Raw genomic sequence first — 72,089 nt, 5'->3', positions numbered from 1 at the left:
CATTTTTCTACACCTTTATTTCCATTTATATAACTGTATACAATTCTGTTGTGTTCTCTACTTGACAAAAGATTCCATGTGATTTTCATGTGAGATCATTTGCATCTGTGAAATTAGAAAGCAATTTAATTATCTCTTTCACATCAACTAAATTGGAATAATATTTGCAATTGCTTGCATTTTCAAAATAAATTAATATCTTATACCTACTGTTAGTTAAATTATTCATTTTGTAATTTATTTGTAAATTACTTATACCTGCATTTTATTCTGGTGGATGGTTAAGTGTGCATGAATGTTTCCTTACACCATTTAAAATTTTAGCTATATCCTTATGATCACATAAGATGATGCTAAGTGAAATGAACTCCATTTTATGGAAATGATTGTTATATCACAGTTGTAACTACTTTCAACATCCCATGTGTATCTGTAGTTTCTACTATTGATGATGTTCGTGTATCACCTTCTTGTGATTGTATCTACACTATCTCTGTAATCTTATCTGAGTGTATGGGAAACAGTGTGTACTGGTATTAGAATTAGGAAATTCAAAGGAAATACCAAAATTGAGAGACAAAGGGTAAAATAAGAGAAACAACAACAAAAGCAATACTTGCAAAACTGTTTGGTGTAAGTGAACTGAACACCTCAGGGGGGGGGGAAAGGGGGAGGGGGGAGGGGGGTATGAGGGACAAGGTAACAAACAGTACAAGAAATGTATCCAATGCCTAATGTATGAAACTGTAACCTCTCTGTACATCAGTTTTATAATAAAAACTTTAAAAAAAGAATAATAAAAAAAAGAATGTCTGTATATGGAAGACCAAACCTACTTTTAGAAATTTGCTGTTATTTTTAGAAAATGACAGAATTTGCTAAGAAATACACCCCCTGCCCTTTTGCCTGCTCTAATATTTCCCCCCTAGGACACATTTATCATCCAGTGGTGAATTACCTGCTGTAGTGTCTTAAAAAATTAGTCCTTTTTGACATGGTTTTAAGGAGTGGTTAACGAATTTGTCCAGTGGGGAATCTATTTGTAAGTATAATATTCAGAGTTTATTTTCAGAGTACCCCTATCTCTGGAGCTCTGATGCTGGAGATCTAAGAAGGCTTTTTACATTTCCGTGGCTTCCTATATAAAAGCCCCTGAAATTTTCATAGCCAAACATTTTGTGTAGTTTATTTGTTCCCCTCTGGTGTTGTGACTTATAAATATCTTGTAATCAATAAAGCCGGTGGACTGAACTGTCAGTCTCTTTTCTTTTAATAAAAAAATTTTTTTTGCTATGCTTTCTATTGCTTTAGTAGTACTATATAACAGATAGCCCTGAGATCTCAGTATTATTTCTGTTATTTGGTCATGGTACTACAGTTTGAATTGAGAGCCTTATACTTAATCAGCCCTGAAACCTCAGTAGTAAGTAAAGGCAACTATTTCTTTTGCTCATGTGATTGAGAATTGTTTGGGGGTCAAGATCTAAAATAGTCTCAGAGTGTCATCTCTATTATTCATGTGACTTGGTATATATGTGGTTATATGTGGTATATGGCATGGGATTTGCCTTGTTTATTCATTTTCTAGAGAATGGTCATTCTACCTGGGGTGAGGTAGAATCTCAATGTTATTTTGATTTGCATTTCTTTTATGACCAGAGCTGTTGAACATTTCTTCATGTTTCTATTGGCTATTCCTATTTCTTCTCTTTTTGGAGAAGTTTCTTTTTAAGACTTTAGCCCACTTATTAATGGGGCAGTTGTTTCTTTGTGGATTTGTTTTTGTAGGTTTTAATTTTTGAACTCTAAGTATATTTTAGGTATGAGGCCTTTGTCTAATGTGTAGCTAGTAAAGATCTTCTCCCGATCTGTGGGCTTTCTATTTATCTTGCTAGCCATGTCCTTTCCATGCAGAAATGCTTCACTTTAATGCCATTCCATTTACCCAGCCTTTCTCTGATATGTTGTGTTTCTGGATCTTTACTTAGGAAGTTTCAAACTGTGCCAAGGAGCCCTAGTGTTTCCCCTATCCTTTCCAGTCATATTTTTAGAATATCTGCTTTTATATTGAGGTCTTTGATCCATTTGGAATTGATCCTGGTACAGGGTGAAATATAAGGATCTAACTTCAGTTTTCTAGATGTGTATAGCCAATTTTGCCAGCACCATTTGTTGAAGAGGCTGTCTTCCATCTGATGATTTTGGCATCCTTATCAAAGATTATGTAGTAATATGTTTGTGGGTTCATTTCTGGATCTTTAATTCTATTCCATTTGTCTTCAGGCCTGTTCATGTGCCAGTATCAGGATGCTTTTATAACTTCGGCTTTGTAATAGAGTTTTGAAGTTTGGTTTTGGTATTCCTCCAGCACTGTTCTTCCTGCTAAGGATTGATTTTGTTATTTGGGGACTTATTCCATATGAACTTTTGGATTGGTTCTTCTACATCATTGAAGAATGTTGGGATTTTGATGGCTATAGCATTGAATTTGTAGATAGCCTTTGGCAGTACTGCAGTTTTCACAATGTTAATCCTCTCAATCCAGAAGCATGGGAGGTTTTTCTGTTTCTTTTAATCTACTTTAATATCCTTTTTTGGGATTTTAAAGTTTTCATCATAGAGGTCATTCACATATTTGGTTAAGTTAATTCCTATGTATTTTATTTTTATTTTCAGTCTATTACAAAAGGAGTTGCCTTCCTGATTTCAGCCTTTCTCTTCTCATTGTTGACATGCAGAAGACCCATTGAATTTTGTGGCTTACTTCTTCCCTAGCTTCTGGATTCTCAAACTTGTTATAAAGGTTTGCAGAGTATTTCCTTATAATGTTCTGCATCTTGCTTGTTTCCATTGTGATGTTCCCATTCTCATCTCTAATTTTATTCATTGGGTCTGTTCTCTTATTTATTTATATATTTATGGTCATATTTGCTAAGGGCCTGCCAATTTTGTTAATTTTTTAGAAAACAAACTTTTGTTGATTCTTTCTAATTTTTGGTCTCTAATTCATTTATTTCTGATTTAATTTTAATTGTTTGTTTTCATATACTGGTTTGGGGTTTGGCTTGCTTCTCTTTTTCAAGAAGCGTAAGGTGCATCATTAAACTATTGGCTTGAGGTTTCTCCAAATTGTTGATGTAGGCACTCAGACTGCTCTGTTGGTCCCCTGTCAGTTTAGGCCATCTTCTGGAACTCCCCCTCCATTCTCTTCTTATTCTTGTACTGTTTTTTTTTTTCAGTGACTGTGCAGCAAACATCTTATATTTCAGCCTCTTATTTTTAAAACTACTGACTTTGTTTCTCTTTTCCTGACTGGACCTTCATCAGTGTAAGTGGTGAATAGGGGTGTGTTCAGCATTCTGGACCAATTACGAAGCAGAGCAGCAGATGATAAGCAACTCCTCCTCAAGGATAACAATGGTGACATTGGGCAGGAGAAATCCAGCCATTAGGTAAAAATGTAGAGAACACCACTCACAACCAAGGAAGCAAGGCTCACAAAGTTCCTGTGCAAACCATTGGACAAGGGATGCTGCTTTGTGAGTCCATGGATTTGACCAATGTCAATACTGCTCACCTGTCACTTCCAGACAGTTGCAAAATGTTGCCATCTAAGGCCACACTGGCTTGCCACTGTTGAGTTGGTATGGCAGTTCTGCTGTTAGTCCTGTGGGAAAGGGATGCAGACCTAGCCAAGAGGTGAGACGATGACAGGTGCTAAATCCACACCTACCTTCATTTTCTTGTTTCTGGCTTTACGACTTAACATTCTCTTCAAGGAAAGACTATTCTTCACTCACTTCCATTTTGTATCCTATACCAAGCCCAAAGATTGATATGTCACAAAGGAAGACAGAGTAAGCTTGCACAACTGGCTTGCTCCCAACTATAAGTAATTGTAAGAAATCAGATATTATTTGAATCTCACAGAAATGGAAAAGATTAGAAAGCCTGATTGTCCTAAGAGTTGGTGGTTGGTGGGATGTGGGTATGCAGTGATGGTGAATGGGTAGCAGGGTCCATGTGGAAGTACTTAGAGAAATTATAAAGGACACATGTACTCTCTATCTCTTTCAATTCTGGGTATTTCTCCCTGAGAAATTTTCATCCAGGGTCTTCAGAGACACATATTGGTACACCTATTAAGAGGTGGGGAATGAAATAGGTGTCTCTAACTGAAGAGTAGGTAGATGAATTTCTCTAGAAAGATAATATAGATTATTATGAATAATCACATAACAACACATTAGATGAACATGTAGCAATATGCACCCATCTTAGCAACACTGACTTCAAGGAAGAGTATGGGCTATATAGCATGGAATTATTTAAATTAAAATATATATGGAATGAATATCATATGGGTTTTGTAAAGGCTTGTAATAAGAAAAACATTCAAAATAATGCCATTTGAATCTTCGTCAAAGTGAGTGAGATATGTAGTTAAATAAAAAAGCTGAAAGTAATGCAAACATAAATGGAATGGTTTCACATGGCCATAAAATGATTTTGTATTTCAGTCTGTGATGTACTTACATTGCTGGGCCCCTGCCATCCCATTCCAAGTCAAAAGTGAACACACCACAAATACAAACACACTGTGTGACAGTATATTCTTACTTAATGAAAATGTAGGTTATGAAAACACATTTCCAGACAGAATTTAAAAGGTTGAAATTTCAAAACAAACCTAAAATGGAAATGATTAAGAAGCCTTAAGGAAATGAGCAAATTCACCAAACACTGTCTTTTTTCTAAACTTCAGATTAAGATAGTTTTAGAGCGAATTTTATTAACTTCCAAGAAATAGTACCAGCATATTTTTAGTATCAGCATATTTAGAGAAAAATAAAGAGCACAAAACTTCACAGCACATTTCATGAGACATAAAATATAAATTTCTAAAACATTAAAAATATTCTAATAAGGGAAAATGCAGGGTTAAAAATTGCTGTTCAAGCTTATTGATTTTATTTCTGCCAATATTTTTTCTGTTTCACTTTCACTTTGGGAGCTAGAATAAAATCTCCACACTTAACAATTATGTTGTCTGGTTGTTTTTTTTGTACTTTTAAAAAATTTATTGTCAAAGTGATGTACAGCAAGGTTACAGTTTCATACATTAGGCTTTGGGTGCATTTCTTGTACTGTTTGTTGTCCGCTTTTTTTTTATTCCTTACTATGGTTATTGATTTATATAGCTTAGAAACATACAAGGGCACATATATGTATACTTATTTTTCTCTTCCCCCTTTGATATTTCTCTATGAGAGTATCAAAGATAATTGTATTGATGAATTGTTTTGTTAAATGGCATTTCCTTTGTACAACTACTGACAGAGAAAATAATTAAGACATGTATTGAGGTAACACTACTGATATTAGATAATCCAGTGTATGAATGCATGTAATACATGAAACCTTAATGATGTAGTACAGAAGAAAATACAGTAAGAGGGTGCAGTAAGAGGGTGTAGTGGTTTATAATTCCTTGTTCTGAAAGGGAGCAGGGCTGACGGAGTCAGAGCCACCTCCCACACATGGCTTCGGAGTTTGCTTTAAGCATCAGTGTCTGCCAGCATGTGGGAAACATGAGAACCACATATGGTGCTTAGTGCTGAACCTGAAAGTGGTATATGTGTGCCTATTTTCCTTTAGTCAGAATATAAGTACAAGGCCATACCTCACCTCAAAGAAAGTAGGTAATATAGTCTTACCATGCATGCTTTATATTTAAAAGATAATCTGGCTGATTTTTAAATAATCTAAAGATGATTTGCTTAAATATCTCAAATATATTACTTTATTGCTATTTTGTCATTAGTTATTGTCCAACATTTTTAATGTGGATCTACTTTTGAATTTTTAGTAGGAAGCTTTTAGAATTTTCAAATGGCATCACAGTTTATTATGGTTTTACATTTGATTTGTTATTTAAAAGTACTTCAATTTTCCTTATGTTGATAACTACTTTCCTCTTTTATATCATCTAGTCTTACTTTTGCATTTTTCTCATTTCATACCTTTCTTGGAAAGAGTTCTTTTTTATGTTTGAGAAGGCTAAAAACACAGGGGTTAAAGTTACATAAGTCAGGCACAGAGTACATTTCCTTTTGGACAACATCAGCCCCTTCCCTCCCTCTCTCCCAATCCCCATTCCCAAGTTGTTTAGTTCATTTTCAATATAGAGTCCAGTGAGTACCATTGCTGCATTTGTTCACTCTTTGTCCCTCTATTTCTATGCCTCCTTTTACACTCTCATAGGCAAAAAGAAAAGAAAACAAAACCAGCACAAAAGAAAAAAAAAAAAACCTTCCTGTACTTCATTTTGACAAGTATTCCTTTGTATGATCAGATGTACCAAATTGTACCTTTCTGCTCCTCTCCAGAGTATTCTCCTTTGGTCTCACTATGCGTGCATGCCTTGAGACCTGTATCATTTATTAAGTCATGGTATATTTTAGATCTAGCTCCCACATATGAGAGATAACATGTACTTTTGGTCTCTGAGTTTGGCTTACGTCATTTAACAGGGTTATTTCTAGGTCCATCCATTTCCCTGAAAATGACATATTATTCTTTCTAATGACTGGGTAAAATTTCATTGTGTATGGGTACCAAAGTTTTTGGATCTGCTCATCTATTGTGGGGCATCTGGGCTATTTCTACTATTTGGATATTGTGAATACTGCATCAATGAACATAGACGTGCAAGTGCCTTTATGGAAGAGTTCTTAAATATAACTCACAAGGGAACTAACTGTAGTATTTTTCAACATCTCTGTGAAGTTAACAAAAGTGTGAGGGAGATAGGTGTACAGATCCAGATACTACAGACAAAGACCTTATATAGAAGCAGTGGTAGAACAGGATAGTTAATTGAGAGAGTAACTGTTCAAGTGAAGCTGGTCTGCCCACAATGTCCATCACTTTCTGGCTCCAGTATTCTTCTATTTCTTCTGCATTAGGAAGCCTGGGCCTGAGGGAGTGTCCGTAGTGATGATGAGCTAGGCAATGATTGCAATGTGTAGGAAATACTGAAACATATCCCATATCAGCTAACATAGTCTCCAGTGGTGAGATTGGGTCTTTAATTTGACTGTGAACAAAACTAGCATAGAAACTAAAGACTTGCTCCGGATGTGCGTGGTTTCAGATCACAATTGATGTGAGAAAAAAAGATTTGTTGATTATACATAAGTGAAAACAAGAACAATGAATGTTTTACAAAAGGATTATAAAATGTAAAATAGGAAAAATGGTTTTTGATAGAGAATGGTGAAGGACAGAAACAAAAGAAAGGTCTTTAAATTGTGCTTGATTATTAGTTTCTGAGACACATTCAGTACTCCTGAAATTCATTGACCTTAACAAAAACATGTTTTAATGCATAATAAATAAATTTTCACTCACTAGTGCCTACCAGTTGCTTTAGCTTGGGCTTTCCTCACTGATCCATTTATATTTTTGTCTATTGACTTTAGAAAATACACAATGTAGGACTTTTATAAAAGTCTATCTGTGAAGTCAAGCTTGCTAAATGTTGCATCGGCCTTCAAAACAAGTTACCAGACTAGAATTGAGTTATCATCTGCGGCGGGCGGCAACCCCGTCCAGCGAGGAAAGGCGACCACCACACGAGGATCCTTCCCAATCACACTTTATTGAGGAGCTGCTTGGTTGAGGGAGAGCTGAAGCGAGGGGCGCCAAAAGGCCAAAAACGCCTGCTTATATACCGTTGGGTGAGCATGGGTCGTTCCCTGATTGGTCTGTGACCGGTTGCTACTAGCAGCCGCCACGGGATTGGCTGGGACTAGAACTCACTTGCGCATGCGCGGGGTTTAGGCCGGTAAGTCCGTTGGGCTTTGCCGTTTATGGAGTTATTTTCCAGTAAGGCTGCAAGGAAGTAGGCGCCATCTTGTAATGGCATTGTTGCCGGCTTCCCGCAATCATCCACAGCCCAGCCATCCATATATATGTGTGTAACAGAAACAATTTGATTGTCATATGGAAGGATTGTATAATAAGTACAAGCTTTTCCATTAGCTCTATTAGCTCCAACTTGACTAAATATTGAATTTTTCCTTAAGACAGGATACACAGTATAAGCTATATTGAAGAAGAGTTGAACACAATTTGAATGGAAAGCAGTGAAATTACTGAACACTGGAATGTGGGTTATAATTGTGATCAGAATGTGGGGACTGACAGCAGATTTGGAAATAACTCTGATTGTTGGAATGGTGAGGATGGGAATGCTGTGTAAATCTGATGTTATAGAGATTATAGAAGACTGTTCAGGGGTGAGGCAGACAGGACATGTTAGCTTATTGATTTATACTTTGAGAAGGCAACTAAAGAATGGAAATTTCCACCAAACAAATTCTCATCCTGTACATAAATCAGCTTTAAGAAAAATATCTATGCAAAGGAAATTAGACTTCAGAAGGAGCTCTTATAGGAGATTCAAATGCCAGCAGAAGTGAAGCCTTTCCAGAGGAAACACTTACCTTTTTCTGAGATAAAGTGGTACTCTAAGCAGTGTAATTAATATTAGATGATAGTGAGGGGAGAGTGAGGGAAAGGGACAGAGGATTTCATTTCATATCTGAAGTTAAAAATGAAACCTCTTGGTGTGGTTTTACTTCTGTGTTCCTTCGGGCCTGCAACTGAGTAGGGGAAAGGGGGAAATTCTTCTAATCTGGGTATGGCTGTGCATGAATACCAGTTACTGAGGACGCAGAGCATCTGTGGAGTTTGAAGCTGGCCTGGACAAAGTTAAATAACAAAGCAAAATATTGGGCTGTCTTGTTACCCTAATTACAGGAAACATAGAGAGGGGGATACAGTTTAAGTCCAGCTCTAGGAAAAGAATGTGAGACCTTGCCTGAAAAATAACTAAAACATAAAAAGGAGTATATAGCTCAAGTGGTAGATTGCTTTACCTAGCATGTACAAAGCTCAGGTTTCTATCCTTCTTACCACAAGAGAGATTCTTCTGTATGAGCTAACAAGTGGTAGACAAGCGAGAAAGGGAAGGAGCAGATACTGGATCAAGCTAGAGAGAATGGCTGAAGGGGCTCAGTAAACATAGGAATTTATAACTGCAATTCCATCAGATTTCCATCAAGCATGATGGTAATGGAAGTCAAGCTCGGAGAGAAACAAGAGGCTAAGGTTTTATTGCAAAACATGGACAGGAGAGGGGAAGAGAAAAAAACAGAGGAGGGGTGGGAAAGGGGATAGAAGAGGGAGAGAAAGGAGGGGAGGGGAGAGAGGAGAAGAGCAGAGGGAAGAGGAAGAGGGAGGGGAGAGAAAAGGAAAAGAGAATTTCAGTGAAGTGAGTCTGTTTCCATTTTTCCTTGTCTAAACCACTACTTTTCATTTTTCCCTGAGGACAGAAGTGCCTATACTCCATTAAGAATCCCAAGAAGCATTTGTCAGGGTTTATACATTTTTACTTTCAATTTTGTTGGGAGGGATTGGTGGAATCACTTTATCTTCAGCCTTAATAAATTGTGTAGAAAAATTGCAATTGAATTGTAGCCTCTTTCCTGTAAAAGGCCAACAAGTGACTGCATTGGGCTTTGAACAAAGTAAAGGTTTCTCTTGCTGTTTATTTAACTTTAGATACTTGTTGCTTTTCTCAATATTGCATGAATAGTAAGCATGCACCATTTACATAATGGGCATATAGTTTATTTAAACCTTTATATACAAAGACCAATCAAGTGTGTAATTGCATAGAGCAGGTCTCTGTGTGTGTGTATAAGATATAAATAAAGGGTTATGCAGGCCTTGGTGATTCTACTCATTAAGCTTTAATGTGACACTTCCTAAAGATGGCACATTTCACAGATGCACTTTATTGTCATAATCACATTAAATTGCCTCAACTTACCCTAAAGTACTGTACACAAAAACTGATCTATTCTTGGAAAATGTGAGTAAATAAATAATTCCTTCGAGGATCTAACAAATCTGAAAGCATACACAAAACCCTCACTGACTTCCTACTTTTTTTCTGGTTTTAGGTATAAGGGATAAATTAGCTAGCATTATGGATTTGAAACTAATCACAAACAGAGCAAGAGTCTTTCCTTTGTATGCTAGTTTTGTTTTCATTTTTGCTGGTCCTACAGTTTGAATTCAGGGCTGGTCCCTTAGCTTTTTCCCTCAAGGCATGTCCTCTACCAACTTGAGTTATAGCTCCCCTTCTGAGTTTTGTTGATTACTCGGAAACAGTCTTGGGGACTTTCCTTCCCAAGCTGGCTTTAAACTGCAGTCCTCAGAGAAAAGCCTTTTGAATAATCAGGATGATAGGCACAAGCCACTGGCATCTGGCTTTGTATACTAGTTTTCATAACCTTTCTGAAATTCAGACTATTTGGGGAATCTGACTTTCTATGTTCAAAGACAGGAGAGTTTGTTTTTTTATTAACATTTTTATTTTCCTGGCATCCTGTAGTGCCCGTTTCCTCCTTCCAGCCTCTTGCCACCTGGCTCCAGTATGGTCCCGCTGCTCTGCCCTCCTCACTTGGGAAGACATGCTCTGTGTTACAGTAGTGATCCGTGATTGCTTGCCTGGTGTACGACACATGACTACCCACATAGTATGTCACAGCAGGGGATTCCAAGGTCCCGACATCTAACCAACTCCACTCTCCTAGTGACTTGCACATTCACCGCTTCCTTCAGATCCCTAGTATCTCTTCTCTAAAAACAATACGGTTATTATCAAAGTGATGTACACAGTGGTTGCAGTCCATAAATCAGGTAAAGAGTACATTTCTTTGTGGACATTGTCACGCCTTTCCTCACTGCCCAGTATGTGTTAATGTCAGTGTAATGCTAACACAAATAAAATAATATGATTTTTTGCTGGTACATTCAATCTATAGATTTAGAATTGGAAATCCTGTAAGGGAGGCTAGAGTTCTGGTTAAAATAAAAAGAAAAGACATCAATTTGCTAATCAAACTGTTGAGACATCAAGAAGAAAACTTAAATATTTAAAAGGAGGAACTTCCTAAGCACAGTTAAGCTCTTGTTACCCGAGTATGTAAAATGCTAATAAAATCTTTGGCTACCTCATGTTTTCAGGAAAGCACTTCCTTGAAGGAATTGTTTTTGAAAAATTCCAACTTGTTTTGAAGGCCAATAAGATTACATGTAGTTTTTTTTTTTTTATTAACAGACAGTTTTATTGTTCTTTTTTTTTTGCCACAGTACAAACTGTAGTAATTTTTACAGACAGTTTTATTGTTTTTTTTTTTGCCACAGTACAAACTGATTATCATGCTTATATTTTTATGTTTGTGAGTTTTCAGAAATACAGGTGGTAGAACATCTAAGGAATGCAAGGTCTTTATAAAATTACTGAGGTAATTTTTTCTATTCTTGCTTGAAATCTGGGAACACCTGAACAATGTTAAAACACATTCAACTTAAGTATTTGTTAGAAGGCCTTGGATTCAGGGCCTCACACTTTTGCTTGACTTTTTCACACAAATCTGGTTTTCTGCCATTTGAGCCACAGCTCCATTTCTTTTCTTTACTGGCGAATTGGAGATGAGTCTCAGGGACTTTTCTACCCAGCATGGCTTTGAACCACTATCCTCAAATTTCAGCCTCCTGAGAGTACTTTTACAGGCATGAGCCACCGGCTTTGGGATCTTCATATTCCTTTTGAGTGGTTTTTTTTTCCCCCCTGAGACCAATCACTACAAAAATCAATAAAATATTTAGTAATAAATTTCACCTAGTAGTTGCAAGATTTCTACAATGAAAAGAGTAAAACAAACTAATGGAAGCACATATAGAAGATATAAATAAATAGAGGTACATCTCATCCATTCATTGGAAGAATAAACTGTTAGACTGTCCATATTGCTCAAGTCATCCAACCGATTTAATGCTATCTTTATTTCTTTACAGAAATAGAAAAATAAAGGTAACATTTGTTTGGAAGCACAAAAGATTCAAGCACCCAAAGGAAATTGAGGGAAAAGACCAAAAGTGGAGCACCACCCTACCAGAGTTCAAAATATATGTCAAAGCTATAGTAACCCAAACAGATTGGTATTTAACAAATACTTATGGAACAGAATAGAGCACTCAGAAATAATTCTGTAAATTACAGCTGACTTACTTTGAACAAAATATAAGAAACATGCAAAGAAGAAAGAGAATTTTCTTTCAATACATAGTTCTGGGGAAACAAGATGCAGAAAAATAAATCAGGCCCTTACCTATTACCATATAAATGCTCAAAACAGATTGAAAACGTAAGTGTAAGATGCTAAGTCCTAAAACAACTAGAAGAAAATGAGGAAAATTCTTCATGATATTGGTTTGGACAAAACAACTTAAAACTTAAGACCACAAGCAAACAACTTATTTAGCCCTCCTTAAGGAATCACAGTGAAAACGTCTAACAACTTCTCTGGAACCTTGGAGAACAAAGACTGAAATAACAGCCACAACTGTGACAAGGATCACTTAATCACTGTGTGTGTATGCATGTGTGTGTGTGTGTGTGTGTGTGTGTGTGTATATAGTCCCTCTTGACCCTAGTTCTTATCTATCTATCTATCTAGTCCCTCTTGACCCTAGTTCTTATCTATTTAAACTTACAGTTCATGTCTGAACCCTGAAGATGCTTTAATCCCTTAATCCTCTTCCTGCCCCTGTGAATCCAAGCATCCCCGGGGAGGTACATGCTTGTTGTGGAGACCAGACTGTGCTCCCTTCTAAGTTACTCCACAATGTAAAGTATGGTATTTTCAGGCTCTATTTTGAGTACTCCATTTGAGTGCCAGTGCTGATACATAATGACTGTGCAAACTATCAGAGACTTCTCTTGCTGCAAATAACATATGATCATACAGGAACTTACAAAATTAAAATCAGAAACACATGGACACCTGATTGATTCAAAATGACGCCAGAAAAACTACACCTGTGAGGTACATCTAACACATCAGACCAAAGTGATAAAAAAAAAATCTCTCATGGGTCCATATAAAAGAAGGGACACCTAGCAGTGAGTGAGATACAGAGACACCAACTAGCCACCCATCACCGTTCCATCCAGCGCAGGTGGGTCACTGGCTTAAAGGTAAAGAACTCCAGACTCCATCCCCAGGACCTCAGCTCACCACGATCCCCCACTCAGTGAGACCCATCCAGATTACTTGCCATTAGGCCCCTGTAAGCCTAGTGCTTCTCAGTGACAACCCTGAAGCCCAACATTTCTAAGATTGGGTTGGTTATTAATATCTAACCATCTGTAGTCACTCTCTTTGTATGTGAATCAGTTTAGCAAGGGACACATTACCCTTTTAATAGCCATTTTATAACCATACAATTGGTATTAGCTAATTCTTCAGTGTGATTTGCTCAAACTATTTACTTTGAGTCAATCACAATTGGAAAGTTTTTTTCTTTTTAATTTTAGGATAGCAAACAGATCTGGATAAAAATGCCATATTCCCCCCTTATTTGGAAGATAGCTCTTCAAGGGTATGTGCACTAAGGGAGGGGCCTTCTTCAATTCTCCACTGAAAGTCTCATGGCTCAGTGCTTTGAGTTCCATATTGAGAGCTATTTTAGAGATTGATGATAAGGAAGTGTGAGGGAAGGTAGGAAAGATATATTAAACTATCACATTTTAAAGCTGCATAAAAATGTTCCAAAAATCAATGGACTCTTGACTATTGAAGCAGAAAATCCAATGTTTCTAGAAAGTTAACTGGCTTTTCCCTCTGTTGACCACAGACTGTTCTATTTACTTTGTGTTTATACAGTTGTAAAGCTAATGTTAGGAGTGCTTGTGCTAGCATACATTTTCCCTGAGCTAGCTAAAAGGAACTTGAAGCTGTGCAATTATCATGCCAACAAAGCCTAATAAAATTTAACTTAGTTTATGAAACTTCTAGAACAGAAGGAATCCTTGTAGGAAGGATCTCAAAAGGGCAAAAGCTGAGCTCCTGTGGCCCACACCTGTAATCATAGCTACTTAGGAAGCTAAGATTTGAGGATCACAGTTCAAAGCCAGACTGAACAGGAAAGTCCGAAATCCTTATTTCCAATTAACCACCAAAAGGTACAAATAGAAATGTGGCTCAAGTGGTAGAGTGTTAGCCTTGAGCAAAAAGCTCAGGGACAGTACATAGGCTGTGAGATCAAGCTACAGGACAAGTGCTCGTGCAAGTGCACACACACACACACACACAGATCTGGGGTGGATATAGCTTAGTAGTGCATACCGTGAATTCAACCTGCAGCAGTAAACATACAAACCAAATAGAAGGACCAGATAATATTGGTAATCTACACATACAGTATTTATAGCATTTATCTCAGCAGTGAAGAATCAGTAGTTGTTACATTAGAGAAGTTTGTTTTTGTTTTCTTGGCTGGTAGGTCTCTGAAGAGAACAGATTAGTGAGCCTAGCAAGGATAGCTCCAATACAGCTTCCATTCTAGTGTGCTAGGTAGGTTTTGTTGACAGGGCTATAATGACATGAGAATAAGCAGTTTGTTGATGTGGATCCAAGTTCACCTATTTTACAAGAAGAAAATTTGGAATTTATGTTGTGATTGATCTTGAAGACATATGATGGAAACTTTGTCAGCAATGACCTTAACATGAATACCAATCTCCTCTCTCTCCTCTCCTTTCTTCTCTTCTCTTCCACTGCTGGTATTGGGGCTTGAACTCAGAACCTGGGCACTGTGTAGCTGTTTCATTCAAGGCCTGAGTTCTTCCACCTGAGCTACACCTCCACTTCTGGGTTTTTGCTAGTTCCTTTGATATAATAGTCACTTGGAACTCTCCAAGAAGCCCGGTGGGCTTTGAGCCTTGATCCTCAAATCTCAGCTTCTTGAGTAGCTAGGATTATAGACATAAGTCTCTGGTTCTAGGCCCAATGTTATTCTTGTTTTGTTGACTATTTTTGCTCTTGTGGGTGATAGGATATGGCTCTCCTTGAAATCCTTTGGGCTAGAAGGCAGCCATTTTGAGCATCAAAGGTTTTTCCCTTATACTTTCTCCCCCAATCTTGTCTAGTGTTTTTCCTTTCAGTTTCTTCAAGGTCTATTATCTATCACTTTGCATGGGAACCATTGCTTGAACAAATAGTACTTGTTTATCACAATAAAGAACTGCTTTCTTTAGTGTTATCTCTTTAGGGTCAGGAGCCCCCTAAAGGATGACAACTTGTTTTTTTGTTTTTAGTTTAGATTTTTTTTTTCAAAGGAGGATATGTGGTTTCATGCCTATTAGTTTAAAGCTCTTCTGGGGTCTTCTAAATTTCAAATTGTCTCCTTCAAACTGAACACCTCCAACTGAGATTTTTAATCCAGAAAAATTCCATTAATTCTGTGACTCAGTTTTAATTGACATACCAATTTTGTTGTTATAATGATCAAGAAGATATTTTGAGTCATAATAATGTGTTATTGTGAGCTGAAACAAGTGGAATGCAAACACAAAGTGAAGGATTAGAAAAAATGATGTAAAGTTTCTGACTGGTCAAACAATGCTTGTTGGATTGTTTGAATGAATGCAGTAAATGTCAAATTGCTATGCGCCCTCCAATTCCACTCGGAACATTCAAAAGAGTAATACATCAGAATTATTTTACAATCTTAATATTAACAATATTCTAGAATTATACATTTTATACAGATTTAAAAATGTAATAATTTTGATGTCATTTCTTTTCTTCTACCCTTGCCACTTTTCTTCTATTTTTAAAATTAGTTTCCGATTATTGAACTCAGGGTCTCAGATTTGCTAGACTGGTATCTCTCCTTCCTTTCCTTAACTTTATTTTAACAGATAAAAGCATATAATTGTGTTTATTAATGGGGAAATATGTTAGATGTTTGTACTGTAAAATGTTTAAATTAGGGCAACCATGCCTGTATTCTCAAACATTTATAATTTCTTTGTGGTAGAAACTTTACAAACCTTTGTCATCACTTTTTTGAAGCACGTAGTACATTGTGATTATCTACAATCACCCTCTTGTCCCGCAGTACACCAGAAGATCCTAGTCCTATCCAACCTCAGTTTGGTACCTCTGTTTTCGCTTTTCTCCCTTCCCCTTTCCTCTTCTCTCTCCCCTCCCAAGCCTTTGCTAACCACCCATGTGAGATCATACAGTACTTGTCTTTCTCTGCCTGGCCAATTTCACTTAACACTAATAGCCCCTGTGTTGTTGAAAATGCAAGATTCCATACAAGTTACAAAGTGGAGAGGACTTTTTTCCAAATTATTTTCTATTATCTTTAAGTAGTTGTACAAAGGAGTTGATATTTAACAACAGTTTTATGAATATCATGCTCCTTTATCAATGTCGTTCCTTCAAATTTCTTTTAGAGTGTTTGAGACTAAAATCCTTGAAGACCTCAAAATCCACAGTACACATTCTCAGTGGTGATTGGGTATTAGAGTTGCTCAGGGAACATTCATGAAACATTAACAACTAGGTGCATTAATTGTTCTAGGGTGGTGATTGATCAGCCCTCGATGTTTAAAACTTCACAGACGATTCTTATTTACAGTCATCACTGAGGCTCAAAGTGTAGGGCAAGTCTGGTGCTGTTGCTGTTGCTACTGGTGGCTGGTTTCACCAAGAAAGTGGTTTAACATTACCTTCCTTTGGCCCCACAGGCCCATGCTAGGACTGATACAAAATCAATTGGAGCTTCTCTTCATTCTTACAGAGGAAATGGCACACAAAGTGTACTATGGTTTTAATGCCATAGAATTTTGCCTAGCTAAGTGTATGTTTTCATAATGAAAAAATTGAAGGGAAACACATTGAAGGGTTTGTAGTAGAATTACCTCTGGGTATTGGGGTGGAAGCTAAGGTTTACTGCTTATGTTCTTTTATTTTATTTAAATATGTTATTTGTTTTTTTTACTAATCAGAAGCAAGACTGCAGTAGGTATCACTTTTGATGTAAGCCTGTGAGCATAGCAAGTTGTTGCTATTCACTATGACCATTTGAAAAGAAAAAAAATCGATTTTGCGTTTCTGTGTTTTTCTGTTAATAATCTTGTTGTCCTCCACTGTTCAGAAAGAATGCTTGATCCAAGGATGGGTTTATTATGTTTTCTGGTCATGAAGGCGTGGGTTCTAGGGAGACCTTCACACAGAGAAGGTGTGGGAAAGACAGGGCCGAGTTCTTGGATACAACTCCTTCTCTACATTCATAGTGCTTGGGAAATATAATGGAGTTTCTTATCCAACAAAATATAAATTACTTTCATTTGAAAATCAAGCCTTTAGAAAACACATAAAACAAGGACCTTGGGCTCAGATCAATTTGGTTAAATGTTTGAATCATCATGGCAGTGATGTATGTATAGAGAACAGGTATCTAATCTCTCTCTCTCTCTCACACACACACACACACACACACACTCACTTACATTCACATACACATATAGTGAAACAGTGGGACATTGACCAGAGGCAGCATCAATACCACAGGGATTTTAGGGCTATGCATTTCTCAGGGCCATCATTCAAAGGTTTGGGAGTTCCTTTGTGGAACAGTATCATTGATTAGTGCTCATCTGTCCTGTAATTCCCTTTCTAGTTCCCCAGTCCTAGTTCTTCTCAGCGTTGTGTACTGTCCTGAAGCTAAGGAAGGAGTCAGTGTCAGGGTTCAGGGGGTAAGGGGGTTGGGCGAGGAGGAGAATGCATTTTGTGATCATGCAAAGGTAGACACAACCCCCGTTTTTTGTTCTGTCATTTAAGTGATCTTAGGAAAGTATTCAGTGGTCCTTCAGCTTCTACCTCCCCATCTTCAGTGTGTGATAAGTTTCATAGGCAGTTCTTGCAAAGGACAAATTCAAGGCTATTAAAAAATTATCTGGTCTTTTTCTTTCACTGTCTTTCAACCTCTGCCTTTTATAGACATCCTCTTTTTTTTGTGGTACTGGGATTAGAACTCAAGGCAGGCCCTGTGCTTGCAAGATAATGCTTTGTCAGTTGAACCATGCCCCAGACCTTTTAGTATTAGTTATTTTTCAAACAAATCTAAATTTTTTGCCTGGGACGAGCCTCAGACTGTAATACTCTTATATAAGGCTTCTTTATACCTGGAGTTACAAGCTTAAGTCATCACAACTGTCACTAAGATGAAGCTTTGATAAATTTTTACTGGGGCTGGCTTTGCTAGCCTTCATCCTCAATCCTCTGGTCTCTGACTCCCGAGTAACTGTTATTATAGGCATGAACCATCATACCCAGCCATAAATATAAATTTTTGACAAAAAGCAGTAAAAATTGATCAAGATATATTGAATTTATTAATTGATATGATGCATTTAATTAAAACAGAAAATTAATTATATGAAGTCTGTAAAATAGCAGGAGCAATGTGTATAAGCTGGGCCCATTCTCAGCTACTTTGATAGACAAACCACTCATGGGAACAGGTGCCTCCAGGATTTGCTTTGCTGAGTTTTAACTTCAAAGCTGGGTATATTTCCAGTTTGAATCGCATTTTATTTACCCGAGCTGATACCAAAACAAAAGATAGGTCCATATGAGTCAACACTTCCACCACATCTTCGCTCATTTTGTTTTTTCCACTTAAGAGTGTCTTTTTATACTTTTCCAGACTCACCTGTTATGTTTGTGCTTCTCTTATATATGGTTCCTGTCAAAGAACTTCATAGTTACAAAGCAAATCAACAAAATAAAAATGACAAGCAAGAATATAATTCACTTAATGTGTGTTGCATCCCTTTAGATGTTGACCTGAATATAAATTAGAACTAGTACGGTTTGGGAATAAAAAATTTCTCATAGGACTAAGACATCTTTACTACCCAGAGTTTAAACATGCCTTAATTTTACTCCAAACAAGTTTCATCACAAGGAGTGATGAAAATGTGAATGGGAAAACTTAAGTGGCTGAAACTTCCCAGTGAAGAAACTCAACAGAGCCACTGGAAAGCCCCAGGTTTCTCCCCCCAAATAGGTCATAAATTTCACCAAGCACAGCACTAGTAATGCAACTAGACATCTAGGGGGAAAATTACCAATACAAATATTGCCATGACAAATCCACGAGTAGTTTTCTCTTCTGAAATATATAATATGTTCCCATGGCTATATTTATTCCTCTGGAAAAATAAAGGAAAGGAGTAGAGGGAAGGGAAGGAGAGAGGAGGGAAGGGGGAGGGGAGAGGTGGAGAGGGGAAGGGGAGGGGAAGGGAGGGGAGAGAGGCCAGTGCTGATGAAGAGGGTGCTCTCCACACTGTCCTTCTCCCTGTGACACATGTTAAATTGCGCATGCTTTAGTAATCGAAAGCTTTAGTTTTGGAGAAGCCTCACAATTCAATTAAAGCTTGATCATTGACGTTACTCGCTATCTAAATAAAATATTTTCTTTACAAATGTAGCCACTGAATGGGGAAAATGAATGTCAACTATTTTGTTTTGCTTTAGTCATGTTTTTGTACTGAATTGGTTTTGTGGGTTTCTAAAAGTATAAAAACTGAGTGAAGGAAAAGTTAATTGTTTTCCACTTATAAAATGGGGCTGACTTACTAAATGCTTCATTCACAGTGAGCATGGATGCATATAGGATCCTGAGATGTCATTTGGCTTTCAAGCTGAGACCTTGAAAATAAAGTAAAAGATAACAATGAAGCCAGGCCCTGGTGGCTCATGCCTATAATCCTGGTTACTCAGGAGGCTGAGATCTGAGGACTGAGGTTCAAAGCCAGCCTGGATAGATAAATCTGTGGCTTATATATCTGATTAACCAGTAATTATCTGGATTTAAACGTGTGGCTCAAACCACATCCTTGATCAAAGAAGCCAAAGGAGAGCATGAGGCCCTGAGTTCAAGCCTCACTACTAGTACCACACAAAACAAGAAATGTATCCAGTGCCTAACGTATGAAGCTGTAACCTCTCTGTACATCAGTTTGACAATAAAAAAAAAAGATGGCAAATGAAGTAGGGTAAGAAGGAAATATTGAAGAAAGTAAGGAATGAAAGTTTGGACAGCAGAAAACCAGAATTAAAGCAAGTTGAGAGAAAGGAAATATGAAAAGGATTGATTAAGTCACACTGATCCTAAGTCTGAAATTTTAGAACAAAACCTAAAATCACAGGGGATAAAGCACAAGCCCATCATAAGAAATGTGCTTAGCTGAGTGACACAATCCCAGGAGAGCTGCAGAATATTTCTCGTGAGCACTTCTGGCTTAGGAGAGATATGATATGTCTTTTCTGATCCAAATGTCAAGTGCAAAGTATGCAGAACTCTATAGGATTGGAGCTGGCACTGAGTCCATGCTCAGTAGATTGAAGGACCACATTTACAACATTTATTTTTATTACACTTAGGTATTGGCTTATGCTGTTATTCTTATTTTATTGTCAAGATGATGTACAGAGGGGTTACAGTACCATACTTAAGGTAGTGACTATATATATATACATTTCTTGTCGTACTCGTTACCCCCTTCCTCACTTTTCCCTCCTTCCCTCCCCCTAACCCACCCCCCTTGCTTTCATCTTTTTCTGTTTTTATAAATCTTCCCCTTGATGGACATTGTCATTTGAGTCTACAATGCTTATGAAATCTGTGATTATTAACAATAAAACAATTCCTTCCAGAATGGGTGATTATACATCTACATTTCTTTTTGACTGCCATCTTTTCATTGTATGATAACAGAATGCTCATCCTTTCTCACCTTTCTTTAGCTAAGGAATGGACAAAATGCCTCGCATGCACTGAAATGCCCATCTTGAGGCATGCACCTTCATGCCTCAGAAATGTCGTCATTATATACTGGGCTTGTGGCTTGGGTGGATACAGGAAACACAGCCCCTGCACAGAAACATGCTTGACCCAGTCAGAAGTTTTGTGAGAAACTTCCTATTTCAGGTGGGATGTGTCAGAATTTTTAGTCAGTTGCTCATATATGTAATCCCAACTAGTCAAGAGAACCTGGAGAACCATGGTTTCAAGCTAAGGCATCCAGAAAAGTTCATTAGACTCCATCTCCAAAAAAACTAGCCAAAAGCAGGGCTGGAGGTGTGTTTCAAGTCCTAAGAGTACCAACTGATAAAGCATCTATGTCTGTCTGTCTTGCCTTTCTCCCTTCCATGTGATGCACCCTCCAAAACTTTCCATAGTCTTGATAAATCCAAGAAGGTAGAGGACTTTACCTCCCTGGGTAAACTGGGGAACTATTGTGTGCATGGGAAACACAAATGGTTATGTGATGAGACTAAGATTGTAGGAGGGAGACAGCTGTTTTTCAGGAATGGCTGGGAATCTAGCAGAAGCAGTCTTAGGCATTATATCTCAGGACATGGCAAAGAGCCTCTGTTAGCTGTGCCTGGAGGCGATTGTATTTAGAGCCAAATCAGAAAGTAGACAGAGCCTTCTCTGCTATTTTTCCTTTTAGTGTACTGTGTATGTACCTAGGTGCCCATAAACTTTTCTCTATTTTTCAAATAAATAAAAGCTTATGACCTTAGAAAGCCAACAAAGCAAAAGAAGCAAGCAAAAAAAAAATAAAGTTAGAAATGTCATTGTATCCCAATTCTAACATTTACTATGGCATAGATTTGAAAGTGGGGTTAATCTATCGTGTTCTCTTCATTTGTAAATGAGAAAAGCCATCATCTGTGTCCTTGGCTCACGAGGAGACCTATCCAGCAGCACCACATTTGCAAGCATCTACTACCATGTTGACCATTCATTAAGCATTGGATAATATTAGCTATTATTAGGGACCGCCCTGTTCATTTCTTTCTAATAGGAGATCTGCTCTTGTGTTTTCTTTATCATTTGGTATAATTCATTTTACATTTCTCTAAACTTACAATGTTTTTGTGGTACAATCAAATAGGTACTACTGATATTTCTTTGTCTATATTATAGCTGAAGAACACTGATAATATTCCTCAACAGACGTTCATTCTGTGCCACTAAAGCACTAGAAGGCTAGCTGTATTAAAACTGTGCCTGTCTCCTAGGGTTTGGTGGCACACATTTTGTTCCTCTCATTTGCTGTGTCTACACATTGAAGCAGAATGCTTTGTTAGAGGCTATAAAGGACGGCCTTCTGTTTTGCTTTGTTTTGTTTTTACTTCATGGGTTTGGTTTTCTGTTAATGACACTTCAGCCATGCCTCCAGTCCTTCTTACTGGTTATTTTGGAGGTGAAATCTACCAAACTTTTCTGTACAGGGTGACTGAATTGAGATATCCTCCATATTTCAGATATCTTCCATGTTTCTGAGTAGCTAGGATTGCAGGCAATAACCTACATATTTCAGTGCTCAGTGTATTTCAGTCTTTTCAAAGGAGAAAGCAGAGGAATCAGACTTGTTAAAAAGAAGAGGAAGGAGAAGGAGGAGGAGGAGGAACAGGAAGAAGAGGAAGAGGAAGAGAAAGAAGAAGAGGAGGAGGAACAGGAAGGGGAGGAACAGGAGGAGGAACAGGAAGGGGAGGAACAGGAGGAGGAACAGGAAGGGGAGGAACAGGAGGAGGAGGAGGAGGGGGAGGGGGAGGGGGAGGGGGAGGGGGAGGGGGAGGGGGAGGGGGAGGGGGAGGGGGAGGGGAGGGGGAGGGGGAGGGGAGGGGGAGGAGGAGGGGGAGGAGGAGGAGGAGGAGGAGGAGGAGGAGGAGGAGGAGGAGGAGGAGGAGGAGGAAGAGGAGGAGGAGGAGGAGGAGGAGGAGGAGGAGGAGGGAGAAGAAGAAGAAGCAGCATCTCGGTTCTGGTAGCTCATTCCTCCAATCCATAGCTAATCAAGAGGCTGAAATTTGAGGAACAAGGTTCAAAATAAGTCCAGTTAGGAAACTCCATGAAACTCTTATCTCCAATTAACCACCAGAAAACTGGAAGTGGCACTGTGGCTCAAGTGGGTAGAGTACTAGCTCTGAGTGAAAAAATTTAGGGACAGTGCTCAGCCCTGACCAACAACAACAGAAACAGAAAAAAAAGAAAAAGAGAAAGAAAACAAAACAAAGAGAAAGAAAAAAAGATGACCACAGCAAAGAGTGTATTAGGGATAAAGCACAAATGATGATGGGGCTCTGAGTTTGATAGATTCCTGGATAAAGTGAGTTTCTGATGAATGTGGAACACGTGATACATGGGAACATTTGAAAATGTATCTTTGCCTGTCTTTCCTAAGTAACTTTGAAATATGGATAAAAAGCATCTTCCCTGTAGCCTTAAATAGAAGTATAGCAATTCTTACACTGGAAGACATAGCAATGTTTTAGAATGTGATGTCAGCTGTATGGACTTTCTAGTTTATTCATCTAATAAATATATTTCATCAATATATGCTAGTCACAAGTCTAGTATTCTTTGATTTATCCTATTAATAAAACCCAAATGTTGAAGCTAAAACTGAGGAACACGTATCTTTTTCAGACCTAGATATCATGTGATACATGCAGAATTGAAGCTATCTATCAAGTTATAAACCAAACTCTATATGGACTCATTAAAAATAAATGAGTTTCTAAGCAATGGTGGCTCATGCTTATATTCCCAGCTACTCAGATATGTTCAAGTGAAACTTACCTTCTCTACTTTTCTATCAAATTCATAGCTCTGACATGCCGTTATCATTTGTACATGTCTCTTAACAGAGTCTTTTCTGCGTTGACTTTCCCATTGTTTCTGAGCTTAATTCCTCTGCTTTCTCTTCTGTACCAGATTTCTTGTTTAAAGATAGAAATAAACTGGATGATGTTGTATAAAGCCTGTAATCCTAGTTAGGAGACTAGAGGATCATGCTTCAAAGTCAGTCATGGCAGCAAAACTTGAGAGTCCTTCTCTTATGAAAATAAACATATTTTATAAGGTCCAAACTAGTTTTGTACAAAAAAGAAACATCTACAAATACTATCTGAAACAAATATTAATAAATCTTAGGGTCACAATTGAACCTTTTGTATAGATACTTTTATCATGTGATTTAATATTGTGGAAAATTTCTGAGTTAATTTTAGCGAACAGTCTTTGAAACTCAGCTTTATGATGTAAACTAGCAAGTAAGTATCAATTTAAGCATTGTGATGGTTGGTATGTGAACATTTTATTAACTTTTTAAACAACTATAGAATTGATCTAAAGCTTTAACCTCTCAACGCAGAAGAACCAATCATGATCTACCATAATATTATTTCTGAATAACCTTTTGATTAAATATTTTGTGTGTCTGTTTCTAGATTAATATATGTGTGTATGCATACTTATAGAATTTTTTCAATACTGAAATTGTTATACATACTAAGTAAGTGTTCTACCACTGAACTACATCTTAGCCCAGGTTAAACATAATTTTGAACAAGAATGAATAGAATATACTTGCAGCTTTCTTTTAGTGGTATATCATAGGTATGTACAAGTAAACTTCATATCTATCTCTCCATCTCTCTATCTCTCCATCTCTCCACCAATCCATCTATCTATCTGCCTGTCGATCAGTAATCTATTTATCCTTTAGCTCTTCACTTTCTTTGACACTCATTGACCTTCTTCTTTTCCCTTCCTTCCATTCCTCCCATGTCCCAATCTCTTTCTTTCTCTTTTGTGTCAACCTTACCTCTTGCTTATTTCTCCCTTTTATCTTTTCTAATATGTTCAACAACTTTATGGGGACTTTTATGCCATAAAACAACTTAGCATTTTTAGTAAAGAGACATGATTCCCATAATGAAATTTCCAAAGATAAAAACTCTTCTCAATGTAGAGCTTTTTTTCAGCAATGACTTGCATGGTTTGGTAAGCAGTGGGAGATGCTCAATTTGGAAAGAACTCTAATTCTGAACTGGCTTTAGAAAGATTGTTTCTGAGACATGCTGGGTTTGAAATTGGTTGATGGGTTCTGAGTATGATCTTAGAACTCTTTCCAGAACAAAGCTAATCAGATGCCATCCTCCTTGGGAAGGCTTGATTCAAGGGGCATCATTCAAGTTCCTCATCAGCTTATTTCAATTGAAAAGGTATACATATTTTATACTTTCTTCTTATTATTGTGCCAATATTTAGGGATGAATCCAAGACTCTTCTCTTCCTTGGCTTTCTTTATTTGGGGGGGGGGTGGATGGAAAGATTATTTTATTGAGCAAGAAAGTACTGATACGCTGGCTTTCTTGATTTTGGCTGGCACCCTAACCCTTAAGCCAGTCTTCCAGTTTGGCATTTTAATTGGAGACAGCATTTCCCTGGCTTTTCTGCCAGGTTGGCTTCACATGGAGACCATTAATATTCCAGTAGCCTTAAAACTATGATTACAAGGCACAAGGCATTGGAACTTGACCAAATCATTTAATTATTTCATCAGTGTTAATACATACAACTAATTATAAAATAACAACATGTCATTTCTTTATCTACAAAATGTAGCCGAATGGGTACCTTTGGTAAGGTATGTTGATGACTTAATTATTCATTATTAGTAAATATTACTGATATTTAAGATGATAATACTCAGGACAATGATAATATTAAAACTAAATTCAAAATTCTCGGGGCTGGGAATATGGCCTAGTGGCAAGAGTGCTTGCCTCCTACACATGAAGCTCTCGGTTGGATTCCCCAGCACCACATACATGGAAACGGCCAGAAGGGGCGCTGTGGCTCAGGTGGCAGAGTGCTGGCCTTGAGCGGGAAGAAGCCAGGGACAGTGCTCAGGCCCTGAGTCCAAGGCCCAGGACTGGCAAAAAAAAAAAAAAAAAAAAAAAAAAAAAATTCTCCATATAACAAACATTTATTGTTCTCATTTCTGATATCCAGTTCCCCAGGTATCTCCAACAGAATGACCCATAAGGATAGTAGGACTCAGGAATTATGGAGTTTGTTCTGATTAAAATATAATGCTTGTGTGAAATATCATGATGTAACACAATGTTACTACTGATACACACATACACACACACACACACACACATACACACTGAATACCAGGAAAGTCACACAGGCTCTCTAGATAGGTAGGTGGGGGAGGGTGAATAGAGATGGATTGGGTTGAATATGGTAGAAGTACTTTCTATATTGCTTCAAAAATAGAACAATGAAAGTGTTTTAAGAAGGGAGGAAAGGGTGAGTGGTAAGGGGGTGAGATTAACTGGGATACACAGTACATATGCACAGAAATGTAACAATAACCTTGCCTTGCACAACTAGTGTATGCTAATAAAAATGTTTTTAAAAACATATCTACACTCAACTAAGTCTCAAGCATCATGTGAGCTTTAACCCCTTGCCAACCTTCCCACCAACATCATCTACTGGTCCTTCCTCTCAGTCTGCCTCCGGGAAGTGGCCTTCATCTTAGACCTCACGTGCTTAGAGTGCATTGATCTTGCGTACTCAGAAGCCAATCCCTCTCATGTCTCTCTTGTTCTCACACCCCATCCATTCCCTCTTATCAGTCAGTCTCTAAACTCTGCCCACTGCCAGCAAAGGAGTGGTGATTATGTCTTGTATTCTTCCTTTTTCCGGGCTTTGTGATGATTACTTAGGTCTCTATCACCTAGAATCCCTTCACTTGTCTTTACAGATAGAAATGTAATGATTCACAAAGGCACTACAGGCCACTGGACACTAAGAAACATTGTCTTATGAGTATCTCTTGCTATCCTATCTTTCCATTCCCATTTTCCTGGCCTGTGTTAGGCCTTTTCTCTTCTGTAGCTTTCTACAGCACTGTCCTCCTGGGTACCCTGCCTATCGCCTCTGTGTAATCCACCAGCATATTGTTGTCAGAGTCATTGTCCTATTGTGCGCATTGCAATGGCTCTTTATGCTACTTTGCAGCTGTGGGATCAGATCTAAAGTCCTCTGCACAGAGCCAGGCCCTTTATGATCCATCTGCATCCCACGTGATTGTCTACCCATCATCCTCTGTTCACAATGCACTCTGCAGCACTTCTCAAACAGCTGGCCCTCCTGCTTATTTAGACTCATGTGTTTCAGAACTCCAAAGTTTTGTATGTGCCGTTACTTTTGGGGGGGCAGAACTGGGGACTTAACTCAGTGCCTCAAATGTGCTACCAATTGAGTCTTTTCTACCATGAACTTTCCTGCCTTGGTTGCCTAAGCCTTGATCTTAGCCTCCTGAGTAGCTAGGATTACAGGCATGTGCCCGTGGTGCACAGTGATAAATAGATACTTATTTAAAGAAGGCAATCCTGACCCCAATGGTCAATGCCAGTAACTCTAGCTATTCAGGAGGCTGAGATCTGAGGTTCATGGTTCAAAGCCAGCTTGGACAGAAAAGTCCCTGTGAGACTCTTATCTCCAATTAACGACTCAAAAACCAGAAGTGAAACTGTAGGTCAAAGTGGTAAAGTGCTAACCTTGAGTGAAAAGAGTTCAGTGTGAGTGCACCGGCTGCGAGTTCAAGCTCCACAATTGACCAGAAAAAACAAAAGTTGTGCAAATAGCTCATAGGTCCACGAAAAGATGCCCAGCACCACTAATTTTCGGGGAAGCACAATTGAAAACCATGAGGATAAAGTACTTCATACTCATTAGCATAACCATTTAAATGTAAAAATCAGAACAAGTGTTGGCAAGTAGACTTTGAATTCTGTGGACTTCTAATGGTAACATGGAATGTGCAGTCAGTATAGAAAACAGGGTGGACCTTTCTCACAAAGCTGAAAATAGAACTTTCATATGATTCAGAAGTCCTGCTTTTAGCCATCTGCCTAAAAGACTTGAAATCAGAGTCTCAACAAGACATCTGTATCTTATGTTCATTGCAAGCATATTTACAATAGATTAGATGTGGAAGCAAAGTAAATGTTCCTCAGTGGATACACGGACAAGGAAAATGTGGTTTATCTATACAACAGAATACTACTCAGCACTACATAAGAGGATATCTTGCTTTGTCTGAAAACATGGAGAATGTGGAAGGTTATTGAGCTAAATGGAATAAACCATTCACAAAGGACAAGTACCAAATGATCCCCTTCATATGTGACAGTTAAAAGAGTCAATGTTACAGAAATAGAGAATTAAATAGTGGTTTCCAGCAGCTGGAATGAAGGGGAGATGAGGAATTGTTGTTCAGATGGTTTTAAGTTTTGATAATGTAAGATGAAAAAGTTTCAGACATCTGAAACTTAATATTGTGCTGTGAACAGTATTAGAGATTGTGTATTATGTTAATCACAATAAAAGTTATGGATATACAAAATTCTCAAATGAAAATCTCTTTTAGTTTGTATTTAATTAATTTATTTGTTGTCTAAGTAATATACTGAGGGGTTAGGGTTTCATATGTAAGGCAGTGAGCACATTTGTCCTCAGACTTGTTACCTCTTCTTTTGTTTTTCTCACACCTTTCCCTCTCCCCAGTTCCCTCCTCACCCTCCCAAGTTGTACAGTTGGTTTACAGAGTGTTGTCTTGTAAGTATTGCTGTTCCATTGGATTGCCTCTTACCCTTTGTCTCTCCATTTTGGTGTTCCCCTTCCCTAATTCAGATAAACTTACCTACAATACCCAGTGTACCAAAGTCAGTTACAGGGACATCAGGTAAAGTGAAATAGAAATAGAGGAAAATGAAAGAAGGGATGAAAAGAGAGGGGGGGAAAAGGAAAGAAGGGAGGGAGAGATGGAGGGAGGGAGGGATGGAGGAAGAAAGGAAGGAAGGAAGGAAGGATTTGGTATTTTTTAACGTGATGACTGTAGTTCCTTTCTTCAAACTTGAAACTAAGATTTACATTTTCATTCATTTAACAACACAGAAGGATCATGAATCCCAACTATTGTAATATGCAATGTACAAACTCCAAAGAACACAATTTAGTGTTTATTTTTTATTCTCTCTAATTTGAAGGAAGGAGTTACTGTGGTTTTAACATACTTTGCGTTTTCCGTAGCTGTGCTGTAATGCATTTCCAGTAGAATCTTGACATGATTCAATAAGCAGAATTTCAGCAAGGTTAAAAGCATTAAACATGTTATTACAAAAATGTCCTGTGGTAAGAAATAATGAATCAAAATAATTATATTTTACAGAGAAATTACATGCCAAATTGTGTATGATTTCTCACACTATTTTTCTATTTATATTTCCTCCCTCCTCTGTTTTTTCCTTAGTCCTTTTCTCTTTCGGCCTTTTCTCTATTTGTATGCTGTGGTTATTTTTGTGTGTGGTTTGAGTGTGTGGTTGTGGTGGTGGTACTGAGCCTTTACTTCCATGGGGTTTAGAAGTTGGCTTATTCACAGAATAAAAAAAAGTATAAATTTTGATTCCTCAAATCACAGCAACTCATAGAGAAAATGATAACAGAGTTGGAGTGATTTCATAACAGCTAAACCAAACCAAACCAAACATACAGAATTTGCTTCAAGACCATTCACTGGGCAGAAGTTGTAAGAGATTCTATGAAGCCCAGAAAGTTGTCAAGCAAATGATTAGTCAAGATACAAAGATTGTATTATATACCGGTTGTGTAATTTTGTGGAACAATTGGTAAAACTGTTGCTTGCTATCCTGCAGAAGATTTTATTTAAATGTGGATCTTGACAAGATCTTGAACTTAGGGCCTAGTTGAGTGCTATGCCACTTGAGCCATGATCCCAAAACTTTTCTGATTTAAATTGTAGATGGTCTCTCATTTTTTGCATAGTTGCTCTTGGACAGTAATCCTTCTACCCAAGCCTCCTGTTTAGCTAGTCCCAAGGAAGTCCCACTCTCACTCCCTTGTTTATTGAGACCGGATCTTGCTAACTTTTTGCTCAGGTTGGCATCAAACCAAGTTCTTCCTGTTCTTCAAGCTCAAAATAATCTTCAGGAAGATTATTTAACATATATTTCTTCTCTCTCTGTTGTTTGTGATAAGTTATAGGGAAAGAGAGATTAACCAAAGAAAGAATTGATTGGTTTGCATGAATTTACATAGGATATAGTAGAACCAGAATGTGTTGGGTTGGAATATAGCTATCATTTGCAGTTTAGCTCCCAAAACATTTTCACTGTTATAAAACTTAAGGTTGTTTAACACATTTAGTCCACTTCTAGTATAATGTGCTCTTACAAACAAGATGAGATCAAAAGTATAATGACAATAATTTGTTCTAGGATTATAACAAACTTTAAGGTGACTTTTAATGGGATATCTGTTCAATGACAGTACTTCGGAGACTCTTGGTAGCTTTGCCTCACAGAAATTTAGCACCTGTCCTATCCAAGTTAGAAATGGCCCAACCCTTGAAAAAAAATGTGCTTTCAACTTTGTTAAGTGACATGTAGATACCCCACAGTATTTTTGAGGGAATTCTTCCAGCAAAATATTTTGTTTTTCATTCCTGGGCCTTGGACTCAGGGCCTGAGCACTGTCCCTGGCTTCTTTTTGCTCAAGGCTAGCACTCTGCCACTTGAGCCACAGCGCCACATCTGGCTGTTTTCTATATATGTGGTGCTAGGGAATTGAACCCAGGGCCTCATGTATATGAATCAAACACTCTTGGCACTAGGCCATGTTCCCAGCCTCAGCAAAAGGTTTTTGAAGAAATTGAGACAGTTCAAATGAAATAAGGGCCTCTGGAGCACCATATGTCTGTTGGAAGTAGACCTAGCTACTCTACTGCCATCCAGGGCATTTAGTTTTTTTTATGGAAAAACAATAATGCTTCAGAGGGTGAAGCCAAAAATCCTGAGTGCCCAACATAGGATCATAGAGAAAATGTCTAGTGTTTCACACTACTGAGAAACACAGAGTCCTAACTAGTAAAGTTTTCTAATGGTATAGAGTTCCAGGCAATATTTTCCTTGCTGTATTTCATAACTATTATGGACCTGTGATCATTAGGTTGGTTTTATTTCTTTTCTTTTTGACTAGTAGTGTTGGTTGAAGTTATTCACTCTCTGTCTTAACAATTTATGTTGTATTCATTGAGACTCATAGGTCTTGTCTTGCATGTCTTTATGTATTTTCATCAGAGGAGCTGCAACAGAGATCATCTGCTTTAGATTTTGAGTCCTGTATGAAGTTAAGGTAGTGTTGGGAAAAAATTTATTTCTAAAAGTGAAAGGGGTATGAATGTTTTTAACCATAGTGGAACTAGGCCAAATGGTTTTGCAGATTTGTTCTAAACTTCCTTCCCAGTGACCATAACCCTTGGTATTGCCTTTCCACACTGACAGGGAGTGTGGCTTTCTTACACAGCCTGGTGACTTAGCACCCACGTGACTTATTCCAAAATGCAGAACTTTACCGAACTTGACCTCTAGAGAAGCTTAAAAGTGATTTTAACTTAAGGTTTTTCCCCCCTGATCTTAGATCCTTATGTCCTTTCTGTAAAGAAGTTATGGCTGTGTGATGAGTAAAATGGCCAACTCACCATCTTCCCTTGTTGGTCCAGGAATGATGTCCTGTTAAAACATCAAGGCACCAGCCACTTTTGCCACTAAATACACTGATAGGTGTGTCAAGAGGTTACATAGGTCTATCCGCATCACAAGAAGCAACCAGAAAACCCACAGAATTGTATTGCAACATGGTTTTGTTTGAGTTCCTCAGTTTTGGAGGTGGCTTCTTAGCCACTGATGCATTCTTCTCTGAAGCATTTATCCTATTATAGTCCAGTTATCTTTTAAGAGGTTTATGTCTGTTAGTGTACTATCAATATTGTAATGTACTAAGTCTTACATCACCTCCATATCTCCAGGACCTGGTATCATGTCTGAGAGATAACTGTGAAGAGAAATATGATGTGCTCTGTATTGGTCAGCCTTCTGTAATTTTGACAAAACATTTGACACAGAGAGTGCAAGGGATGAAAGAAGTATTTAGTTTCATGGCTTCTGAAGGTGCATTCCTTCAAGGTGAGAAGGACACGGCAGAAGAGCTGATATCATCATGGCGGTTGGGAAGCAGAGCGAGGGCTCCTCTTTAGCTGCCTTTCTGCTTTTCCACTTTTCTTCTGTCCAGACTCCAACCTATAGGAGGTTAATAATCAAGATTAGCTTTCCAGATTTTTATTGCCTTTGAAAAATATAAAACGGATTATATTGCTTCTCTAATTAAAAATCTCTGGTCTTTAAGCAGAGCACATGAGGCTATTCTATGATATTTTAAAAATTCAAATTAAAATATTTATTTTAAAATACTTAAATTTAAAAAGTTTCATCCTTCCTTCCTTCCTACCTCCCTTGTTTCTTTCTGTTCTCTCCCTCCCTCCCTTTCTCTTTCCTCTTCCTCCCCTCCTCCCTCCCCTCCCCTTCTCCCTGTCCCAGGCTTCCTCTTTCCTCCTCTCTTGCCTTCTCAAACTCTGTTTCACTAAACTAGTCACCTGCCTTTCTCTACATGTGCTTCATTTCCAAAATCCTTATTGAATTTATTCATTATTTATTGCATGAAAAATTTATTTATACCTGATATATGTGATGCATATAACATGCTGATCTTTTAACATAAAAAGTTAGGCTTACAACAAATTCAAAAACAATATAAAAAGACTTACTATCCATTCAATAATGGACATATATACTGAGTACATTAGCTGCATGAAGGAAACTATTCTAATGACAGAGTGTGAGCAACTCTTCCAATGTGTTTGTATGAGCTAGTAATTGTCGGGGGGGGGGGGGGAAGTGGATAGAGAAGCAGTGTGAATAGAAACAGAGTGATGGGCAGGTACAGAGGACATGGGAATCAAAGATGTGTCCTATAATCAGACTGTAGAGGGAGAAATATCCCATTGCCTAGTGAGGCAGAGGGGAAGTTATGACAAACTCTATTCCCGACTTAGCAGTTGGGGCACATGTCAAAAGGCTGTTACTCAGGGGGTAAGATCCATGGTGAGCCAGGGTCAAGTAGATACACTGGATCATAGAGTTCACAAAGCATAAAACATGACAGTGGTCATATTTTTCTATATTCATATGTAAATTCTAAAGTACATGGGAGAGTGTAAAGGCTTTTGTTTCCTTTTCTGAATGAGAAAGGAAGAAGAGAACTTACATACGTTCATCAGTTCAGCATCTTATTTAAGAATCCAAGTTCATTGGGAGTAGAGAGATTTTTTTCCTTGTTGATGTTGAAAAATTACCCTTGTCAAGTGCTTACTCCTATGCACCCACTGACTTCAATTTGAATTAGTTGGTGTATACACAGTAGATATTTCGTAAATACATATTTCAAGTGCAGCATGTTTTTCTGCTCACTCCCTGGGCACAGAAGAGTGCTTAGATTACAGAGATTTAGAGGTTCTGATGTGATAGAAAATTCTTTCTTAATTTTAAGCTGCATATCTATATCTATATCTATCTATCTATCTATCTATCTATCTATCTATCTATCTCTATATCTATCTATCTATTTTTTTTTTGCCAGTCCTGAGGCTTGAACTCGGGGCCTGTGCATTGTCCCCGGCTTCTTTTTGCTCAAGGCTAGCACTCTACCACTTGAGCCACAGCGCCACTTCTGGCCATTTTCTGTATATATGGTGCTGAGGAATCGAACCCAGGGCTTCATGTATATGAGGCAAGCACTCTACCACTAAGCCACATTTCCAGCCCTTAAGCTGCATTTAAAGTAAGCTAATCTATTTTCTTAAAGGTCATTTCCAGAATTTGCTTCTAACAAAATTTATTTTGCTTTCTGTTTGTGGTATTGTTATTTTGCTTAAACAGCATCTTTATCCTGATCTATTTTCTGATTTGTTTGCTCCTTTCAACCTTAAAAGTGCTGAGTGAAATCAATAGTTAATAAGACGGAAAAGTTGGTTGAGGTAAAAGAAGTTCTTTTTTAATACAATATGAATAAAACCAGCAGCTGCTTCCATACAAAGGATTAACAACAACATTCTGATACAGGAGAATTGATTTCAGGATTGTTAGGATTGTCAGGATTGTTGCTCAGGCCCTGAGTTCAAGCCTCAGGACTAGCAAAAATAAAAAATTTCAACCATCTTGGGATAGACATACTTATCAATTGTCTATATGTCAATTCCCAATATTTACAAATATTCCATGAAAAGGATAAAGATAGACAAATCCTCAAGAAATCAGGAAGAAACACTTTTTTTTTTTTGCCAGTCCTGGGGCTTGAACTCAGGGCCTGTGCATTGTCCCTGGCTTCTTTTTGCTCAAGGCTAGCACTCTACCACTTGAGCCACAGTGCCACGTCTGGTTTCTTCTATATATGTGGTGCTGTGGAATCAAACCCAGAGCTTCATATATATGAGGCAAGCACTCTACGATGAGGCCATATTCCAAGTCCCCAGGAAAATACACTTTTGACCAGAGATGTAATATCTTACAAAGGTGAAGTCTTGTTCAGGTAAAAACAATGGAAAACATCAAGGGTCAGAGTTCCTGAAGTTGAGTCATTGATGTAGTTTCTGCATTAGTCAATATCAAGGCCAAAGAAAAGGAATTTTGATATTCCTATACCTTCAGGATAAACCTACACTGCTAGTCACATTTCCATCATTATAATGAATATCTGAAACAATCAACTTATTAAAATAGAGGGTTTATTTTGTCTCACCATGTTAGAGGCTCCAGGACATGATCTATTGCCCTTGTTGGTTTGGGGAATGGAAGGAGGCAACCGACATGGTGGGAACATGTGGTGGGAAAACACTACTCTGTTCCCTGTGCAGGAAACAAAGTGAAGAATAAGACAGGAACCAAAATCTCCCACGCCCTCCAGGAGCACCCTCGAAGAGCCTAAATACCTCTCATTAGGCCCCACCTCTTACAGACTTCAAACCTCATACCTTCACCACTCTGAGGAAGGGGCATTGAATAGGCCCTTCGGAGACAGTGAAGATCCAAACTACTGCACTGAACGGACAGTAATGCTGAATCAGATGGATAATCATCTGTTAGGACATTGGAAGTGACTTCTGGAAAGTTCTCATTTCATATTTCTACATGTAGACCCTTTCCTTGGGTATTTATCTCTTTGATTGTTGAACCTTTTCTAGTCAGGTACTTGCTTTAAGTTAGACATCTTTTTAGACCAGATATAATCCTGGAGTCATGAATGTTTTGAAAATCTCAGAGGCAGAATGGTTTATGGGAAATTTTGTTTCCAAGTTTCAATGAAAAGTATCTTTCTGAGAAAAACAAATTTGTTTATCTATTAACAGTTTATGTGTACAATGTGTCTTTGTTAAAATGCAAAAAGTTAAATATAAAAATTAATATAAATATTAAGATAATTAAGGGAAGGAGTGGGTTGGGAGGGGTAGACAAGAATGTTGGAAGGGGTGACATTGCACAAGATGGACTTAATTCATAAACTGCTTTGGTGAGTGGCACCTTCTCTGTACAACTACATAAAGATAATAAAAAATACTCTGCAAAGGTATTTACCTATAATGAAACAAAACACAACTCAAAAGGAACAAGAAAAATAGCACCCATAATGTCATTCATATATAATTTTTTCTTATTAAATAAACCATAAGGCGCTGTGGGATAAGTTGTACATACTATGGGAAGGTACAATTTTCTCAAGTCTTAGGGTAGATTATCAATGTTTTCAAGTTGGAACAATAAACTTTGTTGTCCATTATGTTTAAGATCCTATCTTTATTTACATTAAGGTTGTCTTTTAAAGTAGAAAATATTAGAAAATAAATAATAGAAAACAGAGTAGAAAATAAAGGAGGTATTTTTGAGTTTACATATCCTCTAGTTCTAACATGTGTTATCTATCTATCTATCTATCTATCTATCTATCTATCTATCTATCTATCTATCATCTGTCTATCTCTCTGTATCCTCTATCTACCATCTATCTGACTGGGTCTCCCAGAATCTCAGGCTGTCCTCTAGTTCGTGATTCTTCATCTTCAGCCTCCCAAGTGCTGAGGCTTACTTACTCACCTGTTACTTTCCTGGGAAAGTTCTGGTGCTAGGGTATCCTGTGTGCTGGCCTCCCAAAATAGCTTGAAAGCTTTTCTATATCCTTTTACTTCTCAGTGACTGAGGACGGAGTGAGTTCTTTCGTGATAGAAGATTATCATGGAATGGCATGGACCTGCAGGGTTTTGATTTTGCTTTGATTTTTGGTGGGGGTGTTTTAAATCAGAAATATCTTAAACATGTATATAGATTTTCTTGTCTTGTGTAATTTTAGTCAGTTATATTTTTCAAGAAATGCAGTTGTATATTTTAATTATCAGATTGAGTGGTATAACACTGTGCATGGCACTTCCTTAAAGCCTTCTTAATATATGTAGGCTTGTAAAACTACTGTTTTTCATATTGGCAATTTGTTTTCTATTATTCTTCGTCTCTCTCTCTCTCTCTTTCCCTCCCTTGTTCTTTCTCTCCCTCCTCTCCCTCTTCCATCTGTATTTTCTTTTCTTATCATTATACGTAGAAATTGATCGTTTTTTTCTTTTCTAATTCTTTAATTTTTATTATTTCCTCCTTTTTACTGTAGTGATTGATATACTTTTTTTCTAATAGCTATAGATTTAAATGATTAAAATCTTTATGATCACTAACTTAACTGTACCAGAAAAATGTTTAGGGGTGTGTGTATGCACACGTGTGTGTGTAATTATACAAATATAACATACATCAAACTATATTTGCATATATATGTAAAACATTTTGAGTTATCTCTCATGTTCTTCACTGTGATCAGGAATATATTTAGCCTATGATACTAATTTTTGGGTCAAAACTGGTCTATATTTGTGAAATTAACATATGTGTTTGTAACAGAGTAGTATTACATCGTTATGAAAGATACAGTTTTATAAACAGAAAATTTTCTACATTTTATCTTCTACAGCTTGACTGGTTTTTGTGTAGTTTTATTAGTTTATGAGAGCATGGTATATTTATATTACATATTATATTTTTAGTTATAAAAAGATTTCCCTATTTCTTTAATTTCTCTTCATTTTGCCTCATGAAGTCTGAATTTCTATTAAATACAGATCTATTTACAATTATGTCTTCTTTTATTAATATGAGTTATTTCTGTTTATTCCTGATAAAAATCTTTGGTTGAGTATTTTTACTGGAATTAATTTTAATATTCATTCTTTAGCCTTGGGGTGTGTATGGTCTCTCTTAATCCACTTACTTTTAATAGATCTAGTCACAAAATTTGTCTTGAATTTTAATCTAAAAATATCTTCATATCTACTTTCAAAAGGACATAGGATTCCAGGTTGATAAACTGTTTTTCCATCTCTTAAAATATTCCATTATCTTTTGGCTTCTATTGTATTTCATTAGCATTCTATAACTATTTGAATAATTGTCCTTCTATATATGATGAGCCATTATCCTGTGCTGGCTATCAACAATTCATTTTTATCAATACTTTTCAGTTATGATTGTATAAGTAAGTATTATTTATATGTATTCTGTTAATCTGTAAGAGAAAAATATTAATATACAGATTTGTATTATTCATCAAATGTTGAAAACTTTTGCCAATGATTTATTTTAAAATGTTTTCTGCTTTGTTCTTCATGACAAGTGACTGATTCTCTCTCACCCACCACTATTTTTGAAAAAACTTTTTATCTAAAAAAGTATATTCATGTTTCAGTCTTTCCTCTGTCATTTCCATTTGCTATTAAATTAATTCCTTGAACATTTTATCTTTGTTTTTGTACTTCTCATTGTTCTAGATATCTTTTCGACTTTTTAAGGATTTAAATGTTTTTCTTTTAGATTTTACTTGTTTAGTTCTCTGTAAACCAGTTTCTCTTATATCCTTGAATATAAGGACATTGTAAGTCTCCATCTGGATCATCTCGAATCATTGTTAATTGATGGCTTTTTTTCTTGAGAAAATATCACATTGTCTTATTTTTTGGCATGTTGATTAACTTGATCTAGAGTTATGTTATAAATACTTTAATTTCTGTTTTATTCCTGTGAAAGAATGTCAATTAATTGAATATTTTTTTAACAATTAACTTGGTTTGAGCATCAACATACAATCTGGTTGAGTTATCTAGCCTTGTCTGAAAATCTTGGAGTCTTACTACACAAATGAATAGTTAACTTGGTAACTAGGGATACAGGATTAATTTATGTAGAGAATTCAGGATTGTTTTTCTCTTGCTTTCTTCTTTCTGGGATCTATCTCTCATTTTCCAGTGGTTTTGTTATCCCAAACTCGGTCTTTAGATCTTCAAGCCAGAAATACTATGAGTTTTCAATAACATTTTTAACCATTTTTCTGGTGTAGATTGTGAAGGTCAATCAGATGAAAAGCTCCCCAAAGGGACAATTTACTTAATGTTGTTACCTTCTTCCAAATAATGATTCCTCCTCCAAAATTTCCTTCCACTTCATCCTTCTTCCTCCTCTCCTAATCTTTCTTTTTCTCCCCATCCTACTCTTTTATCTTGTAGTTGTTTACAATTGTTTGACCACATACAATTGTTCTCTGAGAAGAATCAGTTTACTAGGAACTTAGTTGGCCTTTATTAGAAAGGGAATTACAAAACTGATATTTAAACACAATTGCATTTTAAGGGAAAATGAATAATATATAAAATAAGCATGTTGACAAGCATGTTACCATTTCCCAAAACCTTGGATAGATATTGTTTGCCTGATACTGTAATAAACATGCTAATTACAGATTCCTAACGTTAGTATAATGACTGTTAATGCAAACATCTAGCTCCTTGGTTAAGCTGTACTTGACAAAGACATTAGGCATCACAGTTATTATAATATTAAAATAATACTGTAGTCATTAAAACAATACTTAGCATTATCTTATGTGTTCATAAGGGTATAGCTATTGGGCTCTTGTGATTCTCTGCTGTGCTAAGTGAAATGAATTCCATGTTATGGAAACAATTGTTATATCACTGTATAACTACTTTCAACATGCTACGTGTAACTGTAGCTTCTATTATTGATGATCTTCTTGTATTCCCTTCCTGTGGTTGTACCTACACTATCTCTGTATCTTATCTGAGTATATTGGAAACCATGTATACTGGTATTAGAACTAGGATGTTGAAAGGGAATACCAAAATTGAGAGACACAGGGTAAAAAAAGACAAACAGCTACAAAAGCAATACTTGAAAAACTGTTTGATGTAAACCAACTGAACAACTCATGGGGGGAAAGGGAAAGGGGGAGGGGGGGAAAGGGGAATGAGGGACGAGGTAACAAACAGTACAAGAAATGTATCCAATGCCTAACGTATGAAACTGTAACCTCTCTGTACATCAGTTTGATAATAAAAATTTTAAAAAAGATCAAGAAAAAAAACAAAAAAAACCCCAATACTTAGATATACCATGTTGAAGGTCTCTGTTTTAGACAGCTAGCAATCACCAACAATCTATTCCTTCAAGATTAATTTGACTTTATATGATTAATTCTCATCTATGAATTTTGAATTCACCTTACTTCAGTCTTTATCAATCCAAGGCATTTCAGAGTTGATGAGCCATTTCTATTTCAATGTTCCTCATTCAAGGAGACCTCAGAGCCAGAGAAAAAAATCCTGATGTCAAGTAGTGCCTGGGCCTAGCATATGTGAGGCCCTGATCTCAATGCCTTGTATACAAAAGAAGTGGCAACAAAAGAAAAACAGAGCAGACACTCAAGAATGGTGCTGGGATACTGATGGATATTGTATTGAGTTTGTAGATGCCAGTTGCACCATGTTAATCCTCCCAATCCAGGAGCAAGGGAGGTTTTTCCACTTATATGGAAACAAGTGGTTTATCATTGTTGTTGTTATTTGAACATATTATGTGACATTATTTCTATGCTCAACATGGCACAGTATTTACATTAGAGAGGGTTGTCTGACCCATATTAGACTTTGCAGGAATAAGAATTTAGCCATTTTGCTACTAATCCATTGATTATACGATGCTTTGCTGTGGTAGTTATTTTATTTTTATGGTAGCTATTTTTAATTACCTAAAGACACTATTTTATAGTTAAAAGTTCTCTCTTCCCTCTACACTTGGTTTAAGCCACAAATATGTCCTCTGGAGCTATCTCAGTAATCTTTTGTCCCCTCTCCTCTCTTACCTCCCTCAAATTCTCAGGAAAAATCCTTTATCCAGAAAGATGGTTTCTAGTAGATGTATGTCTTTTCGCTGCTTAAAATTTGATTATAAGTTTTTCTTATTGTTAGGAAAAGTATAAGCCTGGTAAGATACCACACAAGGCTATGAAAGTTTTGGCACTCAGGGACCACTCTTTTTTTTTTTTTTTTTTTTTCACATCATCCTCAGCTGGTCTTCAGCACCATTCACTTAGCTTAATACATTCTTTATCAAGTCAATGTCTATAAATTCTCAAGTTATGAAGGATCTTCTTAATGAAACATCTTTCTATTCATAAATTGTAGCTTCCATAAGAAAAGCAGCTGCATCACTTTATTTTATTACAAGAACACAGCCCCTTCTTGACAGCAGTTTAAGGGATATGTACTATGGCCAGGCACTGGTAGCTCACAGTTGGAATCCAGTTACTCAGGAGCTAGCTGAAAACTGAGGATATGGTTCAAAGCCAACCTGAGCAGGAAATCATGCGAGTCTTATCTCCAGTTAACCACAAACAAATCCAGAAGTGGATCAAGTGGTTGAGTGCAAGTCTTGAGTGAAAGGGCTGAGCATAGTGACCAGGAAATCCCTAGTACAGGCATCAAAAAGATAAAAGAAAGAAAAAAAAATACAGAGAGAGAAAAGATGTTTGTATTACAAAAACATGTAAACAAACAAGCAAGTAAAAAAGAAAATAGGGAAGGTTAAGAAGTTATTGTAGTTATTGGGTAGAAAATAAATATAGTAGGCTGGGGTACACGGCTTGCTTAGTATGCTGGAAGCCATGGGTTCAATTTCTCAGTACCACATAAGCAGAAAAAGCCAGAAGTGGCGCTGTGGCTCAAAGTGGTAGAGTGCTAGCCTTGAGCAAAAGAGCTCAGGGATAGTGCTCAGGCCCTGAGCTCAAGTCCCAGGAATAGAAAAAAAAAAAGAAAAGAAAAGAAAAAAGAAAATAAATATAGCAATAGCATAGTACAATTGTATCTGTTTCCCAATCTTGGAAATGAAAAATTAGAAACAAATTAAGAGCAGTATTAATTTCAGACTCCTGATTATAAGAGGGACAACCAACATGAACTGCATTGGGGTTTTCTTTGTTATTGTGCATGTTGTTGTTGTTGTTTTCCCTAAGATGTCACTAATTATTCAGATGGCCTTGAACTTCTAGCCCTCCTTCCTCAGACTCTCAAGTGTTGGAATAACAAGTATGAGCCACCACACACAGCTGAACTACTTTCTCCTTCTCCTACCCCTCCCCCTCCTCCTCCTCCTCCTCCTCTCCCTGCTCCTCCCACCCCGCTTCTCCTCCTTTCCTCCTTCTTGCATTTGCCAGGAAAGTGCTCTTCCACTGAGCTAAGCTAAATCACCAATCCTCTGAACCTTCTTTTTAATGAGAGTCCCATTTAAGTAGTCAAACATATTTTCTTCCTATTATGTTTTATTAAGTGCTTAGTTCACTTGAACATGAGTATGGGGCCTGAACTTAATTTTTCAAAAGAGCCCTAGCAATTAGTTTTTTGAGACATGAATAATATAACTATAAAATTCAGTGTAAATATTTTTTGTACAAAACCAACAACCAGACTTTACACATTTACAGTGTTATGAGAAATAATATTCTAAAAGGCAAATTGAGTATATAACCAATATTTGGTGAATTTACACCTAAAACACTTAACATTATTTCTCTTTTAAAGTCTTCAGTTTGAAGAATATATCTATTTTGAAAAGAAATTAGAAACTTGAAAAACTTGCCCCAGACAGAATCTCTGCAATTGTTAGTGCTAAAGAATCATTAGTGTGTTTTCATTCCTTACCCCCTACTCTTTTCAGCCTTTTATTCCCATTTGATTATTTTTGTCAGGTGTTTATTTTTTAATTGATTTATTTATTGTCAAAGTGATGTACAGAGGGGTTACAGTTTCGTACTTAAGGCAGTGCATGCTTCTTATGAAACTTGTTACCTCCTCCATCTTTCCCCACCTTTCCACCTTCCCAATGCCCTCCCCCACTCCCAGTTGGTTACAACACAATGTCTTGTAACTTTTGCTGTTGCATTGGTTTGCCTTTTACCCTTTGTCTCTCCATTTTGATGTTCCCTTTCCTACTTCTGTTACTTTGAATGTATTTTTACATATGCAGAAGCGCAATGGTCAATTTTATTCATTAATGTATGACTAATGGAATGAAAATAATTAGTTGACAAATGAAGCAATTGGTTTTGTAAGTTATGATATATTCATAAATTGAATGCTGCCTAACAATGTCAAATATACTATACCTGTAGGTACTTTTTATAGAAAGGATGCTGTTTTTCTACTTCACTTAGAGCTTCTATAAATAGAGATTTCTTCTACAAATTTTTGTTGTCATCTATCTTTTCCTCTTATTTTAATATTAGCAACCTATCAATGATTACGTTATGCTTGTACCTTGCATAAAGCTAGCTTATCACTAGTCTCTTCATCTTTGTCCCTCTAGTTAGATATTCGAAGGAATAAGTTGTGCACTATGCCATCTCTACAGGTTTAACTTTCTCTCAAGCCAGTTGTACTGAAGTCTCAGTAGGGGAAGAGGTAATTACTAATCCCTTTTTGCTTTTACACAAAAGTAAATCCTCCTATATGTTTTCATCAGCATTAAAGCCTCTCAAAATCCCCAACACATTACTATTCAGTGATACAAATCATAGTGGAAGAAGTAAAATGAATAGCAATGGAAGTCATCATTTGTGATTGTGCTGGTGAACTCATTCATTTTTTAATGTGGCTATTCCTGAGGAAGGGATTATAGGCAATGGATGAGGGTTAGAGGCTGGCTTATTTTTCATTATAGAGCCTATTGCTTTCTTATTTATATCCATATATTGAATTTTCAAGACAAATTTAAAATGTAAATTACAAATAAACTGTGATTTACTTGAATGCAATCTACTCTTAGGAAGTAACACAAGAAAGCACTAGGTCTCTTAGAGAGTCTTATGGAGAAACCTGCTATGCCAAGTTTCTATGTTTTACTAAGCATCACAGTGACTCAGTTTAAAACCCCATTTATATGGAAACAAATGGTTTGTCGTTGTTGTTGTTATTTTTAACATACTATGTGAAATTATTTCTTTTTTCGCCCTTATCTTCCCTATAGTTTACCCCCTGTTGTCACTGTATTTGATTCTGGTATCCTGATTGAATATATGTTTGTCTGAATCAGGGATGGGAAGGGGAACATCAAAAATGGTAAGATGAAGAGTAAAAGTCAAACCAATGCAACAGGAATACTTACAAGAAAATAGCTGCAAAACAACTGTACAACTGGAGGAGGGGGGAATTGGAGAGTTGGGAAGGTGAGAGAAAAATGAAGGAGGAGTTAACAAGTTGGACAAGAAATGTACTCATTACCTTACATATGTAACTAACCCTTCTGTAAATCACCTTGATGAGAAAAATAAAAATAAAGAAGAGAATACATTTAAAGCCTGACTATGATTCTGGCCTTGGACTTGAAGACTACATATCCCAATCCTTTTCTCACTAATTTTGAGATTATGATGGATGACTTTCATTACTGGAAAGAACACATGCAATCAATTTACAATGAAGCAACATATGTTAGGTTTTAGGTTTAAATTCATGGTCATTGGTTCCCTTTAGTTTTGTGCTTATGAGGGGAAGAACACACAGGAAGGAACAAATGATGGAGGAAACCTCACAACTTTTGCTACTCATGAGGCAAAGAAGAGAGCAGAGAATGCTGTCCCCACATTGTCTTTAAAGACGCATCTCAGATGACCGCAGAGTTCACAGCGGCTGCTTCCTTACAGTTTCCATCACCTCTCAACAGCTCCATGCCCAGGAATACCTGGGGGACAATCAAACTCTATCTGTATCAGAACCAGTATCATAAGTACTTTTTTTTATTATGGTTCAAATGTAGTTGACCTAAAAGTGCAGGATACAACCTGAACACCTAAAAATAGTCCATCCATCACCCAATCCAAAAGTTTTTGTTCCTTCTCCAGTACTCTTCCTTTTTTGTCTTTGAAAAGCAGAACCTAGTTTGTTCAGAAAGCAACATATTAGAGCACTAAAACGTTTAAAGGAAACTTAAATGGGATTACAGGATGAGGGAGAAGGGAAATGAGAAGGGGAGGTGACTAGGGGCAGAATGCTTTAGGAACTGGAAACTTTAAAGGCTGTTGTCTGTGTTTCTCCAGGAAGGGTTCAGTCCATTGCACTGTAGAATTCAGACTCTGACTATGATGGAAAGCAATCGTTTCCATATGTCACTTCTGGCTACTATAATGTAAGATTTCTGTCCTTTTAAATTAAAACCAAAACCATACAGTGCTTAATGGGTCTGCAGTCTCTGATTAGGGGCACATTTATAATTCTTGAGTTATTAGAATTATCTTTTCTATGTCATTCAGATCTTATCCCTCAGTTTAGTGAAGAGTTACTATATTTCAAGAGAGAATACATTCAAATATCAAATAAAAAGTACTTGTTAAAAGTCAGTTCAAATTAAATGTCATGACTGGTAATAACTTCCAAGATTTTCTCTATAATTATAGCCATTGTAAATTAATTTCCAACTAGTTTTTCTAATTAATTTCCATCTTCTTGGTGCTAGGAATTATTACCAACATTTTGTAAGGCTTAACCTTTAGGAATCTATAACTTTTAATTTATATGTAGCTAAGAATTTGTCCTTAAACAAAAAGCAACAAAGCTAAGGTGGAAAAGGATACACGATATTCAAATCAATGTGAACCTTTTTGTTTAAAAACACATCTGTACGTCAGTTTGATAATAAAAATTTGAGAAAAAAAATAAAATCCATATATAAGCTATGAAATTTCTGCAATATAATTTCACTGGACAATGCCAGACCTTCAATAAAGTCGTGGAGGAAGAACAACAACAACAAAAAAACACATTTGTCTGAGACTGTATTAAGTTAAGCAGGGAAAACCTGTGGGTCAGGTGTGGTAGAGGCATTGGGGGTTTCTAAAAGGAAAAGTTCATAGAAGGGAGCATGGCTAAATTTGGGAATCTAAAGGAGGCTTTGGGAACTCTATGGGTGCTATCTCTTTAGACATGAGTGGTGGTTACTTGAGTATTGCATTCTTACAATTTGTGCTCTCTTTTTAACTGATGTCAAGCATCAACTGAAAACTATATTCTGTAAAAAACAAAGGCTTTGGGGCTGGGAATGTTGCTTAGCAGTAGAGTGCTTGCTTAGCATGCCTGAAACCCTGGGTTCAATTCCTCAGCACCACATAAACAGAAAAAGCCATAAGTGGTGTTGTGGCTCAAGAGGTAGAGTACCAACCTTGAGTAAAAAGAAGCCAGGGAGAGTGCTCTGGTCCTGAGTCCCAAGCCCCAGGACTGGCCAAAAAAAAAAAAAAAAAAAAAAAAAGGAAGAAGGAAGGAAAAAGAAAGGCTTTATCTGCAAAATTCTCCTTCTCCAGCTAAATGTGCTTATACATATCTGTTCTGTTTTCTCTCGTCACACAAAGAGCTCAACATAATAATAGCAGGAAACTTCAACACCCCACTCTCATCAATAGATAAATCAATGAAAAAACACTGCCCCCCATTGACCAAAAAAAAAATCAGAATTAAATGATACCATAGACCCAATGGATTTAATACATGTCTACATAGTATTGTACTCAGTAACTCCATATAAGACCCATTCACATTATTTGGACCTTAGGTGTTCAGGATATTTTTCTTTGGTTTCTTTCTTGCTGGTCCTGGGGCTTGAACTCTGGGCATGGGTACTGTCACTAGGCTCCTTTTGTCAAGGTTACCACTCTACCACTTGAGCCACAGAAACATTTTGGCTTTATTTACGATAAATTGCAGATAAAAGTCTTACAGACTTTCTTGCCAGGTCTGGCTTCTAACTGCAGTCCTCAGATCTCAGCCAACTGAGTAGCTAGGATTACTGAAGTGAGCCACAAGCACCTGTTTTCCATTCAGGTACTTCTAAGGTATTCAGAAGATTTGAGTATTCAATAGTATTGAGAAGTATTACTTTAATGTTATATATTGTCTCACACCACAAAATTTTAATATACATCCAAATTCTCTTAGCTAGGGCATTTTACTCTTGTAGTTGTTTTCATTTTATGGCATAAGAACTTAAATTAAAAAGAAATTGGAAACTTGGAAACCATAGTGTTCTGGTTGAGCACCACATGAAAATTCTCATGGAAATATGTCAACTGTAACTCAAATATAACAGGGACCAGCATTGTACTTTTCTTCTGTTTAATTGTAGCTTTGCTTTACTTTTCCTCTTTTAGTGTTAGGTGAAAGATTTCATTTCTGCTGGGACCTGAATTCATGCCAATAAGTGTAAAGTTTTTTAATGTCAATGTTCTTGCACTTTAATAAGTGTTTAATTGCTTCAATAAACAGGTACTTTATGCACCCCCAGTGATTTTGTATTCGGTCCAGATTAATGGTTTGTTTGAATACCAGCACAAGCTATAATTTTTAGACATTTATTTTTAGATGATTTGTTTATACTATTTTTGAATAACTGTTACATCGCTTTTCTGGACTTCTGATAAGTTTCATATTAGTCTTATCCAAGAAAACTTTATTTGTATAATACAGTAACAGTGAATTTCTAGCTGTAACCAGTATTGAAGGATATAAAATCCAATTTGTTCTAAGTAACTAGCAAGAAATACAAATCACATATATTTATGTGCATATATGTGTATGTACTCTGTGACTTACATCATATTTATATTATCTATCTGTCACAAGTATTTTATTTCTGTTTTTCAAATGCAATTGGTTGCATTTCATGGATGAGAAAATATTTCTGGAGTGGGAAAACTGGAGTCTTAGAAATTGAAAATTTTAAAATATAGCTTTGAAATGCTTCTTTTAAATTTTTTGGATTAAAAAGCACAAGAAGAATAGATAAAGGAAGTCTATGGCTTGAAAAATACATTTTTGGCTCTAAGACCACACTGGCTTATTCTTTGAAGAAAGTTCTCTCCAGTGCCAAGATCTAAGACCAAGAACAAGTGCAGGATGTCTGAAGAGTCTGCTGGAGTAAAGGCCATTTAGAGAGTTCAAGAGGAAGTAAGGATGTGCGTGTGAAAGCTCCTCTCTATTCAGTCATTGTGATGACTCAACTAATCATAAAAAAGAATTATTCTACAATACTAAATTTGAACATGACTGATTTGACTCTTGATGACTATTTTATTATATGGATGTGAAATTGCACATAAAGTGAATAATCCTAAAACCATTCTCTAATAGAAAAAATTAACTCTTCAAAACTGGATCTGGATCTTAATCTTGTTCATGAAAGAAAAAAGATAATTTGCGTTGAATCATCAGGCTCTACCTTGCTTATCTATTAGAACATTTCACAGTTAGCCTGAGGAAGATTTGCACAGAATATGGCTAAAATATGAGGCATTGATTTTAGGATATCAGTAAGGCAAATTTGGTCAACCAAATATCATCTGCAGAAAAATGAAGTTTTTTTTAATAATCCTAGTAGATATGACAGAGAAAAAGGATACTAAATTAGGCATATGTACCCAAATATTTTTACTCTACACAGGAGATATGGAATAGGTGAACACTGAATGAATTTAGCAGAAAATAGCATTGACCGATGGGACCATCTCTTAAGCCAATGGCATTTCATTTGAAGAAAAAGAAACAAGCAATAAAGAAGCCCCAGGTAAGTCCAAAACTCACAAAGGCAAATAACATTAAATTTTCATATTTGAGAAAAATTTGGCTCCACATACCACCTATCTTGATACATGTTCACTATATTCTTAAAACTATGCAAATGATATTGTATATAAGTTTTTACTTAAATGCCAACAAGCATGTATTAGGTGATGTTGTTGCTTACAATGTGCCTTATTGCTGAAGTACTACGAAAAGGTTAGAACCAGCAATTATGATTGTATTATTTGTCTCAATCATTTTACTTCTCTCAGAACATGTATACTTTTGCAACTTGCCTTTAGAGTCCCATGACTCGAAAAATAGAATCTTTTTCTCCATGCTAACATTCTTTGTTTTTAAATATATTTTGTCCGATATTAGTTTTTATTAGATTTGGGAAGAGTTCAGGCACAATTTCTTCAACAATTTTTACTGTTTCACCATGTGTAACTGTCATGGCACAAATGTCAGACAACTTGATATTTTCCCTAGGGTCACTGAGTCACTGTACATATTTAATCTTTCTCTATGTTCCTCATTTTTGCTAGATTTTATTGCTTTGCCTTAGAAGTCACAGCCTTTTTAGTTTTTTTGTCAGGATCCAATTTACTGGGCATTTTACCTAGAGATAATTTAATAATTTCTAATGCAGTATTTTACTTTTGTAGAACAAAAGTAGGGAATTTCCATATATGAACATTATTTTGAATAATAGAGATGCTGTCATTTACAATCCTAGATTATTCAACAAACTAACTTCTTGTCTTTTTTTTTAACATTTATTTACTTTTTATCTTTAAGTACTCGTATAAAGGAATTTCAATAACATGTCATTCCTGAATCTTGCTTAGTGTTGTTCCACCCATCATTCTCCCTCCCATTCCATCTCCTCAAGTCACCAAGTCACCTGGGTCCATTTTTACATATGTATCTTGAATATTCTCCTACCCCTTTACAATGCCACTCTGAAAATTCCATCATCTGTCATTTTTGTGCTTGTCAATATTTCTCCTTGCTATGGACCACCTTTTACTGCTTCATTTTTTTCTGACAGATGTTGGTTGCTGTTGTTTTTATCACTGAGTGCTGAATTTTGTTGAACTGTATTCCTTTAAATAGTATTGGAAACATTCTGACCGTTGAAGGACATAAAGGTTGCTTTTCAAAAATTTAATTTTACATCAGGGTGATATACAGAGGGATTACAGTTACCTATGTAAGGTAGTGAGTATATTCTTGCCAAACTTGTTACCTCCGCCCTCATTTTTCTCCCACTTTCCCTCCCCTCCCCAATCCTCTACCCCCTCACCAAGTTGTACAGTTAATTTCCAACATATTGTCTTGTGAGTATCGCTCCCTATAAAAACTCAACTGAGTATCTGTTACTCTTGGCTCTACTCAGCTGCGTTGCTATCACAGGAGTGCTCTTGTTCTGCCTGGGGGGAATTTAAATGATTCTCAGCTGATTTTTTTTTTTTCAGCATCGGTGTACTCTTTTGAGAGTTTCTTTAATAATTTTTCTTTCCAAGGTGTTCACTCTTATTGTCTCCTCAGGTCCTAGATAGGTGCAGAGATAGCTAGGTTGTTGTTACTTAAGAAATGAAGGTGTTTCCTTTTTAATGCAAATGCTGTAGCTCTTCCATTATAGCTTCAGCTTTAATATTCTGTCCTACAAATTCTAGATTCCTTGCTCTCCACAAACTCTGATTAATTCAATGAAACCTTTCCTATCCCCATCTCAAAATTTCTTCCAGACAGCGAGCTGGGAGGATGCTACAGACCACTCCCTCTCTTCTTGGACTCCTTTGTCTCCAGGCCACATCCTCTACTCTCCATTGCCTAATGGGTTTGCATAGTTGTTTCCCCTCCTTTGTTCAGCCCTGTTCACAGCTGACAGGAGATACAGACATAGTTCTTGTTATTTATTTCCATGAGGAAGTCGAAATGCTGCTGCTGGTCATTTTGAAAATAGCATATTCCCTTTGAACTGTTTTTTTTTCCTTTATAAATCTTACATTTGCAATTGGAGATTTATTTTTCTCTTAACACGAGGATTCTTACATTCATTTGTCATGAAAATATGCTTGAATATAGTTTATTATGTAGATGATGACTTTATCTTTCCTCATCTTGAAATAATATAATTGCTCAGTAAAATAAATGAAATTATTTTAGTTGGATTTTCTTTCATCAATAAAATACTCAAACAGCTGGCATAATTAAATTTTAAAAATCAAATTTTGTGTCAAATATGCTTCTGTTTTTTTATAAGAAACAATGAAATACCCTTCTGACTAGAATGCTCTAATTGCTTGGGGATATTGGGCTATCCTAAGTTCTGTCTTAAATCTAAGAATATTAATTGGTATGTATTCTTTGCAAAATCTTAAGCTTCATGTGTCCATAGTTCCTATATGAAAGAGGATGTTAACTGTCCATTTGTTTGAAAAATTAGAAAACCAAATTATATTTATTTGCTTATTAAATTTTTTCATTTGTTCTTGACCTTTTAAAATATGTGTACCAGGTGTGGTAGTTTGTGCCTTAGTCACAACTAGCAGCAAAGGAGGAGAATCATTTGAATCCAGGTATTTGAAGCCACCCTCAGCAATATAGCAAGGATATGTCTCAAAATAAAAATACATGTGTAATAGATAAACAAATTGTGATCAAAATCTGTAAAAATTTGAGCTATTTTATTGATGAATCATATAAAATAAGCAGTCTAATAATCACTGATCAATTTTAGCAAAGGTAAACAGCTCTTATTAAAGTTAAGGACATACACAATAGTTTCTATGCCCAGAAAAACTATATGTATACATGCATATAGTATTTTACATGTACTGTGTAATGTTTAAATGTGTTTATATGGTTTTTTTTAACCACTGGAAAAACCAAAGTGCTTTAAAACTTTTAAAAATTAAAAGAAAGTTAAAAATTTTAGTTTTTACCCTACATGAAAGCAGTTTCTGGTACACAGTAATTACCAGTAGTGCATCCAAAAGTTAAATATTAACTTACATTATGGATATTTCAGAATATCAAGAATTTTCTGCTCTAACCCTCAACCTACCCATGGCTACTATGGCTTCCAACATACCTTTCCCAAGCACATTGTTCAGGATGCTATCACCAGTACGGTGGAAACTGCCCAGAGTTGGGGAGAAATAAATGCTAGCATGCATTTCGACTATGTAAACCCCTTGTGCAGAACCTAAAGTATCTTCCCTAAAGGGACTATAGAGAATGGATAACTTTCTCTTTTTTGTTTGTTTTCTTGCCAGTCCTGGGGCTTGAACTCAGGGCCTGAGCACTGTCTCTGGCACTCTACCACTTGAGCCACAGTGCTCCTTCCAGCTTTTTCTATATATGAGGTGCTGAGGAATCGAACCCAGGACTTCAAGTATATAAGGCGAGCACTTTACCACTAGGCCATATTCCCAGCCCAAGAATGGCTTACTTTCTATGGCCCAAATATTCATGTCCTCAAGATTGATATGTTTAAACCTCCTCTCCCCCAAGGCAATATGAAGAAGTAAGTCTTTAGTCTTTAGGACAGGATTAGAACCTGTTGGCAGAATTCCATGAACGGGATTAATGTTCTTACAGGAGGGTGGCCACAGAGCTTGTTTGCTCCTTTCACTGTGGAGAAGACCATTGATGAGCCAGGAAATGGGCTCTCGGCAGAAACAGATTCTACAGGCAACATAATTTCAGATGTTCAAGGTTGAAAACTGTAAGAAACCAGTATCTCGGGTTTTCAAGCAATGCTTTACAGAAAGTATTTTTGTTGTTACAGCATCCTTTTCTGACTGAAACACCCCTCACCAAGACAAGGGTCTGCATTGGTGGGGGGAGCACAAGGTTCAAACATCCTGGTTTCTACCTTCCCTCCATAGAGCAGGAATAAACCTAGAGAGGGCACCACGGAAATGTATTCCCTGCTCTCAGTGGAGGAAATAGAACCCAAACAAACCCAAGAAACACTACTTCAGAGGCAAGGTGGGTGAGCTCCACCACAGGTGGTAGGACTGGAGGAGTAAGAGTAGGGTTTGTTCTGCTGGCCAGTTAAGTATAGCATTCCTAGATGGGCAGTCCTCAATCCTGTAAGTTACCACTCAATTGAATTATATAACCTGCCGCTTCTCCTCACGTTCTCCATGAACAGAGCAGCGGCGGTGACTCGGTCACCTGTGTCTCTTTGGTCCACTGATCCTAGTCATGCGGTGATGACCTCTTCAGATATAAAATTTGGATCTTAGAGGTCTAACAAGTGTCTACAGCCACTGCCCGGCTAAAAGTTTTTTGTACTCAATATTAATTATAAACTTTGGTGCCAACTATTGTCCTTTCATTTGACAAATACAATTATTATTTGAAAATATAATTTTAATTCTTAAAAAAATATAATTAAACCTGTGAATTTGGAAGCCTGTGTATTTGGAAACCATAATCTAATAGTAATCAGTTTTATGCACTTTTGTAGAATAATGAGGAGACCAATCTAGAACACAAAATAGCCATATTGCTTTTGTCACCCTTAATACTTTAGGTCTGCTTTATGGTGATTAATTGGAGATGGGAGCTGACCACTGACCAAGCTGTCTTTGAACCTCAGTCCTCCATATCTCAGCATCCTGAGTAGCTAGGATTTTAGGCACTAAGCACTTTACTAAGTTTCAGAAATTAAGTATGTGACAGGATGATAAGTCCTCTAATAAACATGTCACTTGGAGGAGTTACCTCTTTATTTTTATCTGAGAGGTTTAGAGTACAAAAAATTCATATTTGAATTTTGGTAAAAATGATAAGAATTTTAGGAGCAACAGAACAAGGATCTGAAATTCAGGTAAAGTGTAATGTATGAAATTCATGGAGGGCTTTGGTTTTTTGTTTTTTGTTTTTTTGCTGGTTCTTGGACTTGAACTCGGGGCCTGGGCACTGACCCTGAACCTCTTTGTGCTCAAGGCTAGCACTCTACCACTTGAGCCAGAGTGCTACTTCCGGCTTTTTCTAAGTAGTTCAGTGGATATAAAAGTCTTACGAACTTTCCTGCCAGGGCTGTCCTGGATCTGTGATCTTTAGATCTTAGCCTCCTGAGTAGCTAGGATTACAGGTGTGAGCCACCAGCACCGGGCCCTGGAGGGCTTTAAAAAAATAACCTTCAGAGATTTCTGGTCCTTACTCTAAATGTAAAGAATTGTGTGGAACTGAGTCTTAAGAATTTATTATTATTATTTTTTTTGGCCAGTCCTGGGCCTTGGACTCAGGGCCTGAGCACTGTCCCTGGCTTCTTCCCGCTCAAGGCTAGCACTCTGCCACTTGAGCCACAGCGCCGCTTCTGGCCGTTTTCTGTATATGTGGTGCTGGGGAATCGAACCTAGGGCCTCGTGTATCCGAGGCAGGCACTCTTGCCACTAGGCTATATCCCTAGCCCCAGAATTTATTTTTTTAAATTCCCTTATTACTTACATATTGATGCATAATGCATTACCACAAACATAGCAGCCCAACAATCTCAAAATTTCTACAGGTAAATTAGGAAATAGTTTAGCCACAGTATCTCACAAGTCTACTTACAATGTAGAGGTCAGTCCAAGCAGTGTCTTTATCCGGGACTCTAAGCTTGGATGCTGTTCAGCTGGGCTGAGATTCTTGTGTGTCCTCAGACTGAGAGCCTCCGCTCCTTAGCAGCTGTTCATGGAGGAGTACATCATCAAGTGCATCTCAGGGAGAAAGTCTGCATGGGTCCCAATATCTCAAGGCTATGGAAGGCCCAGGAAAAAACGTTAGCAACTCCCTATTTTTTTTTTTTAAAACCAACAAGCTGGGGCTGGGAGTGTGGCTTAGTGGTAGAGTGCTTGCCTAGCATGCATGAAGCCCTGGGTTCGATTCCTCGGCACCATGTACACAGGAAAAAGCAAAAATAACACAAACAAGCTGAGGATTCTGGTGTGTACCTACAACCCCAATTGTTCAGGAGGCATGGGATCATGGTCCTCATCTGTACCAGGCAAGACTTATGATACCTATCTGAAACACAACAAAGGGGAAAGGAAAGGGGCAGAGCTCAGAGGGTAGAGGACTTGCTTAGGAAGCACAAGCCTTGACTACGTAAAAGTCCTGGTATGTAAGAAAAGAAGGTTTGCATATGCCATTTATATTTGTATGAATCATGTTTGTTTATCCTACCTGTTAGAAATTAACCTTTAGATAGTTGGAGGCATCCTTAAAATGTTCCAGTAAACTCAGTTAATAAAGCTAATTAACCATACTGTCAAAATCTGCCAAGATTTATGTCATTGACTTCCTGTCTCTGTTACTGTCACTGACACCTCCCCCTCTTTCTCTCTCTGTCTCTCTGTCTCTCTGTCTCTGTCTAGCTCTCCCTTTTCCTCTTCCTCTCTCTCTTTCATAAGATCCTAAGTAATTTTTACTTGTAAAATTAACCTTTACTTTTGTTAACATTTGATTCTCTAGATACTTTTTCTACTGAGTTGTTTTCTGATTTCTTTCTGGTTCTTTCTCAAGTTCTGTTTCCTAGTTGCAATTATAGTACATGATTCCTTCCTAATAGGTGACAATGACTAGAAATCCAGCTTTATAACTTGACCTTCTGATCACTAACAGATGATGGGGATATATTCTCTGCCACATAATAACTAGCAGAAAGTTTGCTTTCTTACTGAAGCAAGGATGGAGACATTTGTTGCCCACTAGAGAGGCAAACGTCTTTGATGTCTGCATCAGTAATTTCCATTTACTTTGGCCAGGGCTGAGGCTGAGAACTGAGCTGCAGGTTGTGTGTCTGCGTGCCTGCAGTAGAGAGATGCCTTTATCTTTGTTATCAATATGAAGTATTTCCTACATCCATTAGTGCTAGGTAATGAAATTTTGAAGTCCCTCTAGTTAAAGTAGCTCTACTGTAATTAGTTTATAGAGCAAAAGAAGAAAAATATAGATCTCTTTCTCCCATGTTTGTAGCCAGTACAGAAACGGACATTCCATACTTGTGGGTGTTAAATGTTCACAAGAAAATTACTTCTTTTCACAGACAGGTGACAAATATTTCATATGAGGTCATCATAGCTGGTGGCCAGTGACAAAGATTGTAATCCTGGATACACAGGAAGCTGATATCTGGATAATCATGCATCATAGCCAGCCCAAGAAGAATAATCTTCAAGATTACATTTTCAAAATAGAAATAAATAATGAAGCTAATTTTTAGAAGTAAAAATTGGTATTGGAAGCATGGCTCAAGTGGCAGAGTGCCTGCCAAACAAGCTAGCTGAGCAAAGGAAGGGATCTGCGTTAAAACTCTAGTACCAGAAAAATATACATATATATGTATAGTAAAACATGTGTGCCTATTTGACATATAGCATATGTAGTTATTGTATGTACTTGTGTATACATGCCAGTATGCATATGTATGTGTACATGCATATGTGTATAGCTGCATATACATATATGGTTATATGTATGTACACAAATAAATGCATGCATCTACATGTATACATATACACATGTGTGCATACACATGCATGTGCATAGTTATGTGTGTATGTATGTATATATATATACATATGTGTATGTGTATCAGCACAGGTGCATAGCTTCTCCTTTTTGCAATATCAGATTTGTGTTCATTTTGATACTAATCGACACAATTTGCTCCCAAATTCCCGAATTCCACATAGTGTTTTACTGATCAGATAAAGTACAATATTATTTATGATAATGGGCAATGTAAAATTGTATCAGTGTAAATTGAATCACAAGTCTGATGAACTACTATATATAAGCAGAAATCGCATCTTCTAATATATCAGTTTAAAATACGATAGCCAAGTTCTTATTTAACTTTACAACCTTGCATTAATACTTAATCTTGCTATAAAAGAGGATGGATCCTTGGGTATCTTTTTATGTAATAAGAATAATGCAATCTTAGTCAGATGGCTCTACCTACCTACTCACCTGCTTATCTACCTACCTTTCTATTCTTTAAAATTATCTTTAATTGGTTGTACAAAGAAGTTATCATTTAACAAAGCTGTTCATGAATACAATGCATTTTTGATCAATGTCGCCTGTTTCCACATTCTCACCCACACTTTATTTATTTATTTATTTATTCATTTATTGCTAGTATCCTTTCTTTGAAACTCGGGTCCTTGTGTACTCAGTCATCCTGGGGTAGGTCAAACCTTCCATCATCTGATCTCAGCCCCTGAACAGGGAAGATTACACGGGTTAGCTATCAGTGCCCAGTTGGAAGATGTTTCTGTCTCTTTGGACTTCTTCAAAGTATGTGATAATTTCATCTGTTTTTCCAGAATTGGCATAAATGGATGGTGATGGGGATTGAAGCAACATAAATCTACAGTGATAGAACTATTTTCCATTGCTATTCCTTACATGTGGGGCATATTAGAGGTGAGGTATGCCCATCAAGGAGATTCTTGTTTGCTTCTGTGACTACTGGCAAATTCTTTTCTGTCTGTCAAATCTTTACTTGTACAACCTACCTACATTTCAGTTCTACAGAAACTTACCCAGGTAGTTGATTTCTTTGGACTAAGTTTGTAACACATAGATTTATAATATCACAGTTAGAACATTGTGATTTTTTTACATGCCTGCTCTTTATGCAGATTTTAAACCCTTTGTGGAAAGGACTGAAGCTCTGACTACAGTGACTTATTATTGACAGACACACTATGAGTCAAAACATTAAAAAAAGAGTTGCCAGGTTATTTTAACCGTTTATATTGGATGAGGATTCTTTTTGGCAGCACGACGTCTTCAACTCAAGGCTTTGGGCTTTCTAGGCAAGGGCTCTATCACTTGAATTCTGCTACCAAGTCATGTTTGCATTAGTTTGTTTTTCAGATGGTCTCATGGTGCTTTTGCCTTAGTGGTCTGAGACTACAGTCTTTCTACTTCCACCTTCTGAGTAGCTGGAAGTAGAGGCTATACCACACCACACACTGTCCTATGTTTTATAGTTTTACAGTTACCTCAATGTGCGTAACTGTGTAAAGGATGTGGTTATAAAAGTGAGTGGGGTGAGTTTCATCTTAACTTTCTAAGTACAAAGCATTTTCCTTAGAGGGGCAGGAAATCAGTGTTTTCTCAGTTCTTTCTTACCTTAATAATGAAATGGTAGTTTTGAATTATAAATAATGTTTCTTAGAACAGTCCCATTATAGTATTATTATTATTCCAAATTATTATTTGGAAAAAAGGTAAATCTGTGTATATGCAATTTTCTCTTCCTTTCCCTACCCAACTCCCTTCCCCCATAAGTTTAAAGTTCATTTCCAATATAGTGTCTTGTGAGTATTACTGTTGCAGTGGTTCACATTTTGTTCTTTGTTTCATCATCTTGTTATTCTCCTTTACCCAACTCATATAAATGTATATACAAGACATAGGATACCAAAATAAAAAACAGTGACAACAGAGTATAAAAGATGTGATAAAAAAAAAAGACTATAGGTGCAGAAAGGTAAACTGAGGATTGGTGTGTAGAGGTAAAAATCAACCTGTCCATTTGACAGCTGTGACTAAGTTGTCTTAGGAGTTTACTTTGATGACATGTGACTCCTTCTGTTTGATGTCTCTTCTAATCCTCACAACAGTTTTGTGGGTTTAGTATTGTTAATCATGTTCCACAGGTAAAAGTAATGAGGCCCAGAAAACTTGCCCAAGTACTTTATCTAAAACCAGAGGGCTAAGAAGGAGTTATAACTAGTAAAGCTACCTCTAACTAAGCACAGCGAGTCTCTAGGCCATGACTGGCTCTGGTCGGTATATTAAACATTGTATTATAAGATACAGGCAGATGTTAAGTTCAAATTTGAGGTGACATACTGGAATCTGCATTTTTATTGAAATACTTTAAATGACTCTGAAGCAGAGGGCAGGGGGAGGGAATACAAATCCCAGATCCTGAAAACTTAGCCTAGTTTTTATGAGTGGATTCTATATTTATGTTTTAATAAGATGATCTTTGTAAAATAACTTTATGAATTATTACATTTCTCAACATTAATATACTTATGATACATATTGCCTTAACAAAAGACAACATTTACACTCTATGCTTTCCCCATTTCAGGTAAACTTAAATAATTGGCATTTCTAGATGGAACAATTTCTCTATTAGCAGACCAAGAGTAAGATAAATGAACTAGTCAAACCCTTAATGTGGCTGTTTTTTTATACTGCTGCAAAGTAGGAGAAATCACAAAGCAATTTCACAGGAAAGAGTTCCTGGAAGATTATAACATAACATAACATTTGTTTTTAGTTATTTTCTTAATTTGATTTAATTGAAAAAGTGTAAGGTAAGGAATTATGCCTCCTTCATTTTCTCTTCCTCTCCCTACCCCTGACTCCTTCCCCCACAAGTTTAAAGTTCATTTCCAATATAGTGTCTTGTGAGTATTGCTATTGCAGTGGTTCACATTTTGTTCTTTGTTTCGTCATCTTGTTATTCCCCTTTACCCAACTCAGATAAATGTATATACAAGACACAGGATACCAAAATAAAAAACAGTGACAACAGGGTATAAAACAAAAATAACTTCACAAAGTACATTAAAAAAAGAAACAACAAAAAAGAAAAAAACCCTCTTGTTTCCATATCTTGGAGTTCGTTTCAATTAGCATCATTTTATATGGTCATATGTACATAGCTAGTTAGCTATTGTGATCCTATTCTAGGATTATTCCAGACTCATACTAAGAATAACACATGAGGGAAACCATGGAGTATATGTTTCTTTGAGTCTGGCTTCCTTCACTTAACATGATTTTTTCCAAATCCTTCCATTTCCTTATGAATGAGGTGATGTCATTCATTCTGATGGGAGAATAGGATTCCACTGTGTATATATACCACATTTTCTTGTTCCATTCATCTACTGAGAGACTGAACCAGTTTACATTCCAATCAACAGTGTAGTAGTGTTCCCTTTTGGTCACATCCTACCAGCATCTGTTATTAATTGTTTTCTTGATAATGGGCATTTTCACTGGAGTGAGGTGGAATCTCAATGTAGTTTTAATTTGCATTTCTTTTATGGCCAGAGATGTTGAACATTACTTCATGTGTCTGTAGGCTATTCTTATTTCTTCAGAGAAGTCTCTTTTTTTTTATTGGTGGTTATAAAGGATTTTTTTCTGAATAATTACTTATTTATTGTTAAAGTGATGTACAGAGGGGTTACAATTTCATACATAAGGCAGTGGGTACATTTCTTATACAATTTGTTACTTCCTCCCTCATTTCGCCCCTCCCCCTCCCCCGTTTTCTCTCCTCCCATGAGTTGTTCAGTTGGTTTACACCAAATGGTTTTGTAAGTATTGCTTTTGGAGTTGTCTTTTTAAACTTTGCCTCTCAATTTTGATATTCCCTTTCCCTTCCCTACGTCTAATATCAATATATACAGTATCCAGGGTACTAAGATGAGATACAGTGATAGCACGGGGACAACAACAGGCAGGGGATACATGAGGCTCATCAACAAAAAAAAAAGCTATGTTTTTGCATGGCATGTTGAAAGTAATTACAACAGTGATATAACACTCATTTCCATAACATGGAGTTCATTTCACTTAGCATCATTTTATGTGTTCATAAAGGCATAGCTATTGGGCTCTTGTGATCCTCTGCTGTGACTAGCCTAAACCTGTACTAATTATTCCCTATGAATGAAACCATAGAGTCCATATTTTTTTAGGTCTGGCTCACTTCATTTAGTATAATTTTTTCCAAGTCCTTCCATTTCCTTACGAAAGGGGCAATGTCATTCTTTCTGATAGAGGCATAAAATTCCATTGTGTATATATACCACATTTTCCTGATCCATTCTTCTTCTGAGGGGCATCTGGATTGGTTCCCTATTTTAGCTATGACAAATTGTGCTGCGATGAACATTGTTGTGCTGGTGGCTTTAGTGTATTCTTGTTTGTAATCTTTTTGGTAGATGCCCAGGAGTGGGGCTGCTGGGCAGTATGGGAGCTCTTTTTAATTCTTTAGCTCACTTATTAAAGAAATTCTTGTTTCTTTGAGGATTTGTTATTGTGGGGGTTTAATTTTTCAGGCTCTAACTATATTTTGAGATCACATTGAAAGTTTCAGTATTATGTAGCTTATGTTATTGTGTATCTGTCTCCTTTTCTTTATATGTCTGTTTCTTCACTTCCTTCTTTCTTTTCTTCTTCTTCTCTTCTATCTTCCCATTCTTTCTTCCTTTCCTTCCTTTCTTCCTGAGTTATTGCCCTTCTCTATTTCTTCAATAGAATAAAGTCGAACAATTCAAAGAACTGTGTAAAACACAAGCACACGAGTATGTGCTTGCCTGGACATGCAGAGAGGCTTGTATGAAACCTTGTATCTAAGAGTGAGCAAACAATTTGATTCCCAGTAGTAACCTTTAGGGAAAAGCTTCTTTGTGGAGCAGTCCAATATTAAGAAGCTAACTTGATTAACTACATTCAGTGGTCTCTTCCTAACATACATGGCCTGAGAGCAAAAATTTTATAATCTTGTCAAGGCCATTAAAAAAACAACCACACTCAACAATACTATTAACCAATCACTTTGATCAAAATAACATGACAATCATGATGATCACTTATGATCTGAAATATTAATAGCCCTGTCAGCTGTACATGAGATAATGGCCCAATATCTAGAAAATATAGAAAGCTCGGAAAGTCGGAGAAAAATGAGGGAGAAGGTAACAAGTTTGACAAGAAATGTACTCATTAACTTCTGTATATAACTATAACCCCTCTTTACATCACCTTGGAAATAAAACTAAATTTAAAAAAAAAGAAAGAAAATATAATTTAAAAAGAACTAAACCCTCAAAGAATCAACAACACAATAAATGGATTAATAAGCTAAATAGAGACTTCTCAGAAGTAAAAGTAGTGAACAGATACATGAAGAAATGCTCAACATCACTAGCCATAAAGGAAATGCAAATCAAAGCAACACTACGATTCCAACTCACCCTAGTTAGAATGGACATCCAGAATTAAAACAATAACAGATGTTGGTGAGGATGTGGATAAAAGGGAACTCTAATACACTGTTGGGCTCAATTTAAACTCATTCAACCACTCTAGAAAATAGTATGGAGGTTCCGCAAAAAAACTAAACATAGAACTATCCTATCATCCAGCAATCTCACTCTTGGGAATTTATGCAAAAAATTACAAGCTAGGATATAAACAGGCAGTAAAGCTACCTGTACAACCATGTTTGTTGCAGCTGTATTCACCATAGTCAAGGTATGGGATCAGTCCAGACGCCTCTCAATGGATGATGAGTGAAGAAAATGTGGTGTGTATACACAATGAAATTTCACTCATCCATTCAAAAGAATGATATTGTACCATTTACAACAGGTAAATAGAGACACAGTGTTCAGCCTGGCCCATGGATATCCAACATGATATTAATATTTAACTTTTCATAAAGCTAAAATAGCTGAAGCATGGGTCTAATATTATTTCCCTACCTTACCGACTGTTCCTCAATGTATAGAAATATAATTTAAAAGGAATTACAGCCAAAGATTGATTTCCAAACATATTAGCTCTTTGTTGCTGTAACAAATACCTCAGATAATCAACTTATAAAGTGAAAAGGTTCATTTAGGCTCCCAGGTCTGTGTGCTCCAGACCATGCTCAGGTAATTCCACTGCTTTGGGAGCTGTTTATTATGACAGAGTCAGGTAGAAGAGCACAATCTGTTCATATAATGGCAACGGAGAGTGATACAAAAGAGAGAGGAAAAGACTGGGGTCTCACTGCAATGTCCCGAACACTTGCCTCTAGGGCCCTGCTCTTAGATCTGACCCTTAGGTCTCTGCTGTTAGTGTACCTGTGGCTAAATCTTTGAATCTTAGATTCATAATATAACACCAGATACATTATATATATAATTGAATATGTATATAATTTTGTATCTAATTATATATTAGCTATTTCATATAATTATATATTATGTATGGCATATGTTATATAATGTTATTATATAATATTTAATTATGTTACATATATAATTTATATACCTATAGAGAGAGATTGAGAGAGAGGGCATACTTTTGTCATCCAGTTATCTCTTTTGTATAAACATCCAGGGAATAAGAGATTTAATATTTTTTCTGAACCTAAGTTCACATCCAGTAACTCTTTTTTTTTTTTTTTTTTTTTTTTTTTTTTTTTTTTTTTTTTTTTTTTTGGCCAGTCGTGGGCCTTGGACTCAGGGCCTGAGCACTGTCCCTGGCTTCTTCCCGCTCAAGGCTAGCACTCGGCCACTTGAGCCACAGCGCCGCTTCTGGCCGTTTTCTGTATATGTGGTGCTGGGGAATCGAACCTAGGGCCTCGTGTATCCGAGGCAGGCACTCTTGCCACTAGGCCATATCCCCAGCCCCCAGTAACTCTTAACCATGGAGGTTAACTTGGATAAAGAAAAGGTCAAATGCCTTCTTCTATGATAAGTATGTGCGTGAGGGAGCTTGGCGCCTGGAGATTCACAATTGCTTGCAGAATTTAGTGTAGATTTCCTGTGACCCCAAGTAAGGACGATTGAAATGGTGATTTTCTGGCTCTCAGGAAACTAAAATAAGAGAGAAGAAATAAAAGGATAAGGGAATGAGTTTGCTTGGATTCCCCAGGGGGAAAAAAGTCCTTTTGGCTTTATTCTGCCAGAAAGGCAGTTTTCGTCCTACCTTAATGTCTGGGTTTTCTAAGAGATCATTAAATAACCTACAAGCCAGGACATCCTTACTCAAATCACAGGCAGGCCAGAGTGAGTGCAAAGTGGAAATGGAATGTGGAAGCGATTGCAGCAGGAGGAAAGAAGTAAACTGTAAATCAGGACACCTACTGAAGGAAAATGTGATGAAGTAGAAAGGGCCCGCTGAGAGAAGACAGCAAGCTCCAGAGGGGCAGTTCTCAGAACCCCAGCACCATAAGAACAGCCCAAAGAAGCAAGGGCATAACGTCCAGTGCTTACCTCCACAGACTGAAAACCAAACGAGGCCTAATATCAAATCCCTAGCTATGGTACGTAATGTATGACAAGGGGCTTTTGCCGTGCTTTATTTAATTATGTGACAAATGTAGTGGCTATCTATTAGATTTTCTCATGAAATTCTTAAGGTTTCAATAATGTGACTTTGATAGCTCTAGACAGCCTACTGGCCACTTAATTATAATAAACAGTCTCAGCATGTCCCAGACATATTTCTAGTCAGCTGTGCACATACTTTTCCTTTTTAGGCAAGAAGGGTAGCAATGGAGTTGATACCTAGATGAATATTATTGAAGTTGCATGAAGTAGACATAGGAGTAAGAGGCCATTTTGTATAAATAGGATACTTTTAAATATCTTCCTTTCTTATTTTTTTTTTTTTTGGCCAGTCCTGGGCCTTGGACTCAGGGTCTGAGCACCATCCCTGGCTTCTTCCCGCTCAAGGATAGCACTCTGCCACCTGAGCCACAGCACCCCTTCTGGCCGTTTTCCATATATGTGGTGCTGGGGAATCGAACCCAGAGCTTCATGTGTAGGAGGCAAGCACTCTTGCCACTAGGCCATATTCCCAGCCCAATATCTTCCTTTCTTAAAGACTCTTTTAATTTTTGTGTTATTCCTAGAGCTTGAACTGAGGGTCTCCAATCAATATAACCATTTTTTTTTTCAGAAGCAAAAGAAATTAGTATTTTTTGTGTGTTTGTTTTGTTTTTGGCTGGTCATGGGGCTTGAACTCAGGACCTGGGCATTGTGCCTGAGCCTCTTTGTGCTCAAGGCTAGCACACTACCACTTGAACCAGAGCACCACTTCTGGCTTTTTCTGAGCAGTGTATTGAAGAATCCCACAGACTTTTCTTCCCAGGCTGGCTTCGAACCTCCATCCTCAGATCTCAGCCTTCCGAGTAGCTAGGATTACAAGCATGACCATCTGACCCCTGGATTCTTTCTTTGACCTAATCTTGGTGAGAGATTGGTAAAGGTGAATCTGTGGAGGTTGTCACCAAATGGAGATTTTCACAAAACAGTTAGATGGATTTCTTAAAACATTTTTGTTCAGTTTTGAAGACAGGTGTCTTATTCAGGAAAAGCAAAAGCAAGAGTCATTCATAGTAAAATGTGTGCTAAATCCTAAATGGAGCATAAATTTCATGTCTCTGCTGTTTTGTTTCTATGGATTTAAGAATTTGGGTTTTATTTTGCATTTGTGAATTGCAGATCCAAAGTAATTAAGCAGGATTGTAAGAAACATGCACATTTTGCTGAGATTATTTTTTTTTAATATCCACCCAGATCATCCAATTGGTAGGGAACTAAACTAAGTTTATTTAAATGCAAATGATTCATGGTTTGAATTTAAAGAAAGGACAAAAAAAAGAAAATGTAGAATTCAGAATTTAGTCATTGCAAAATTTCATTGAATTATCTGAACTTGCACAGAAGACCAGTACCAAAAGTGGAAACATACACCCCTTTAGTAGTTTCCATTTTATTTAATAAGTGTTTATTCCTGTAGCATATAGAGACATAAATTGATATATGTGCTTTGAATCATATTCCTAAAACAAATTTAATTTTTAATGTTTTTCACAGCAATTAAGTAAAACCAAAACTGTCTCAAGCTAACTTAATATTAAAGTCTCCTGAGCAATGGGAAGTAGAACTACAATGGGAAGTTTGAGCTACCATTTTGAAGATGACAAAATGGCTTACTCAAGGGAAATAAATGTGAAACATGAAATGAATAATGTGAATATGATTAATTTCATGACTCCCTATGACATAAAATTTAAACAAATATTTTGCACAGCTCAAAGAATTTACTATTTTTTTACAAGTTGTAGAGCTTGTTCTCAGGGTTTCCAATGTGTTTGCTGTGTTTACTTAGTTGATGCTTTACTCCCTGAGTCATACCTCCAGCCCTGTCTTTTGCTACTTACTGCAATATATTTATTTAGGGCCTTCTACTTGCTAAGCTAATATTCTTATCTTATCTCTTTTCAGCTCAGATTTTGTGCTTTTCGCCCAAGTCAACCTCAGACAGTGGTCACGTGATCATCCAACCTGTTTGTCCTGAGTTGCTGGAGTTCCAGATACATAGCTGCCACTGCATTCACCTTATTGTTGGTGACTTTTTGCTAGGGTTGGCATGGAACTGCAGTCATCCTGATTTCTGCCTCTTAAGGAGCTAGTACTGCAGAGATTTACTTCTGCACTAGGCCCACAATAAGAGACTTTTACATAAAGAAACATATTCATAGATTGGCCCACTCTTGGCTTTACTCAACACTGAGGTACCATTGTTAACTGATACTCTTCTTTGCATTTAGCTGAGATGCATGATATTGAGTGTAGACTATCAATTACACTTGTTAAAGCACATTTTCAATGTTGAAGACATTAATCTCAAACGACATATATCATGAACATGTGTCAAAAATTTAATTATAAAGGAATGATCAACACAGTAAAGCATATCAAAGTAGAATTCCAAAGGTAGATGCAAAAATAGTCACTGTATAAAAGGATCCTTTATAAGAGCTAATACATTACGTATAAAATTGGTAGATACATTGCTATCGAATAAAGCCATAATAAAGGCTTATATTTTCTTGTAGGCAGTGATCAGCTGTCCAGAAAAAGATTAAATATAATTTCCTGTAGAGTTCACATTAAACTCTACAAAGACTAGGTTCTCATCAATACTAGAAAACAAATTAAATTAAATACGTTGCCTTTCCCTGAAAAGTCAATTGACCTGTAGGCTCCTATAATTATGCTTTAACATGATGTTGAAAGAGCATGTGGCTACCTTCCCATACTTTTTGTGATTGTTCTTGTTTTCTGCCTAGAAAAGTTCCCCACAAGTTAGGGATGGCTATTTTATTTTCTCATTATGAGTCATAAATTGTCTTCATGAAAATCACTTCATGACAAAAGCAGACTCAAATTAAGGTAATAGGATATAAAAAACATTTTAAACAATTAAAAGCAGTAGCTATACTCATCTGACAGTGTAGGCTTCAGGCCACAATTAGTTAGAAGAGATTAAGAAGTCACTACATGTTACTCAAAAAGATATATGATTATACATATTTATGCAATGAACATCAGTACATCCAATTTCATAAAATAAACCCAACTGGACCAACCAGATATAATAATAATGGGTAACTTTAGTACCCTACTGTATCACTAGAACTTCCATATTAAAAGAGATCCACAAAGAAAGTTTATTTTTTATTTGTTTATTTAGGCTTTTATTTATGTAGTTGGACAAAGGGGTTTTTATTCAGTATGTTAGTTTGTAACTATAATACATCTTAATTAATGTCATCCCTCCATCATTCTCCCCTATTTTCACCAAACCCACTCATTCCCTCAATTTACCTAGCTTTGTTTTCACATGCATGCGTGGACTATTATGACTGTATTAGCTCATCCTTCTCTCCATTCATCTGCATGGCTTCCTCCTGAACCACTCCCTGAAAGTACACATTTCAGATTCCTGGTCATTTTGTTAAATTGTAAGTTAGTTGCTAACCACACCATTGGAATCCTTCCTTCTACATGCCATATTTTAGTCAATATGTTTGCACATACATACATATGTTTGCATATATTTATAATTTACATTGAACTTCTGCATATGAAGAGAAACACACATTGTTTGTCTTTCTGATCCTGTCTCACTTCACTTAACATAATTTTTCTAGTTTCACTCATTTCCTGTAAAAGACATATTTCTTCCTGATGGATGAGTAAAATTCCATCACACACACACACACACACACACACACACACACACTTTCTTGACTCATTTGTCCACATAAGGGCAACTGAGATATGTCTATAACTTGGCTATGATGACTAGGGAAGCACTGGACATTAGTGTGCCAGTCTATCCTGTGTTTTGGGTAAAAGCCCCAGAGTGGTATTTATGGACTGCAAAGTAGTTCTATGTTTTGTTTATTAGAGTGTTGCACCAATTTACATTCACATCACTGGTTAGGGGTCTTTGCCCTCTACTTTTATACCAGCACCTTTTGTTGTTTGTATACTTGAAAATAGTCATTCTAACTGGAGTGAGTGAAATCTTAATGTTGTTTTGATTTGCATATTTTAATGGCCAGAGATGCTGAACAAGTCTTCATGTGCCTATTAGCCATTTTTACGTCTGCAAAGTCCCTATTTAGTTCCTTTGCATATCTCTTAATTGAATTATTTATTCTTTAAGAGTTTAGTTTCTGGAATTCTTTGTATATTTCAGATAGCAGGCCCTTGTCAGCTGTGTAGCTGGTAAAGATCTTCTCTCATTCATAGGATGTTTTTTAGCTTAGTAAGTATATCTTTTTCTATGCAGAAACTTTACTTTGATGCCATCCAGTTTTTCAATTCTCTCTCAAATTTGCAGAGATCCTAGAACTCTACTCAGAAAATTTCTGTCTGTGTCAATGAATTCTAATGTTTCTCCTACTCTTTCCTATAGCAGTTCCCAAGTTTTATGCTTTGCATGGAGGTCAACAAAGAAACTTTGGAGTTGGATTTCATCATAGATCAAGTGGGTGGAACAGATACCTACAGAATATTCTTTCCTCAGCTGTGAAATAGACATTCAATTCGAGAGGACAATGAGTTTTTCCTGAAATAGGTCACATTTTAGGCCATAAATTTATGACAGCAATTAAATTTTAAAATGATTTCTAATATTTAACCAGGTAATAATGGAAGAGGCTTAGATATCTAAGGTATGAGAAACTACAGAGAATATACAAACACACTAAAACTGAAAAATGCACTTTTGAATGGTCAGTGGATCATTGAAGAATTATGCCATCAGCAAAGACTGAGAAAGAAATCAAGACCAAAAAAAACCCCATTCACAATAGACTTGAAAAAACACTAAAATATCTAGGAATAAGCCTAAGCATGGAGAACTACAATGAAAACTATTAAATAACAAGAACATAGGAGAAGAACACAAGGATATGGAAAAGTTTTCCTTGTTCATAGATCTATAGAATTCCTATTGTGGAAATGACTTTGTTACAAAAAATAATCTACATCTTCAAAGTAATCACCATCAAAATTCCAATGAAATTCTTTACTGACATAAATAATCCTAAAATTCATATGGAAAAACAAAACTCCAAATATCCAAAGGAATCTTAAGTAAATTGAGCAATGTTGGAAGTATCATAATACTTGATTTCAATTTATAGTATAGAGTCATAGTGACAAAACAAAGCACAGAGACCAACGGAATGGTCCCTGAATTAGCAGGACTCAGAATTAGGCCCAAATAGTTGTAGACAGCTCATTTTCAATGAAGGTGCCAAATACATATGTTGGAGAAAAGCAGGTGTCTTCAACAAATGGTGCTGGGAAAACTAGAAACCCACATGCAGAAGATTGAACCCAAATTCCTATCTCTAATCTTGTGCAAGTTCAATACAATGTACATCCAACACAGTGTACTACTAACCCTTGAAGGTAGTATAGAAAAGTAGGTAAAGAACTTCAAGATAAAGGCGCAGATATAGCATTCTATACAGGACTCAAGTGGCTCATGAAATAATAGAGAAAAACAAATAATAATGTTTTAAACATGCAAAATTCCCCAGTTTATAAATTGCATGATCAGAAAATTATGAAAATCTTTCCTGGTATTCGTTTTTGTGCTTGTTACTCTTCACAAACTGTAATTTATTGGACAGTTTATGCTTTGTTCATGCAAACATTAAGAAGCTTGGAACTTGTTGAATAAAATGTGTAAACAAGGATTAGTTCCCTTTTGAAATGGATGAGTTTAGAATATCTTGGATATTTCCATTCTTTTGATGTCTGTGTCTTGGTAGTTGAAAAGCTCAACTACTCCTTTGTTGTTGTTCAGTCATACTGTGGGCTTCATTCTACATCAACTGGAGATTTATTTCAGATTACACTGTGCCAAGATGCCTTACCAATGCAATATAATTGTGTGTGGGATGGCTCTCACAGAATGACAAACCTGGTCCTCTCCAGTGGAGATTTGGATCACCTAGTTTTGAGGAGAGAATACTATGTCAAATAAGCTTTTATAAAATTTCAGAAAAATTGCAAGTGAGCCAGTATATCCATTCTCATTTCAGAAATTTAAAACAACAACACAGCTACAAAATAGAACTGATGCAGAAAGGGAAGACAATTTGTGCACGGCCCCAGGAGAGTGTCATTAAGGAAGGACTGGTTCCCACTTGCAAGCTTTATGCTTTTCTACCTTGGGCAGGCTCTACTGCCCCTCTGACAACGAAGGAGGGAAAGGGAGATCTACCAAGGACTGGAATAGCTGTATGCAGAGTTCCTGGGAGGGCTGGGAAAGGGGTCCCTCCTGCAGCTGTGGGAATCAGTCATGCTAGTAAGGTCCTCCTGGCAGGCTCACGGCAAGAGCGCCCAGGACTTGGAAACAAGGAGATCATTCCAGAGACGAGGCTCCTCAAGGCTGCTGTGGTCATGAAGGACCCAACATCCATGGATCCAGGAGTCAGTGAAGTGACTCTTGGAGCAAAAGAGATTTTCAATAAGGGTTTCATGGAAGTCGCTCAACTTTCCTTTCTTTCCCTATTCCAGCTTTTGGCCAGAGTTCACACGGCAAGCTTTGGCTCTGAACCCGCACCACTCGATGTAGATTTCCAACCTGTGTGCAGCCACCTGTTAGGGGAAGCGGGAATCTCAAGTCCTTTCTGCCCGCCAGGCGCGAGCGCCCAGCAGCAGCGGAGCCCCGGCGCCCTGCGCCGCAGCCTTGGGCGAGCTGAGCGCGCACAGGCCTCGTGCAGCCAGCGGCGCTTTGGCGAGGTTCCGGCGGGTCCCCCTCGGGTGCGGCGGGAGAGTCTGTCTCCAGCCTTCCACCAGCCAGGGAGCCCTGAGCGCATCTGGTCCTTGGACGGCGGAACCCGATCGCAGCTTCGTGGCCGGTTGCTGGCCTTGGACTTGGGAACCCGGGGTGGAGCGGGCGTTCTCTCCAGTGGGTCTGTTCTGGACCCTCTCTTCCGGATCTGGGGAGCAGACAGCAAGAGGGAGAGGTTCCCTGGAGAGGAAAGAGGTAGGGGTGGTGGCAACGCCCAGCACGTGCAACTTGGGGGCGTTCCGGGGAGCGCAGGTGGCGGTGGGGACCTGGGATGGGGAGGCACGCGCTGCTTAGGGTCCGGATGCGTGGACTTCCAAGTCTAGGGGCAAAGGGGACGTTTCCCTGGCCACAGAAACTCCCCATCTGGCTCCCTCCCCAGCGGAGCCAGCGCTCGGCAGACAGTGCACCTGCGTGGCCTCCCGCCCCTCCCCGCCCCCCTCCCCCGCCCACCCCGCGCGCCCCGCCAGCGCAGAGGTGGCCGCAGAGCTGAGCGGCGCCCAGCCCAGCCACTCCCGCTCCGGCAGCTGGTCTGGCGGCTGCTCCTCGCGCTGCTGGCCGGCCCTGACCCTGCAGAACAGGACCTGCTTGGGGGACGCCCCGTGCCTCTCCTGGGGTGATCTGAAGCCTCGCTCTGACCCGCTGCACGTTTCCTTCTGCATCTCAGTGCCCTCTCAGTAAGTTCAGATGTGTTTTCTGGGAAAGCTTACCTCCCCAAAGAAGCGGGGGTCCTGCCCTGTGAGGGAGGCTCAGAGGAGGGGTACAGAAGCCAACCCCTCACCGCTCCTGTTCAAGTGGGAGGTGGGAGGGAAAGCAGGGGCTTTACTATTCCCATTTTCTATTTTTGCTAGAATGGTTTGTGTTCCCCTATTGATGCTTCTTGAGTCTCCTTGATCTTTAGTGGAGAGAGATCACTTTCTGCACACTAATTTTCCTTGTTTCGGACTACTGACTAGTCGTTAAGAATTAAAAACCCGCCTGTCATGCGAGGTCGTGTTCCCTTCTCCAGAGCAGTTCAGGAGCAGATTCATTTATCTAGGTGTGTGCTGGTTTTCCACCAGAGGGATTCATTCACCCAGTGCCAGGAGCGCACGGCGGTCTGGGGGGGGGGGGGTGACCCAGGGCTTTAGACTGCCTGCCTTCATCACACAGCATCCCTCTCGTTGGAATGAAATCGGCAGTGCTGCTTTCAGCAAAAGGACAGAAGCTAGAGCGCTTGAGAGTCACTCCCACATTTTTTTGATGGGATTCAGAAAGATCTAGTGCTCTCTTTAGGCAAATATCATGTCTGTGATGTTTTGAAAGGTCCCTCAACACCTGTAGGACTATCCAGTGCAGGGACTGGAGGGAGTATGGCAAGATCTCTAGGACTTTTTTGTTCCCCCCCAGGAACAAATTCCTGCAAGTTATGCTTGGCAAGATGGGGAATGCGGGCCTTTAGTAAGACAAATCCAGGACAATACGACTGCAGGCAGAAATGCTGCAAATCCTCAGATGTACTCATTCAACTGCACGCTCATTCAATTGAAGTACCTTGAATCTCAAGAACAAAACAAACCCGAAACACATTTTCCTTTCAACAAAGAAATGTTTCTGCAACAAAATGTCTAGGGTTCACTTATTATAATATCTGTACTATTGAATGGTTCTTAAATGTCTTGGATGATATTTATTCCATATCAAAGTTTGTTCTTTATGATTTAACTTTTGTGCTTTGGAGCATTGAATGTGGCAACTTTTTCTCTGTGTTATTTATTCCCCTTTCGCTTTTCCAGCAGTGTTTTTTTTTTTTTAATAAATGGATACATTCTTTCCTGGATTTGGATAGTACTTTGTCCTGGCCCAAGGCCAGCAGTGTGCTTAAGAACAGTTAACAGTGTCTATATGCTAATAGCTGATTGATCAACAAATTTCCTTCAGAGAAACTGTAAATAAAAGACCTATGAAAGAAAGAAATCAGAACCGAAACAACAGAGCAAAATAATCCAATAAATTACATACATTTCTTTTTACAACATTCTTAAAACTCATATCATTTTAAATTCAGTCTTTTACAATCCCCAAACTTTGGAATCTTGTTAGTTCTGTCCAGACTCATTCTGCTTGGTAAATGTAGTTGCTTTCTCAAGGTAAAGGAAATGCTATAGCCTGTCACACACACACACACACACACACACACACACACACACACACACACAATTTCATGGCTTGGGCAGGGGGTGTTTCTATTCTCTGTGTTATTAAAGAATGGAGAGAAATGGGAAAGAGGACGTGGTCTCCTTGGAATTAGCAAGTTGAAATCAGTGCAAAGGGAACTAGAGTTTTTTGGGAAACTCTTAGGACCATGTGAGTAGTAAGA

Source organism: Perognathus longimembris, chromosome 16 (genome assembly GCF_023159225.1).
Source record: "Perognathus longimembris pacificus isolate PPM17 chromosome 16, ASM2315922v1, whole genome shotgun sequence".
Taxonomy (NCBI): Eukaryota; Metazoa; Chordata; class Mammalia; order Rodentia; family Heteromyidae; genus Perognathus; species Perognathus longimembris.
Note: the sequence above shows the minus strand (reverse complement) of the source record.